Source organism: Trichomycterus rosablanca, chromosome 18 (genome assembly GCF_030014385.1).
Source record: "Trichomycterus rosablanca isolate fTriRos1 chromosome 18, fTriRos1.hap1, whole genome shotgun sequence".
Classification (NCBI taxonomy): Eukaryota; Metazoa; Chordata; class Actinopteri; order Siluriformes; family Trichomycteridae; genus Trichomycterus; species Trichomycterus rosablanca.
The window spans coordinates 13,189,921-13,261,495 of record NC_086005.1 but is presented as its reverse complement, the minus strand read 5'-3'; the positions used below and the strand labels follow the sequence as shown (position 1 = coordinate 13,261,495).

General features: G+C 37.1%; 5 protein-coding genes across 6 annotated transcripts; 3 read left to right on the top strand and 2 right to left on the bottom strand.

The window, feature by feature from the left end:
* Positions 1 to 21,962: 21,962 nt before the first annotated feature.
* ucp3 (uncoupling protein 3) lies at positions 21,963 to 26,526 on the top strand. Its single transcript, XM_063013817.1, has 8 exons — positions 21,963 to 22,053; positions 22,911 to 23,017; positions 23,181 to 23,342; positions 23,463 to 23,670; positions 24,237 to 24,434; positions 24,528 to 24,629; positions 25,639 to 25,819; positions 25,907 to 26,526. Exons 3-8 carry the CDS (start codon positions 23,217 to 23,219, stop codon positions 26,013 to 26,015), a joined length of 924 nt encoding a protein of 307 aa, XP_062869887.1. The 5' UTR covers positions 21,963 to 22,053; positions 22,911 to 23,017; positions 23,181 to 23,216; the 3' UTR covers positions 26,016 to 26,526.
* A 6,489-nt stretch (positions 26,527 to 33,015) lies between these two features.
* On the top strand, positions 33,016 to 37,375 carry ucp2 (uncoupling protein 2). The gene is made up of 8 exons (XM_063014834.1): positions 33,016 to 33,109; positions 33,258 to 33,408; positions 35,362 to 35,582; positions 35,936 to 36,143; positions 36,324 to 36,521; positions 36,599 to 36,700; positions 36,787 to 36,967; positions 37,087 to 37,375. Exons 3-8 carry the CDS (start codon positions 35,457 to 35,459, stop codon positions 37,199 to 37,201), a joined length of 930 nt encoding a protein of 309 aa, XP_062870904.1. The 5' UTR covers positions 33,016 to 33,109; positions 33,258 to 33,408; positions 35,362 to 35,456; the 3' UTR covers positions 37,202 to 37,375.
* A 66-nt stretch (positions 37,376 to 37,441) lies between these two features.
* On the bottom strand, positions 37,442 to 41,064 carry dnajb13 (DnaJ heat shock protein family (Hsp40) member B13). Its single transcript, XM_063014833.1, has 8 exons — positions 40,934 to 41,064; positions 40,603 to 40,706; positions 39,026 to 39,187; positions 38,778 to 38,935; positions 38,555 to 38,668; positions 38,316 to 38,429; positions 38,108 to 38,184; positions 37,442 to 37,656 (listed from the first exon to the last, which is right to left on the bottom strand). Exons 1-8 carry the CDS (start codon positions 40,999 to 41,001, stop codon positions 37,503 to 37,505), a joined length of 951 nt encoding a protein of 316 aa, XP_062870903.1. The 5' UTR covers positions 41,002 to 41,064; the 3' UTR covers positions 37,442 to 37,502.
* A 989-nt stretch (positions 41,065 to 42,053) lies between these two features.
* Positions 42,054 to 46,107, bottom strand: mrpl48 (mitochondrial ribosomal protein L48). Its single transcript, XM_063014187.1, has 8 exons — positions 45,973 to 46,107; positions 44,351 to 44,403; positions 44,128 to 44,162; positions 43,927 to 44,009; positions 43,664 to 43,833; positions 43,249 to 43,351; positions 42,558 to 42,647; positions 42,054 to 42,210 (listed from the first exon to the last, which is right to left on the bottom strand). The coding sequence occupies exons 1-8, from the start codon at positions 45,991 to 45,993 to the stop codon at positions 42,136 to 42,138; spliced, it is 630 nt and encodes a 209-aa protein (XP_062870257.1). The 5' UTR covers positions 45,994 to 46,107; the 3' UTR covers positions 42,054 to 42,135.
* Positions 46,108 to 48,548: 2,441 nt separating this feature from the next.
* rab6a (RAB6A, member RAS oncogene family) lies at positions 48,549 to 69,174 on the top strand. Of its 2 annotated transcripts, none has more exons than XM_063013773.1 (8): positions 48,549 to 48,761; positions 57,101 to 57,159; positions 57,291 to 57,344; positions 60,366 to 60,471; positions 62,265 to 62,376; positions 62,534 to 62,627; positions 63,098 to 63,164; positions 65,386 to 69,174. In XM_063013773.1, exons 1-8 carry the CDS (start codon positions 48,692 to 48,694, stop codon positions 65,448 to 65,450), a joined length of 627 nt encoding a protein of 208 aa, XP_062869843.1. In that variant the 5' UTR covers positions 48,549 to 48,691; the 3' UTR covers positions 65,451 to 69,174. The 2 variants fall into 2 exon arrangements, with proteins under 2 accessions (XP_062869843.1, XP_062869844.1); XM_063013774.1 differs by lacking the exon at positions 48,549 to 48,761 and adding an exon at positions 48,976 to 48,991.
* The last annotated feature ends 2,401 nt before the right edge of the window (positions 69,175 to 71,575 follow it).

Below are 71,575 nucleotides of genomic sequence, written 5' to 3'. Positions count from 1 at the left end.
CGTACCTTGTGTAAGTTATGTACCTTGTGTAAGTTATGTACTTTGTGTAAGTTACATAATTTGCGTAAGTTACATACTTTGTCTAAGTTACATACTTTGTGTAAGTTACATAATTTGCGTAAGTTACATAATTTGTGTAAGTTAAATACTTTATGTAAGTTACATAATTTGTGTAAGTTACATACTTTGTGTAAGTTATGTACATTGTGTAAGTTACATAATTTGTGTAAGTTACATAATTTGCGTAAGTTACATAATTTGTGTAAGTTATGTACCTTGTGTAAGTTACATAATTTGTCTAAGTTACATACCTTGTGTAAGTTATGTACTTTGTGTAAGTTACATAATTTGTGTAAGTTATGTACCTTGTGTAAGTTACTTTGTGTAAGTTATGTACCTTGCGTAAGTTACGTACTTTGTGTAAGTTATGTACCTTGTGTAAGTTACATAATTTGTGTAAGTTACATACTTTGTGTAAGTTATGTACCTTGTGTAAGTTACATAATTTGTCTAAGTTACATACTTTGTGTAAGTTATGTACCTTGTGTAAGTTATGTACCTTGCGTAAGTTACGTACTTTGTGTAAGTTACATAATTTGTGTAAGTTACATACTTTGTGTAAGTTATGTACCTTGTGTAAGTTACATAATTTGTGTAAGTTACATAATTTGTGTGTTACGTACTTTGTGTAAGTTACATAATTTGTGTAAGTTACATAATTTGCGTAAGTTACATAATTTGTGTAAGTTAAATACTTTATGTAAGTTACATAATTTGTGTAAGTTACATACTTTGTGTAAGTTATGTACCTTGTGTAAGTTACATAATTTGTGTAAGTTACATAATTTGCGTAAGTTACATAATTTGTGTAAGTTACATACTTTATGTAAGTTACATAATTTGTGTAAGTTACATACTTTGTGTAAGTTATGTACCTTGCGTAAATTATGTACTTTGTGTAAGTTACATACTTTGTGTAAGTTACATACTTTGTGTAAGTTATGTACCTTGTGTAAGTTACATACTTTGTGTAAGTTATGTACCTTGTGTAAGTTACATAATTTGTGTAAGTTACATACTTTGTGTAAGTTATGTACCTTGTGTAAGTTACATAATTTGTGTAAGTTACATAATTTGTGTAAGTTATGTACCTTGTGTAAGTTACATACTTTGTGTAAGTTTTGTACCTTGCGTAAGTTACATAATTTGTGTAAGTTACATACTTTGTGTAAGTTATGTACCTTGTGTAAGTTACATACCTTGTGTAAGTTATGTACTTTGTGTAAGTTACATAATTTGTGTAAGTTATGTACCTTGTGTAAGTTACTTTGTGTAAGTTATGTACCTTGCGTAAGTTACGTACTTTGTGTAAGTTATGTACCTTGTGTAAGTTACATAATTTGTGTAAGTTACATACTTTGTGTAAGTTATGTACCTTGTGTAAGTTACATAATTTGTCTAAGTTACATACTTTGTGTAAGTTATGTACCTTGCGTAAGTTACGTACTTTGTGTAAGTTACATAATTTGTGTAAGTTACATACTGTGTGTAAGTTATGTACCTTGTGTAATTTACATAATTTGTCTAAGTTACATACTTTGTGTAAGTTACATACTTTGTGTAAGTTACATAATTTCTGTAAGTTACATACTTTGTGTAAGTTATGTACCTTGTGTAAGTTACATAATTTGTGTAAGTTACATAATTTGTGTAAGTTACGTACTTTGTGTAAGTTACATAATTTGTGTAAGTTACATACTTTGTGTAAGTTATGTACCTTGTGTAAGTTACATAATTCGTGTAAGTTACATAATTTGCGTAAGTTACATAATTTGTGTAAGTTACATAATTTGTGTAAGTTACATACTTTGTGTAAGTTATGTACTTTGTGTAAGTTATGTACCTTGCATAAGTTATGTGCTTCGTGTAAATTACATACTTTGTGTAAGTTACGTACTTTGTGTAAGTTATGTACCTTGTGTAAGTTATGTACCTTGTGTAAGTTACGTACTTTGTGTAAGTTACATACTTTGTTTGTTACATACTTTGTGTAAGTTATGTACCTTGTGTAAGTTACATAATTTGTGTAAGTTACATACTTTGTGTAAGTTATGTACCTTGTGTAAGTTATGTACCTTGCGTAAGTTACGTACTTTGTGTAAATTACATACTTTGTGTAAGTTATGTACCTTGTGTAAGTTATGTACCTTGTGTAAGTTATGTACCTTGCGTAAGTTACGTACTTTGTGTAAATTACATACTTTGTGTAAGTTATGTACCTTGTGTAAGTTATGTACCTTGCATAAGTTACGTACTTTGTGTAAATTACATACTTTGTGTAAGTTATGTACCTTGTGTAAGTTATGTACCTTGCGTAAGGTATGTAACTTGTGTAAGTTACATACTTTGTGTAAGTTACGTACTTTGTGTAAGTTACATAATTTGTGTAAGTTACATACTTTGTGTAAGTCATGTACCTTGTGTAAGTTACATAATTTGTGTAATTACATACTTTGTCTGTTACATACTTTGTGTGTTACGTACTTTGTGTAAGTTACATAATTTGTGTAAGTTACATACTTTGTGTAAGTCATGTACCTTGTGTAAGTTACATAATTTGTGTAAGTTACATACTTTGTCTAAGTTACATACTTTGTGTAAGTTACATAATTTGCGTAAGTTATATACTTTGTCTAAGTTACATACTTTGTGTAAGTTACATAATTTGTGTAAGTTACATACTGTGTGTAAGTTATGTACCTTGTGTAATTTACATAATTTGTCTAAGTTACATACTTTGTGTAAGTTACATACTTTGTGTAAGTTACATAATTTCTGTAAGTTACATACTTTGTGTAAGTTATGTACCTTGTGTAAGTTACATAATTTGTGTAAGTTACATAATTTGTGTAAGTTACGTACTTTGTGTAAGTTACATAATTTGTGTAAGTTACATACTTTGTGTAAGTTATGTACCTTGTGTAAGTTACATAATTTGTGTAAGTTACATAATTTGCGTAAGTTACATAATTTGTGTAAGTTACATAATTTGTGTAAGTTACATACTTTGTGTAAGTTATGTACTTTGTGTAAGTTATGTACCTTGCATAAGTTATGTGCTTCGTGTAAATTACATACTTTGTGTAAGTTACGTACTTTGTGTAAGTTATGTACCTTGTGTAAGTTATGTACCTTGTGTAAGTTACGTACTTTGTGTAAGTTACATACTTTGTTTGTTACATACTTTGTGTAAGTTATGTACCTTGTGTAAGTTACATAATTTGTGTAAGTTACATACTTTGTGTAAGTTATGTACCTTGTGTAAGTTATGTACCTTGCGTAAGTTACGTACTTTGTGTAAATTACATACTTTGTGTAAGTTATGTACCTTGTGTAAGTTATGTACCTTGTGTAAGTTATGTACCTTGCGTAAGTTACGTACTTTGTGTAAATTACATACTTTGTGTAAGTTATGTACCTTGTGTAAGTTATGTACCTTGCGTAAGTTACGTACTTTGTGTAAATTACATACTTTGTGTAAGTTATGTACCTTGTGTAAGTTATGTACCTTGCGTAAGTTATGTAACTTGTGTAAGTTACATACTTTGTGTAAGTTACGTACTTTGTGTAAGTTACATAATTTGTGTAAGTTACATAATTTGTGTAAGTCATGTACCTTGTGTAAGTTACATAATTTGTGTAATTACATACTTTGTCTGTTACATACTTTGTGTGTTACGTACTTTGTGTAAGTTACATAATTTGTGTAAGTTACATACTTTGTGTAAGTCATGTACCTTGTGTAAGTTACATAATTTGTGTAAGTTACATACTTTGTGTAAGTTACATAATTTGCGTAAGTTATATACTTTGTCTAAGTTACATACTTTGTGTAAGTTACATAATTTGCGTAAGTTACATACTTTGTCTAAGTTACATACTTTGTGTAAGTTACGTACTTTCTGTAAGTTACATAATTTGTGTAAGTTACATACTTTGTGTAAGTTATGTACCTTGTGTAAGTTACATAATTTGCGTAAGTTACATACTTTGTCTAAGTTACATACTTTGTGTAAGTTACGTACTTTCTGTAAGTTACATAATTTGTGTAAGTTACATACTTTGTGTAAGTTATGTACCTTGTGTAAGTTACATAATTTGCGTAAGTTACATAATTTGTGTGTTACATACTTTGTGTAAGTCATGTACCTTGTGTAAGTTACATAATTTGCGTAAGTTACATAATTTGTGTAAGTTACATACTTTGTGTAAGTTATGTACCTTGTGTAAGTTACATAATTTGCGTAAGTTACATAATTTGTGTGTTACATACTTTGTGTAAGTCATGTACCTTGTGTAAGTTACATAATTTGCGTAAGTTACATAATTTGTGTAAGTTACATACTTTGTGTAAGTTATGTACCTTGTGTAAGTTACATAATTTGCGTAAGTTACATAATTTGTGTGTTACATACTTTGTGTAAGTCATGTACCTTGTGTAAGTTACATAATTTGCGTAAGTTACATACTTTGTGTAAGTTACATACTTTGTGTAAGTTACATAATTTGTGTAAGTTACATACTTTGTGTAAGTTATGTACCTTGTGTAAGTTACACAATTTGCGTAAGTTACATACTTTGTGTAAGTTACATACTTTGTGTAAGTTATGTACCTCGTGTAAGTTACATACTTTGTGTAAGTTACATACTTTGTGTAAGTTATGTACCTTGTGTAAGTTACATAATTTGTGTAAGTTACATAATTTGTGTAAGTTACATAATTTGTGTAAGTAACATAATTTGTGTAAGTTACATAATTTGTGTAAGTTATGTACCTTGTGTAAGTTATGTACCTTGCGTAAGTTATGTACCTTGTGTAAGTTACGTACTTTGTGTAAGTTACGTACTTTGTGTAAGTTACGTACTTTGTGTAAGTTACGTACCTTGTGTAAGTTACGTACCTTGTGTAAGTTATGTACCTTGTGTAAGTTATGTACCTTGCGTAAGTTACATACTTTGTGTAAGTTACATAATTTGCGTAAGTTACATACTTTGTCTAAGTTACATACTTTGTGTAAGTTACGTACTTTCTGTAAGTTACATAATTTGTGTAAGTTACATAATTTGTGTAAGTTACATACTTTGTGTAAGTTATGTACCTTGTGTAAGTTACATACTTTGTCTAAGTTACATACTTTGTGTAAGTTACGTACTTTCTGTAAGTTACATAATTTGTGTAAGTTACATACTTTGTGTAAGTCATGTACCTTGTGTAAGTTACATAATTTGCGTAAGTTACATAATTTGTGTAAGTTACATACTTTGTGTAAGTTATGTACCTTGTGTAAGTTACATAATTTGCGTAAGTTACATAATTTGTGTGTTACATACTTTGTGTAAGTCATGTACCTTGTGTAAGTTACATAATTTGCATAAGTTACATAATTTGTGTAAGTTACATACTTTGTGTAAGTTATGTACCTTGTGTAAGTTACATAATTTGCGTAAGTTACATAATTTGTGTGTTACATACTTTGTGTAAGTCATGTACCGTGTGTAAGTTACATAATTTGCGTAAGTTACATACTTTGTGTAAGTTACATAATTTGCGTAAGTTACATAATTTGTGTGTTACATACTTTGTGTAAGTCATGTACCTTGTGTAAGTTACATAATTTGCGTAAGTTACATAATTTGTGTAAGTTACATACTTTGTGTAAGTTATGTACCTTGTGTAAGTTACATAATTTGCGTAAGTTACATAATTTGTGTGTTACATACTGTGTGTAAGTCATGTACCTTGTGTAAGTTACATAATTTGCGTAAGTTACATACTTTGTGTAAGTTACATACTTTGTGTAAGTTACATAATTTGTGTAAGTTACATACTTTGTGTAAGTTATGTACCTTGTGTAAGTTACATAATTTGCGTAAGTTACATACTTTGTGTAAGTTACATACTTTGTGTAAGTTATGTACCTTGTGTAAGTTACATACTTTGTGTAAGTTACATACTTTGTGTAAGTTATGTACCTTGTGTAAGTTACATAATTTGTGTAAGTTACATAATTTGTGTAAGTTACATACTTTGTGTAAGTTATGTACCTTGTGTAAGTTACATAATTTGTGTAAGTTACATAATTTGTGTAAGTAACATAATTTGTGTAAGTTACATAATTTGTGTAAGTTATGTACCTTGTGTAAGTTATGTACCTTGCGTAAGTTATGTACCTTGTGTAAGTTACATAATTTGCGTAAGTTACATACTTTGTGTAAGTTACATACTTTGTGTAAGTTATGTACCTTGTGTAAGTTACATACTTTGTGTAAGTTACATACTTTGTGTAAGTTATGTACCTTGTGTAAGTTACATAATTTGCGTAAGTTACATAATTTGTGTGTTACATACTTTGTGTAAGTCATGTACCTTGTGTAAGTTACATAATTTGCATAAGTTACATAATTTGTGTAAGTTACATACTTTGTGTAAGTTATGTACCTTGTGTAAGTTACATAATTTGCGTAAGTTACATACTTTGTGTAAGTTACATACTTTGTGTAAGTTATGTACCTTGTGTAAGTTACATACTTTGTGTAAGTTACATACTTTGTGTAAGTTATGTACCTTGTGTAAGTTACATAATTTGCGTAAGTTACATAATTTGTGTGTTACATACTTTGTGTAAGTCATGTACCTTGTGTAAGTTACATAATTTGCATAAGTTACATAATTTGTGTAAGTTACATACTTTGTGTAAGTTATGTACCTTGTGTAAGTTACATAATTTGCGTAAGTTACATAATTTGTGTGTTACATACTTTGTGTAAGTCATGTACCTTGTGTAAGTTACATAATTTGCATAAGTTACATAATTTGTGTAAGTTACATACTTTGTGTAAGTTATGTACCTTGTGTAAGTTACATAATTTGCGTAAGTTACATAATTTGTGTGTTACATACTTTGTGTAAGTCATGTACCTTGTGTAAGTTACATAATTTGCGTAAGTTACGTACTTTGTGTAAGTTACATAATTTGCGTAAGTTACATAATTTGTGTGTTACATACTTTGTGTAAGTCATGTACCTTGTGTAAGTTACATAATTTGCGTAAGTTACATAATTTGTGTAAGTTACATACTTTGTGTAAGTTATGTACCTTGTGTAAGTTACATAATTTGCATAAGTTACATAATTTGTGTGTTACATACTTTGTGTAAGTCATGTACCTTGTGTAAGTTACATAATTTGCGTAAGTTACATACTTTGTGTAAGTTACATACTTTGTGTAAGTTACATAATTTGTGTAAGTTACATACTTTGTGTAAGTTATGTACCTTGTGTAAGTTACATAATTTGCGTAAGTTACATACTTTGTGTAAGTTACATACTTTGTGTAAGTTATGTACCTTGTGTAAGTTACATACTTTGTGTAAGTTACATACTTTGTGTAAGTTATGTACCTTGTGTAAGTTACATAATTTGTGTAAGTTACATAATTTGTGTAAGTTACATACTTTGTGTAAGTTATGTACCTTGTGTAAGTTACATAATTTGTGTAAGTAACATAATTTGTGTAAGTTACATAATTTGTGTAAGTTATGTACCTTGTGTAAGTTATGTACCTTGCGTAAGTTATGTACCTTGTGTAAGTTACATAATTTGTGTAAGTTACATAATTTGTGTAAGTTACATAATTTGTGTAAGTCATGTACCTTGTGTAAGTTACATAATTTGCGTAAGTTACATACTTTGTGTAAGTTACATACTTTGTGTAAGTTATGTACCTTGTGTAAGTTACATAATTTGTGTAAGTTACATAATTTGTGTAAGTTACATACTTTGTGTAAGTTATGTACCTTGTGTAAGTTACATAATTTGTGTAAGTAACATAATTTGTGTAAGTTACATAATTTGTGTAAGTTATGTACCTTGTGTAAGTTATGTACCTTGCGTAAGTTATGTACCTTGTGTAAGTTACATAATTTGCGTAAGTTACATAATTTGTGTGTTACATACTTTGTGTAAGTCATGTACCTTGTGTAAGTTACATAATTTGCATAAGTTACATAATTTGTGTAAGTTACATACTTTGTGTAAGTTATGTACCTTGTGTAAGTTACATAATTTGCGTAAGTTACATACTTTGTGTAAGTTACATACTTTGTGTAAGTTATGTACCTTGTGTAAGTTACATACTTTGTGTAAGTTACATACTTTGTGTAAGTTATGTACCTTGTGTAAGTTACATAATTTGCGTAAGTTACATAATTTGTGTGTTACATACTTTGTGTAAGTCATGTACCTTGTGTAAGTTACATAATTTGCATAAGTTACATAATTTGTGTAAGTTACATACTTTGTGTAAGTTATGTACCTTGTGTAAGTTACATAATTTGCGTAAGTTACATAATTTGTGTGTTACATACTTTGTGTAAGTCATGTACCTTGTGTAAGTTACATAATTTGCATAAGTTACATAATTTGTGTAAGTTACATACTTTGTGTAAGTTATGTACCTTGTGTAAGTTACATAATTTGCGTAAGTTACATAATTTGTGTGTTACATACTTTGTGTAAGTCATGTACCTTGTGTAAGTTACATAATTTGCGTAAGTTACGTACTTTGTGTAAGTTACATAATTTGCGTAAGTTACATAATTTGTGTGTTACATACTTTGTGTAAGTCATGTACCTTGTGTAAGTTACATAATTTGCGTAAGTTACATAATTTGTGTAAGTTACATACTTTGTGTAAGTTATGTACCTTGTGTAAGTTACATAATTTGCATAAGTTACATAATTTGTGTGTTACATACTTTGTGTAAGTCATGTACCTTGTGTAAGTTACATAATTTGCGTAAGTTACATACTTTGTGTAAGTTACATACTTTGTGTAAGTTACATAATTTGTGTAAGTTACATACTTTGTGTAAGTTATGTACCTTGTGTAAGTTACATAATTTGCATAAGTTACATACTTTGTGTAAGTTACATACTTTGTGTAAGTTATGTACCTTGTGTAAGTTACATACTTTGTGTAAGTTACATACTTTGTGTAAGTTATGTACCTTGTGTAAGTTACATAATTTGTGTAAGTTACATAATTTGTGTAAGTTACATACTTTGTGTAAGTTATGTACCTTGTGTAAGTTACATAATTTGTGTAAGTAACATAATTTGTGTAAGTTACATAATTTGTGTAAGTTATGTACCTTGTGTAAGTTATGTACCTTGCGTAAGTTATGTACCTTGCGTAAGTTACGTACTTTGCGTAAGTTACATACTTTGTGTAAGTTATGTACCTTGTGTAAGTTACGTACTTTGCATAAGTTGTATACTTTACTACATTACATTTTGTTTTTTTCTGCTCCTGTATTATGGGATGCCACACTGAGAAGACCCACATACCAGAGATGTTTACAAGTCACAAAATGCAAGTACAAGTCAGGTCACGAGTCTTAGAGCTATAAAGTCAAGTCTTAGATCTGTACAATATACACAATGCATATATGGTAAGTGTAAAATAAACAGCATGTATACATATAAACAGTATATTAGTTTAGATAAAAAACAACAGATTAACTGTATTTTGTTACAGCACGTTCAAGATTTGTCCAAACAGTAGTGGAAAACAGCAGACTTCTTTGAAAACAGTGAGGGTAAATAAGGACAATATTCTGTTTGTTTGTGTGGGAAATGAACCCTGAGGCTATGAAAAACACTGCCAACATCTGCTTTTTCACTGACTCACAACTTGAATTTTACCACAACATGATATACACACATTATGTCAGGTCAGCAGAGTTGGACAGAATACTTTGAGAAATACATTTATAATAATAAATAGTAATAGTACCATAGTAATAAATTACTATTATAAATGCTTTCTGGACTTAAGACCAGTAATAACTGAGAGAAGTTTGGTGGTCCTAGCTCACTGTTATAGTACACTAAGCCATGTTTAAGCTTTTTCTTATAATGAGTTTAAATGGGAGGAAGAAAAGCTTAATGTAACAATGATTACAAAGCCACTTACAATACCGTGACAGTGTACTGTCTAAGCAATTAAAGTTAAGGGCCTTGCTTAAGGGCCCAACAGTGGCAACCTGGCAGTGGTGGGGCTTGAACCAGAGATCTTTCGATTACAAGTCCAGTACCTTAACCGCTAGGCTACAACTTTGGCCCTTTTAGACCACAGGCTCGTCTTTTCAGCAGTAAAGAGTACGTATGACCAGTAACAATTGGGAGAAGTTTGGTTTTCCTGGGTCATTATTTCAGTACATTAAGCCACGTTGAGCTTTTTTCACATTAAGCGTTTTAGACTGTCCTTAAAGAAATGTTAAGTGTTTTAGTCAAATTGGCAACTGTATTCCCAACAGTAAACAACAAATGATGTTTCTTTTTTTACATAGCCTAACGTAACCTTTACTCCTGCTAATTGCAACATGAAACCACACCAAACTTTGTGTCCAGATGAACTGATTCAACTTTGTGGATTTGTGTACTTGGTTTATTGAGCATGCATCAAGAGAAACCAATAATTGTTTGTTTCATTTATGCAAATGAGGATTATTTTATCAGTAGAACACATGACACCAGTTTAGTTTCCCAGTCCCATGTCATGTTTTGGCCATTTATTCCAACAAGGCTCTGGGTCACTGTTGTATAATCAGGTGTGAAATTCTTGGGTGGTCATGACTTGGACTGAGATTAGAATTATGGCACAGTAAGCGTACTGCACATTTGGCTTTTCGCAGAAGGGCAGGCTACTGTTTCATCCTGTGAATGAAAATACCCAGGAGGCAAGTCCCAGGAAAGTTCAGAAGTAGGCTAAAAGAACTACAGTGGAGTTTATTTTATATTTAAATAAAAACAAAGGGGTGAAACTGTACTGTAAATCACAACAAAATAAAAAGTGATAATTTGTTAAGTTAAATAATGGCAATGGCAGTAATGGGTTAAGATTTTTGGATAAGTCTCAGTTAATCTTGCAACAGCAGTATGGAGTCATTTGATATACTGTACTGCCAATTTGAGTTCTTGCCACAGATTTTTGGAAATCTGACTGCATCACTCTGCTTTGGCAAATGTGTGTTTTTGGGTCATTGTTTACTAAATTACAAACTTTTTTTTCAGTTAAACTTTCCGCCAAAAGAGAGCAGGTTTTGCCCAAGGTCTCACTATGCTGTGCACCAATAATTTTACCAAAGGTTCTTACCAAAATGCCAACCTGAGCTGCTAAAAGGATCATGCTTTTACCCAGAGTGGTAATGCTGATAGCTTTCTATTGTGCCTTATTATGTATTCTTCAGGCTCATTAGCTTATAAGACTTACTGCCACTGGTGTTTGGGTGGCACAGCATCTATTACATTTACAACATTTAGCAGATGCTTTTATTCATAGTGACTTACACTTGATATTAAGTACAATAAACGTACTTAAATATTAAGGGCCATGCTGTCTGGCCCAACTGCAAATTGTTGGTGGTGAGGCTTAAACCAGTGACCTCCTGATTACTAGTTAAGTGCCTTAATCACTGAGCTACTTCTGCTATAATGTTAGCACAACACTGAAAGATGCCCTTTCTGGATGATACAGATGCTTTTGTCCACTGTATCTTACAATTAAGACTGTATACATTGCAAGCAATTGAGGGTTAAGGGCATTGCTCAACAGTGGCAACCTGGCAGATGTGGGGCTTGAACCAGCGACCTTCCAATTATTGGTCCTTTGCCTTAACTGCTGAGATACCTCTGCCCTATATATCACCACGAAGGGGTCTCTATCAGTATTACACAATGAAAGCAACTGAGGGTTAAGGACCTTGCTCACTAACTGCAACTTGGCGAAGCTTGGTGAAGCTTAAACCAGTGACCTTCTGATAATTAGTCCAGTATATTAACCACTGAGCTACAGCTGCTATAGTGTTAGCACAACACTGAGCGATGCCCTTTTGATGTGATACAGTACCATGAATATACTGTTTCCATTAACATCACCTTTAGCTGTAGCCACTGACCTCTTTAACTTAGTCAAGGTGACAGACAGCAGTTTGAACCAATTTTACTTCTACTTTATTGAAGTATTTATTGTACAGAGGAGTGGCCTGACTTAGGTAGTGTGGCTGCAATTCTGGTAATAATGAATTAAACTAAGCTATGAAGTATATTCAGTGTCTTTATATTCAGTGATAGTCTTCAGTAATGTGCAGAAAAAGTGTTTCCCCTATCAGCAGAGACAGTATGGAAAATGCACAAATGCCACTTTAAACTTTACTGTGCAACAAAGAAGCCTTATGTTAACCATGTCCAGAAGCGGTATTGACTTCTTTGGACCATCACACAGTAGAAAGATGTATTGTGGTCAGATTAATCAGCATTCCAGGTCTTTTTTGGAAAAAATGAATGCCGTGTGCTCTGGACCAAAAACTAAAAGGACCATCCAGACTATTATCAGCAACAAGTCCAAAAGCCAGGGTCTGTCATGGTGTGGGGTTGTGTCAGTGCCTTTAACAAAGGTCATTTACACTTCTGTGATGGCAGCAATAATGCAGAAAAGTACATTGAGATCCCAGAGCAACATGTGCTGCCTTCAAGACGTCATCTTTTCCAGGGACGTTTATGCATTTTTTCAACAAGACAATGAAAACCACATGCTGCACACAGTACAAAGGCATGGCTGAGGAAGAAGAGGGTAGAGGGCCTGCCTGCAGTCCTGACCCGTCCCCAATAGAGAATTTTGAAAGGAAAAATGCGACAACAACGACCCCGTACTGTTGCACATCTTAAGACGTGTTTGCAGGAAGAATGGGACAAAATAAAAGCTAAAACACTAAATCACTTGGTATCCTCGGTGCCAAAACGTCTTTTAAGTGTGGTGAAAAGGAATGGCAACATTACAAAGTGGTAAATGCTTTACTGTCCCAACTTTCTTTGAAATGTTTTGCAGGTCTGAAATGCAGCAATGGATGTTTATTAATAAATAAAATAAAGTTGACCAGACAAAACATGAAATATATCAGGTTCATCCTGTCTGCAATCAATAAAAGTAAATGTAAGAAACTGTCTGTTTTTTTATTATTTGCATTTCCCATACTGTCCCAACTTTTTTTGATTTGGGGTTGTATACTGCTGAGAACTTCATGAGCTTAGAGGCTGCCATGTTTATCTAAAACCTTTATGACATGCTTTACTGTTTGCCAGTAAATTATTCTTCTGTTCAAGGCTGTTTAACTTATACCTACTGCTGAAATGATTATTTGCTGAACTGGTTCTACAAGTTGCATGTTTAATACTGTATGTCGAGCATCTCTTGAGCCCTTGAAGGATTAAATGTAATAGTCAATACAAAAAGAAAAAAACATCATAATTATATATGGTCTTGTTAAACAAAAGGTTACCATGGTAAGAAAAAAACAACTCTTTAAATGTCAGTTAAACCGACTGTAAGATTTTTATTATCATTCAAGTTTTTCAGGTTTAACCAAAATACAACACTATTATTAGGTTTACTGACAGTTATTTAATCACATACTGTTGCAAATATTGCATCTCTATATATTTAGAGACTATCGTAAAGGAATAAAGGGAAAAAAAATCCTGCTTCACCTTAGATTCATACTGAGGTTTATTGCTAATCATATGGACAAAGAAGTAAGGATTAGGGGATTTTTTTAAATGTTATAATTGTTTTATGACCTGTTTTTGATGGTTACATATAATATGATTACATCCGACCATTCAGACAAATTTCTCGACTTTCTCTGGTTTTCTCGACAGACCGTTTTCCATGTACTTTTTAAAAAGTACTTAAACTAGCCCTATTTATATGAGCACCAATCAGTCACCAGCAATATTCATCACTATAAACAACATAATTAAAGGCCATGCCAATCACATTATAGAACTATCTATAGTAAATGTATCTATAAATAAGTCAAGGTTGCATAAATACTGTATATTTCCTTTATGATCCTTTATTTAAAACCTCACAATAAACTAATACATTTGAATTTAACATGAATATATACATCGAACAGGCATAACATTATGATCACCTTCTTAATATTGTGTTGGTCCCCCTTTTGCGTCCCCCATACACTGACACCTTTCTATCAGAACCAGCATTAACTTCTTCAGTAATTTGAGCTACAGTAGCTCGTCTGTTGGATCGGACCACACGGGTCAGCCTTCGCTCCCCACATGCATCAATGAGCCTTGGCTGCCCATGACCCTGTCGCCGGTCTACCACTGTTCCTTCCTTGGACCACTTTTGATAGATACTGACCACTGCAGACTGGGAACATCCCACAAGATCTGCAGTTTTGGAGATGCTCTAACCCAGTCGTCTAGCCATCACAATTTGGCCCTTGTCAAACTCACTCAAAACTTTATGCTCGCCCATTTTTCCTGCTTCTGACACATCAAGTTTGAGGATAAATTGTTCACTTGCTGCCTAATATATCCCACCCACTAACAGGTGCCATTATGAAGAGATAATCAGTGTTATTCACTTCACCGGTCAGTGGTCATGATGTTATGCCTGGTCGGTGTATGTTTCATATGAATTAGTTCTAGGTCATTAACATGTTTACATTACAAAACAAAGATTTATAGCACGCTTCACTGTTTGCCGGTACCTAGTTCTTTGCACAAGGCTGTTTCACTAATACTTACTGCATGTTGAAATGTCTTTTTTTCCAACTGGTTCTACAGGTTGAAAATGTCAAGCATCCCTTAAAAGATGAAATACAATAGTACACACAGAAAAAAAACAACATGATTAAATATGGCCTTCCTAAACATAAGGTTACCATGGCAAGAAAAATAAATGTAACACGTCTTTTTAAGTGCCAGTGTCTTTTATTTATCCACAGTATCTGCTTTAACATGATCAGAGTCTTGTTGTGTACTAAAACTGAATTCATGAACACTGGGCACATCCTGCATCATGCATATAATTTTCATAAAACTTTTCATTAATTACTTTATCCTGGTCAGAGTCTCAGCAGGTCCAGTTCCACGGGGAAACACTGGGTATAAGGCAGGAATACCCTAAACAGGATGCCAATCCCTTGCATAACCCCTTGGTCATACAGTCATATAATAGCAAAAGGAAACGTTTAGTAAAGAAGAGGGTTGTGCAGAAGAGGGTTCATTATTAGGGCAGGGATGGCAAAAGCTTTGGTCACAAAAACGTCTCACAGAATTAGGGGCATTTTGCTGAAATCATCTACTGTCCACTCGGCTCCTTAGTTACGAATGACTGGAAATCAACTCGGGTATTCTAATTGATCACTTCTTCAGTTCAATGAAGCACTTCTGTCCTGATGGGCATGGTTACATCAGAGATTACCCTGCCCCGTTCACCGGGCAAAAAGATCAGTAAAAGTATTAATAAATATGAGATAAAACAAACCATATGCAATATCACCAGATCTCAAACCAGCTGACCCTCATGGGAGACTTTATACTGATATGTTAGACAGTGACCATCATCTAAAAAAAAACACCAATTGAGAAAAGAATGCCAAATGTATTGCCAATGTCCCTTAAAGCTTTTGTAGTGGCCAAGCACTTAAGCACTTGTTGATTTTCATTGATTTGTCAACCATCCGTATGTGTAAATGAATGTGATCCCCTAAGACAGACTGGGTACCGTCCATGGTGTTTTTCCTTTCAGCTTCTACCCATTTCATTTCTAAGTGCTTGAAGAGTCTGGTTGAAGTATAGGAAGGACTGAGTATAGAAGAGGATACCAGTGCTTGCACAATTGTACCACAACATGGCTTATGTTAAATGCTGATTTTGAAAAAAAGCTCTTCTCAACCCTCTTATGGTCCATGCATGTGACTGAAATAGTGAATTGAAAGTAGTGGTTTGGAAAGTCTTTAGTCATTCTGAAATATGAGCAGACGCAGCACATTTCATGTTCTCTAACTGATCAGTCAGTCTGGTGCTTCTCCTGAACTTACCGGTTATGCAAACAGGTGTGGCTGCAATGAAAAAGTTTATTAAATGTTTGCATTAATAACTTCAAAATGTAGTCTGAAACAAGGTTGAATGTATGTATTTAATAATATTTAATAATAATATATAATAATTATGTATAATATAATAATTATGAATCAATAAAATATTAATACTATAATAATTATTACATATATTTAATAATATGATGAATTCAATAACCTTTAGAATACCTTTCAGCAGAAATAATGTTTTCTGTATATCAGACTTATACATCAGGAATTTTGGACAGTTGTGTTTTTTTTGAATGATTAGCCATTCCAGATTATGCTGCTGATGTCTATAGTTCTATGGGATTATACAAGTTAATTTTTTAAGCTTACATATAATAATTATAATTTTCAGGTTTACTTTTGGTCTGTAATGTGTGCACAGGTAAATGAAATGAAAGTATTTAATAAGGTCGGTACACGCTTAAACATTTTCCTTATGGTGCATGTACCCTACTGTGCTCTACTGACCTCTTAAAATAATGTTATATTTATTTATAGAGTTTTTCTACATATAATTCTTTATTTGATCTGGTAAGAGTGGCAGCCCCAGCTGTTGGTTGACAAACGTCTGCGTCACGCAGCCATACCTGGATCCAGTTTCAGTCTGAGAGTGAAGCAAGGGGGGGGTCTGGTGAATCGAGGCGATAGAAGGCTGTTTACCTCTGAGGAACTAAAAGGTCACGAAATGTGCCAAGGAAACAGGTTTAAACTGGCTGCAACTACCTTGCCTGAACCGTACAGCAAGAGCCACCTATAAGTGACATGTTCTTCTATGATTTAAACTTTAAATAATGTTGTCGGACTCAATTCAGATCATTTTTTATCCTAGTCAGGGTTAAGCTGGGTTCAGTTCCACCATAAAACACTGGGCGCAAGGAAGGAATATTCTGGACGGGACACCAGGGTATCTTAAAGCATTTGCCAGCCTTGACCCTCTCAGGCTAATTGCTGTCATGTTAGGGCAGGGGTGGGCAATTAAATTTTCCAAGGGGCCACATAAGAAACTGTTACTGTTGTGGAGGCCGGACCAAGAAAATGAAAAGCAGGCAGAGTAAAAAAAATCAACATTATTTCACTATTTAATCAACTTTCTTAAAAATAAATGTGAACAAAATGTGCACACAACTTTACACAAAGTGCCGTTGCTATTTGGCTATCACGAAGCTGATCTTAACTGCTCCAGTCCTGGATGTGTACAACTTTATAAAAAGTCTGTGTTGGTTTGCAGTTAGCGAAGCTTCAGATGTGATGCTCTGCATCGTTCAAGTTCTTGCATTTCTCTGTGTGTTTAGTACCGTAATGGTGATATAAACAGGGGCGGCTCGTTCCTTAGGGCGATCGGGCGACGCACCACCGAAAGGGAATAAATTTTTCTATCACAGCTGTGACTTTTCTGGACAGTCTGTCTTGCCTGTGAATATCGTAGTCCAATCAGCGTCGAGTTGTGTTCCGTACAGTACCGCCCCTTTTGGGGCGATTTCAGTCTGACTAAAAATCGGCCCGCATTGCTCTCATAGACTCTCATGTTAAGGCACTTTTTTTCGAACTGCAGGCGCTGCAATACAATCTGAATGGGTTCCGGGAGGGCTCGCACTTACGTGCTTGCGTCACACATAACCTGGTGTCGCGATCTCGTCACCATGACTACCATCACCTCAGTTTGGACCATTGTGTCATTAAGGGAAATGCCATTCAGTCGTCGTAGTAATCAGGATAAATTAGCAACTTAAGAAACATCAAGTATCTAAAAAGGGGGGAAATCATATAAGTTACAAGTAAATTACAAGTAAGTAATGTCATTTTTAAATTGTGAATTGTGATTGCACTTATTGAATCTCCCCAATTGTTTAATTGTACTTCTTTATTCATTGCATATCAGTCCAGATGCCGATCTTTATTCTGGATCTGCTGCACCTAAAATAAAATGCTATCTGATGAAGACTGAATTAAATTGTTAGTGTGAAGGCTTTACTTCATTTTATGATTAATGGTAAAGCTGGTCTGTCTCCATGTTCAAAGTTATTTGTGAGGGCAAACTGACAGATGACTTAAGATGTTAATTATTTAAGCTTTAATTTACCCATTGAACGGGTCACCTTGGCCTAGAATTAAATAATTTAACAATTTAACCTAGAATTAAATTGTGATCCTTAAACAGTTTTACACCTGACTTTTGAAGTTCATGTCTTGTTTAAAACTCTATCGTCTCTGTCAGTTGCGCTCAGTTCTGTTCGCCGACACATTACGGCGAAGCTGGATGCACACGTCTCGCACACACGTAAATCGAAACTTGTGGAAATGTAAAGAAATAGCGCTTCCGTCAAAATAGAAACAATCCTGTTATATGGCATGTAACGTATACGTCTGATTTTTAATTGCCACAGACCTCATGCCGGTCGGTTATGGATGGCTCACACATCCACATCCGGCCCGCGGGCCGTACAATGCCCAGGACTGTGTTAGGAAAAACTTGAATGTGAATTAGTTACAGCTAAATAGGAACAAAATTTGGATTTGTGCACCCATTACATACTCCTACTATACATATGACATGAACCTGATTTACACTTTTACTGAGGTCCAGGTTAGTAGAAATTTAGTAGACAAAGATTTGGATCGAAACTACAGTGGATTTAATGTAACAATGAAGAAGCAAATGTACAAGCTGTACAAAGATACAAACCATATCTTGACTTGCGCACTTTTAACATTGTGTATTTGTTCTGTCTAACCATTCCATATACTGCACGTATTTATATTTCATTCAGTCTAATTCACCACACAACCTTTCTTGTGAGAAGTATTTTGTCCCATGATAATGTTTTGTACATTTACATTTTTTTATTGCACTTTAAGGTAGCACATTCCATAGACTCTCAGTTCCTTCAGCGATTTCCTTTGGGGGTGTTTTTATTCTCATGTGAACACACGTGTGGCTGCGAGCATTCCATAAAAATAATCATTCATCAAAACAAAAAACAGCTTGAGCAACCGGCTTTTTCATGCAAGTACAAAACGTTCCTGGCTATTAGGAAGTGTAACATGTGGCATAGTCAGAAATGCAAGGGTTCAAAAAGGTTCCGGGTATCGCCCTCAGCAGCCAGTGACGGGTGTAGGTCTCATGAACCAGATTCATCCAGACTAAAGAAGCCCCTGATTGGTTGCATGCAGATGTCTAGTGTGCACACCCACTTCATGCTATCTATGGATTGGCTGATACGCATGGCGTTGCCAGACGTGTGATGTTACACAAGATGATGTTTATAGGAGGGTATGATGAGGCGTCCTAGTACATACTGTTTCCTCTTTAAGTTCACTTAACAACATGCAAAAAATAAAATCTGCCATGTCATAATTTTGGACTACAGACCTGGGTTAAAATAGCAAGTTTTGACATGTTATGAATTCATGTTGAAATGGTAGCCTGCATGCATTTTTTTCATGCATATGACTGCTGTGCATGGGCATTCAGTGAAATGGGCATTCATTGTTGCTTCCTTTATCTCTATAAAGCTTCATGACTGACCTGAGGCAAAGCTCATCTGCCTCTGCAGTCCAGCCACCAGTCCACTGTGGAGACTTCTCAGACCTTCCATCTGCATCATGGTGGTGATGTTGCCGAATACACCCTGCTGCTCCTTCTGCAAATATAAAAACATGCTTTATAAATATGGTAAAACAAGTCTGTCTGAGCCTGCATTGTTGTATTAAGTCTTAACCTTATTTACAATACTGCAGACGTCAAAATAATTCATATCTGAAGCCTGACTGACTGTGTCCAAGGGAAATGTCACCAAGTCTAAAAAGTAGGCTGCCATTCCAGCACCAAAGAACTTGACAGTGGCTGTAGGAGGTATACTGAAGGGTTCGATTCCGACCATTTCTGGTTTGTCAATAAGTGGCACAGTCACGCTTTTTTTATGATTACCTGTATAAATACCTGTGAGAGGGGGGAAAAAAACTAATTAAACTAAAAATAAGAATAGTAAGATATCTATGATGAACAAGCAAGTGTCTTATTTTGCTCCTTTGAGTGTTTGTAAAATAATAAACATTTATGTGATTATATCAGACAGTTTTAGTGAATAAATACCTCAGGTTTCTTCCAAAGAGATTCTTCTTATGTGTTATATACTATGTGTTATATATAACACCTGTTAAATAAACCTGACATAGTTAACAAATACATCTGGCTGCAAAAATTATCCAAATGTTATTTTGCACATTAGTAAATAAGTTAAAACGATTAAATTCTATAGTTCACTTAATTTGTTATAAAACAAGTTAATTATGAGGGATCTTCAAAAAGTTTCTGCACTTTTATATTTTCGTTGGAAACAGTGAGGGCGGGAGGAGTAGTAACTGGTCGTGTCTGAGACTGAGAGAGAGCTTATGGTCCAGATTTAGCGCCATCGAACTTTCACCTTTTTGGGCAGCTCAAAGAAGCTTAAAGGGGAAGAAGATTTTCATGTGATGATGCCGATGTGAAAGCAGCGGTGCATCAGTGGCTACGCACTCAACCAAAAACATTTTTTGCTGATGGTATTAAAAAGCTGGAAGGACGCTGGGATGTATTGAAAGGTGACTATGTAGAAAAGTGATGTAATTTGTTTTTGAACTTCTAAATAAATAGAGTTAAAGTGTGGAAACTCTGGTGCAAGCTTTAGTTTGAAACTATGATTTGATCTAATAATAAGACACTTTTAAGAAATAATTTATAAAAAGGTGGAAATATAATGCAAATCCTTGTAATTTCTGTTACCCTGTAACTTGAATAAAGCCTTTAGCCTTTCATTACCAGTATGCAGTATGCATTATTTTGAAAATAGGGTTACAGTGTACTAGTCATAAGCCAATCATGTATGGTTAATCCTAATGTAATTTAACAGTATTGCTGGCATTTTTTGGAAGAACATGCCAAACTCTACAAATACAGTTGTGTGAATGTAACCTTTGTCACACAAATTCCTAAATAATATATACATGAATATACTGTGCCATCGAATACAATTTGAGCAATTAAAGGTTAAGGGTTATGCTCAGGGGCCCAATAGTGGCAACTTGGCATTGGTTGAACCAGCAACCTCGCAATTACTAGTCCAGTGGCTAAACTGCTGAGCTACCCATGCCCTCATTCTGTCAAGTTGTTCCAAGTAAGTTGAGAAGCGGCAGTACACTTAGCACAGACGCTGGCTGGAATTGAGTTCAGGACACTGACTGGGTCACTAAAGTTCACTTAAAGTATAAACTAACACTAAAATTAACCACTGTAATGTTGCTTTGGGTCATTGTCCTGCTGACAAGACAAACTTTGTTCCCAGTTTAAGGTTTCAATGAGATGGAAGCAAGATCTTTGTACAAAATCTTTCTGTACTTTGCACCAACCAGTCCTGACCAGATCAAAAGGTCCCTGCTGCTGGAAAGTATCTTCAAAAAATTGTGCTAACACCTTCATATTTTACAGCACAATAATGTTGCCAGTTGGGTGTGTCTTGTAAGATTTAAGCCACACACAGGAATGAAATGCAGGAATGGAGGTATATTAACAAATGAAATGAAGTTGAGCAGACAAAACATGAAATATCTTGGGTTCAAACTGTCTGCAATCAAATAAAAGTCAAAGTAAATGTAAGGAACACTGCATTTTTATTTTATTTGCATTGTCCATACTGTTCCAACTTTTTTTGATTTAGGGTTGTAATTTCACAAAGAAAAAAATATTTCCCACATGTGAGTAATACTGAAAGTAACAGAGGTGAAACAACGTCAATATCATGTTTCCAAATGTTGGCAGTTATACGTGTATACAACAAGTAAACAACGCAGCGTACAGAGACCCATCTAAACATGCTGGCATTACGTCAATGCAAGTTAGTGAACATTTGTCACCTGACAGCACTCCTATAAATTGGAGAAGTTGTTTGGCAGATCACAACAAGTGTGAGAGCTCAGACAGTGAGGATAACTTTACCTAGGAAGCAGACTTTTTATTCTTTCCTACAGTTTGGAAGTAAATGATTTTATGACAAGGTAATAGAAATTACATGGATTTTCAACTTGCATTTTATTTCCACCTTTTTATAAATTATATGATTTAAAAGTGTATTATTAGACTGAATTGAGATTACTTTCAAAGGATTAAACGACAAGACTGACACACCGTGTTAACATGGATTAGTCTTACACCAGTTTTGTTGTGAATTATTAGAATTAGTCTTTTTAACTGACTTGTTTACAACACAGTAACAGAACTATAGGTTATTTTACCATGTGCTTAATAACAAGCAAAATAACATTTGGATTATTTTTGCACCCAGATGTATTTGTTAATAATGTCAGGTTTATTAAACAGATGTAGTTTGGGTTTATATGTCAGCTGTAGACTATTATTGTAAACTTTAACTTAAATCAGGCTTTAAATTAGGTGAGGATTTTATTTACAAAGGAAAGTAAACTGCCACAGAACCTATACAGATTATCTTTGCACCCATGAGCATTTGTAATTACAGGTACATAGTAGGTATAATGTAGCTTAACACCTGTAACATAGTAAAATTTGTTTTGAGTAAGTATCCAAACTATGGATTAAGTAAAAACTGAACACGTTTGACACTTTTGGTTAACACTGTATTTTTGCAACAATAACCAATTTTATTAATAGGAACATTTCAGGTTTCATGTATTGTAGATTAAAACTACAATACATTTTTACTTAAACACGATTTAATTTTAATCATACCATTTGGGATATAAGGATTTTAACTGATCATTTTTGAAGCCATTATATTTTATATTAAATGATAATTTTTGTGATTCACGTAGATTAAAATAGGCATCTCGCAGGCAAATCTTTTAAAATATTGTTTCGTTTTTAATTTTAATTACAGTGGTATGCTTCTTTGGAATATCATTTTATCCGTTTTTATGGCCAAAGAAAGTAAATCTGGAAAACATCTAAAACAACAAAGAAGAATCCCAGTGGAAGAAACTTGAGGTATTTATCCACATTAAACTTGTTCAGTTTACACTAAAACTGTCCAATAATTGCTTAAATGTTGGTTATTACACGCTCACAGCAGCAAAATAAGATACTTGTTGATCACAGGTATTACTATTCTTATTTGTAGTTTAATTTCTTCTTTTTCCACCTCTCACAGAAATTTGGACAGGAAGCCATAAAAAAACAGTGCAAAATGGTTGGAATCAAACCCACCGATATACCTCCAACAGCCACTGTCAAGTTCTTTGGTGCTGGAACGGCAGCCTGTTTTGCAGACTTGGTGACTTTTCCCTTGGATACAGCCAAAGTCAGGCTTCAGGTATGAATGAGCTTGAGGTCTGCAGTATTGTAAATTAGGTTAAGGCTTAACACAACAGTGCATGACTCAGACAGTCTTGTTTTACCGGATTTATAAAACATGTTTTCATATTTGTCTCAGATTCAGGGAGAGGCCAAATCTGCAGAGGGAGCAGCAGGAGTTAAGTATCGGGGTGTATTCGGCACCATCACCACCATGGTGCGGACGGAAGGCCCGAGAAGTCTCTACAGTGGACTGGTGGCTGGACTGCAGAGGCAGATGAGCTTTGCTTCAGTTCGCATTGGGCTGTATGACTCAATGAAACAGTTCTACACCCGAGGATCTGAGAGTAAGTGCCTCCTAATCTCTATCTCCTAAGTACTACATTTTCTTATCCTGAATGGAAAATGTAAAAAATGCCGATGTTAACTGTGGCCAGACATCAAAGGAGCACAGTTGACTTTGCCTTCTGGGTAGCAAGACTGGTGTTTCTTTATTCTATGAATAATATATTAAAAGAAGACAGTTGCTAATGCGAAAGATTGAAAATATGAAAGGTCAACGTGTCTTAGAAAAGCATTTCAGCCCTTAATATAGCTAGTCTTAAATGTAAAATAGATTGTTGATAAAACCAAACTGGGGTGGTACTGTGGTGCAGTGGATAGCGCCTGGGTTTGATTCCCTGACTGGGCGGTCAGGAGCCTTTCTGTGTGGAGTTTGCAAATCTGGCATTTAGTGCATGACATCTTCCTTAAGGGTGGCTATTAAAGCTGCTTTTAGTGAGCACTGCCCCCCAGTGTAAACATCATTCCTAAACCAATAACAACAAAACTAGCATTTCCCAAAATTAAGAAAGTACATTTTGAAGGTTTTAAAATGTAAGCGTTTATAATATCCTCTGTACACTTTCCACAGATGCTGGCATTGTGAGTCGGTTGCTGGCTGGCTGCACGACTGGGGCAATGGCTGTAGCATTCGCCCAACCCACCGATGTTGTAAAGGTGCGGTTTCAGGCCCAAGTACGTCTAGCTGATGGAGGGAAGCGCTACAGTAGCACCATGGATGCTTATCGGACAATTGCACGTGACGAAGGTATCAAAGGACTATGGAAAGGTGAGTTGCATGCATTGCATGTACATGTATATTATAAACCATGACAATCTAGTGTGATTGCAAAAATATATATGATTTTCTTATGTATTTCAGGTTGCATACCGAATATCACACGTAACGCAATAGTGAACTGTGCTGAGCTGGTCACCTATGACATCATTAAGGAACTCATCCTAAAGTACAACCTTATGACAGGTAAATAATCTGGGATATTGGAAATGTTTTAATTATGTACTGTACACCAAGTACAAATTCTGATTACTGTGTCCACTAGTGAGGAGTTTCTAATTTCTTTTCCATGACTAGACTGTCTCACATTTTGTTTTTGTCTACATACATCGATCAGGCAAAACATTATGCCCACTGACAGGTGAAGTGAATAACACTGATTATCTCTTCATCACGGCACCTGTTAGTGGGTGGGATATATTAGGCAGCAAGTGAACATTTTATTCTCAAAGTTGATGTGTTAGAAGCAGGAAAAATGGGCAAGTGTAAGAATTTGAGGGCCAGATTGTGATGGCTAGACGACTGGATCAGAGCATCTCCAAAACTGCAGCTCTTGTGGGGTGTTCCCGGTCTGCAGTGGTCAGTATCCATCAAAAGTGGTCCAATGAAGGAACAGTGGTAAACCGGCGACAGGGTCATGGGCGACCAAGGCTCATTTATGCACGTGGGGAGCAAAGGCTGGCCAGTGGTCCGATCCAACAGACGAGCTACTGTAGCTCAAATTGCTGAAGAAGTTAATGCTGGTTCTGATAGAAAGGTGTCAGAATACACAGTGCATCGCAGTTGCAGGGCTGTTTTGGCAGCAAAAGGGGGACCAACACAATATGAGAAAGGTGGTCATAATGTTATGCCTTATTGGTGTATACTTCAATATTCGTATTTTTGAAAGCATAGACAGTGTTTTGTCTTGTCCACCATTAGGTATTTTTTTTATTTTGTCCACTAGTAGGCAGTTTTGATGTTCACCAGTTGTTCCTTTTGTCTTAATAAGTACATTTTGTCATTTTGTCCTTACATTTGCTTTTTATTAGTTTTTTATATTGTGGTCACCAGTATTCAACTTCTGACTCAGCCCACTAGTGTGCAGTTGCTTATTTTGTCCACTGGTGGCAGTTTATGATCTTGTTTACTTGTAGACAATTTACGATTGTGTCCACCAGAAGGCACATATTAATTAAAATTGTGTACCCTCTAGATAACCTACCCTGCCACTTTACGGCTGCATTTGGAGCTGGTTTCTGCACTACCATCGTGGCCTCTCCGGTGGATGTTGTAAAGACACGATTTATGAACTCCACTTCAGGCCAGTATAGCAGTGCTATTAACTGTGCCCTCACCATGCTAACAAAAGAAGGACCGAAAGCCTTTTACAAAGGGTGAGTTAAAAACATCACTCCTTAATAGTAAATCAACATTCATCAAACAGTGCTGGTATAATTGTTTGCTTCTACATTTCCATACAGGTTCATGCCCTCGTTTTTACGTTTGGGATCCTGGAACATCGTAATGTTTGTTTCATATGAACAAATAAAAAGAGCCATGATGAGAGTGCAGAGGGAGTCACCATTTTGAACCATAAAGAAGTTGACACAGACATGAAAGACAGCCTAATTATACTGGAGAGGACATGTCAATTCTCTGCGGTATTAAAAGAAGACCCTTTCTAGTACTGGATTAAGTCTTATCTCGGAAGTTGACTGAATTGCAGAAAGGTCAACAAAAACACAAAAAGGATTTGTGTACTGTTACTAGGACAGCTTTTGCACAACATAGGCACCATATGCCAACATACAAAGGAAGTGTTTGTGGTTAAGACAGACTGCCACTGAGGAAAGCAAGCACAATTGTAAACTTCCGCATCTTTACTGACCTTGCACATAATTATGTATTGTTCATACAGGCTTTTAGGACAATTAAGTTTTAATGTTTACAGCTTTGTTTACAAGTGATATGAACGTTGGGTCCATAGCTAGTGGATTGTATGTCGCTGTTACTGTACATTCAGGTATATTTGTAGAGTAACAATATTTTTATACAATATCCATTCCTATCAATAAAATGAAGCACAATTATATTTACATAATCAGCCTGCTCAGTCTTTTTTTGTGAATTCATGCAAACAATTTAACGCCAAACAATTTGACAACAGGATAACACTACTTTATTAGTATGTGTGGATGCTTCTGTTCAACATGCTGTAATTATCACTTTGTTTAAAGATTGCAAGTTGATGATAATCTGAATGTCGTTGAAACTACACTCTGTCTGGTCTTCTCTGGCCAATAAAAAGTGAACGAAAACACTTTAACTCCAGTTAGGCCTTCTGGTGTCCCCCACCATGTTCAGGATTTGGTGCAAACATTGTTCTGGATTCAGACCAGCACAAGATGGTCCTTGAGACTTTGAGCAGTTGGTTCAGTTAGTGAATACTCAATGTTTCTAGGATAGTATCTGTACCCACTGTAACCCTGATAAAAGTGAAGCAATTACAAACAGAAATAAATGAATCTGATGAGATCATTGTTTTTTAAACGTATAAGGTTTAGACTTATCAGCAACTGTACTGTTCTGTTCTGTTCTGTTCTGTTATCAGGATTAACATAGTGCTCGGGACAGTGCTGTGCTGTTCTAATGCTCAGGTCTGATTGAGAAAGAGACTGGAAGAGACTGTGAAGTAAAAGTCATCACACTTAGATATCAGACTGAGTCAGATTTGCAGGGCAAAAGCTATTACAGTTTACATACACAAGCACTCCATTGGAGTCTTTGGATTTAAATAATATTTTAGCCTTATATACTTTGACCAAGCCCTCATATTTACAAATGCTTTTCTATTGTCAGTTTCCTACAAAGTGCAGAGTTAAAAATATACGTAAATCAGTAAAACATTGGTGTGTTTGTGTGGCAAATTCATGTCATTTAATGTCATTTAATATTATGCTGTGGCCTCCTAATTTCTTGTTATTGATTAAGTACAGCTAATGACTTCTTTTAGCTGGTATTAATAGGGTTGATTGTGACTATATCAGTTAAAAAGTACTGGAAACAGTGGTTTATTGCCAGGTTTGGAATGAAATCCCAAAGTTTTAAATTGTGTTAATAACAAATTTGTCCAAAATGCTCCAAAACTGTCACTTTAAAGCTTCACCAAAGCAAGAGCAAGCATGGTGACCTCTAATCCTATTTAATGTAAAGTTTTCTTGATTGTTTCACCTATATTCCAGCAGCATCAAATGTATTTCTGTGGGTATTGTTGTGACTCTACATTTAAAGCATTTCTAAAATTCTCGGTGCCTAGTTCAGGTCTGAGAGAATTCTACTTTGCATTATTTGCATAAGTTTAATATTTGTATGAAAATTCTACTCTTCAAAAACAGAAACCATTCAAATCAAGCCTTGATTACATAAATTCTACTCTGCATGTGCTTACAGTTGAACTAACTCTTGTGTTGTAATACCATTTGCCTGCTTTAAAAGGGTTGTGTTTGGCATGTTTATGAGACGATTCCTTATAAATGGTTAAATCTTGTGCTAATCAGCACTTGAGAAATAAATGTTTCAGCTCAGACAGCCACAAGTTCACAAGTTATGATGTAATATGTGTATTTCTCAAAACTGTCGCACTCTTTGGTAAGCAATTGTACTAAGTGTACTCATTGTGCAATTTTAAGTCTTTTCTTTGTAATTTAACGACACTCAAATGAAAGGTTTTGATTTCCAATCATGTTGTCTTGTTCCCAATGTCATAGTGGCTTCATGTTGTCCAGATAAAATAATGATAACAATATAAACAAACATTGTTACACAAAACACAGGATTTCAGCCACCCTTAAATTTAATAAGATCTTCAAAATCTGTTTGAAAGAAGAACATGTTAACTTTTTTTACTAGCCTGTTGTGTGATTTTCATTTTAGGATGCATCCTGACAGCATCTTATGGCCAGGGTCTTTAACAGAGAACACTAGGCCAAGACGAGCAGCAGTGGTTGGCAACAGTGGTAAGCTGTAACATAGTTATTTTTACAACACACTCAATTAAGTTACTTTCAATTATGTAATTATTAATTAATGTGTAAAGATGATTAAAATTACCCCCCATGTCTTGCTATCTGCCTTCTTCAGTTCCAGTGCTTAAAAAAAAGTTTAAATGCCTATTAAAGATGCATTTCCGAGTATTTTACAGAGCATTTGTATTCTGTTGTTTGCAGCCCCACCTAGAAATTTCACCAGACACCTCTCTCTAACAACCATTACTAATCATGTATCTATGGCCAGTAAGGCAGCTGTGGGGATTTCGCTTAAAGGAAATGCTGTATAAAAATGAGTAAGAGGAAGTTGAATTTTGAGTGTAACAAGCAGCACTGCAAAGCAGCCTCCCTTTGTCTAAGTAGAAGTGTGTGTACTGCTGATTGTTAAGATGTAAACACAGGACTGTACTTTTAATTTAACTCACTTCTCTACAACATATACAATGTCAACTAGTTTACTAGTTTATACTTAGCACTAGTTTAGACTTCTTACATAAGTTTAAACTTGGAAACAAGTCTTCAATCATTTCTGTTTTACATTTTGTGGCCTGTATTACAGTGAATGATTAGATTGGGAGAAATGGGGGAAAGCTGCAAAAAATAAATAAATAAATAAATACATGAATATATGAAAATATATATGAAAGGCGATATTTAGATATTTGTGCCAACCACAAAATTAAATTATGGGAATACCAATATAAACACATTTTAATCTGACTATACAATTCCCATATTTTCTGAGATCAGTCAGCAGATGTGTTTTTTAGAATAAAGTTTGATGTTTTAATACAAATTTTTGCTTTTATGCAAGTTTAAATAAAGATATGTATTTAGCTGCCTACATGTTAATAGAGTTAGTTGAATGAATAATGCCATGGTGATGTCTAAGTTTAGGTAAAGAAATGACTGTGAACCAGATAAAACATTTCTTTAAATCAGTAACATATGTGGGTCTTTCGTGCATTTTCACAGTGACTCAGCAGTTCGGTTTTATAGGTCTGTGTACGAATTAAATTTTATGTACATAGGAATTCAAGCTGCACAATGTGAGGCTGCTGATCACAAAGGCTTTGCAGTAACTTCATATCCTCTCTTTTTCTTGTTTTCAGGGGACACATTGGTTTATCTTTTTAAACTAGCAACATTTACCAGGTCATGACTTTTTTGTAAAAAGGTATAAAAAAAAGGTGTAAAAAGGTATTAAAAGGTCCTGAAACAGTTTTTAATAAGATTTAATTGTTGCATTTTGTACCATTACACGTAGTGTTCTATGTGTACTGTTTTCTGTGTTCCTTCAGTGTCAGTTTATTGCAATTTATGCTGTAAATGATTGTTTTTTTATAGTTTAGATCACCGCTGGAGAAAAAAGACAAATTGCAGACTATCATTTCCATTTACAGCATTTGGCAGATGCTTTTATCCAAAGTGACTTACAGTACTGTGACAGTATATTGTCTAAGCAATTGCTCAAGGGCTCAAGAGTGGCAACCTGGCAGTAGTGGGGCTTGAACCAGCAACTGTTTGATTAATAGTCCAGTACCTTAACCACTAGGCTATCAGAAAGGTTTTTGATGTTATCATGAAACGTCCATCTTTTCTTCACATTAATTTTTTGGCAGATGAGATTACCCTCTAGTACAGATGAGATCACCTCGATGTACTATGTTGTGGTACATCGTTTTATAAATACAGTATTCATCTTATATGTAATGCCCCAGCACTTTTGCAACATTTCATGATGCTTTGACCTCTGTGCTTTGTTGGAGGTTTGGTGTTATTATAGGATTACACTTGCTTACTTTCTCAAAAACATGAAATATACAGTATATATACAGTGCCTTGCAAAAGTATTCAGCCCCCTTGAACTTTTCAACCTTTTGCCACATTTCAGGCTTCAAACATAACGATATGAAATTGTAATTTTTTGTGAAGAATCAACAACAAGTGGGACACAATCGTGAAGTGGAACGAAATTTATTGGATATTTTAAACTTTTTTTAGAAATAAAAAACTAAAAAGTGGGGCGTGCAATATTATTCAGCCCCTTTACTTTCAGTGCAGCAAACTCACTCCAGAAGTTCAGTGAGGATCTCTGAATGATCCAATGTTGACCTAAAGGACTGATGGTGATAAATAGAATCCACCTGTGTGTAATCAAGTCTCCGTATAAATGCACCTGCTCTGTGACAGTCTCAGAGTTCTGTTTAAAGCGCAGAGAGCATCATGAAGACCAAGGAACACACCAGGCAGGTCCGAGATACTGTTGTGGAGAAGTTTAAAGCCGGATTTGGATACAAAAAGATTTCCCAAGCTTTAAACATCTCAAGGAGCACTGTGCAAGCGATCATATTGAAATGGAAGGAGTATCAGACCACTGCAAATCTACCAAGACCCGGCCGTCCCTCTAAACTTTCAGCTCAAACAAGGAGAAGACTGATCAGAGATGCAGCCAAGAGGCCCATGATCACTCTGAATGAACTGCAGAGATCTACAGCTGAGGTGGGAGACTCTGTCCATAGGACACAATCAGTCGTACACTGCACAAATCTGGCCTTTATGGAAGAGTGGCAAGAAGAAAGCCATTTCTCAAAGATATCTATAAAAAGTCACCTGGGAGACACACCAAACATGTGGAAGAAGGTGCTCTGGTCAGATGAAACCAAAATCGAACTTTTTGGCCACAATGCAAAACGTTATGTTTGGCGTAAAAGCAACACAGCTCATCACCCTGAACACACCATCCCCACTGTCAAACATGGTGGTGGCAGCATCATGGTTTGGGCCTGCTTTTCTTCAGCAGGGACAGGGAAGATGGTTAAAATTGATGGGAAGATGGATGGAGCCAAATACAGGACCATTCTGGAAGAAAACCTGTTGCAGTCTGCAAAAGACCTGAGACTGGGACGGAGATTTATCTTCCAACAAGACAATGATCCAAAACATAAAGCAAAATCTACAATGGAATGGTTCACAAATAAACGTATCCAGGTGTTAGAATGGCCAAGTCAAAGTCCAGACCTGAATCCCATCGAGAATCTGTGGAAAGAGCTGAAAACTGCTGTTCACAAACGCTCTCCATCCAACCTCACTGAGCTCGAGCTGTTTTGCAAGAAAGAATGGGCAAAAATTTCTGTCTCTCGATGTGCAAAACTGATAGAGACATACCCCAAGCGACTTGCAGCTGTAATCGCAGCAAAAGGTGGCGCTACAAAGTATTAACGCAAGGGGGCTGAATAATATTGCACGCCCCACTTTTCAGTTTTTTATTTCAAAAAAATGTTTAAAATATCCAATAAATTTCGTTCCACTTCACGATTGTGTCCCACTTGTTGTTGATTCTTCACAAAAAATTACAATTTCATATCGTTATGTTTGAAGCCTGAAATGTGGCAAAAGGTTGAAAAGTTCAAGGGGGCTGAATACTTTTGCAAGGCACTGTATATATATATATATATATATACGTATTTTGATTTCATTGTGGCTTTATGTTGTCCAGATAAAATAATAATAATAATATTAACAAACATTGTTACACAAAACACAGGATTTCAGTCACCCCTAAATTCAATAAGATTTTTAGAAGAACTTTATTTGAGAAACTACATGTTAATTTTTTTACTAGCCTGTTGTGTGATTTTCATTTTAGGATGCATCCTGACAGCATCTTATGACCAGGGTCTTTAACGGAGAACACTAGGCCAAGACGAACAGCAGTGGTTGACAACAGTGGTAAGCTGTAACATAGTTATTTTTACAACACACTCAATTAAGTTACTTTCAATTATGTAATTATTAAATAATGTGTACAGATGATTAAAATTACCCCCCATGTCTCACTATCTGCCTTCTTTAATTTCAGTGCTTAAAAAAAAGTTTAAATGCCTATTTAAGCATTTTGATTAATAGTCCAGTACCTTAACCACTAGGCTATCAGAAAGGTTTTTGATGTTATCATGAAATGTCTATCTTTTCTTCACATAAATTTTTTGGCACATGAGATTACCTTCTAGTACAGAAGAGATTACCTCAATGTACTATGTTGTGGTACATTGTTTTATAAATACAGTATTCATCTTATATGTAATGCCCCAGCACTTTTGCAACATTTCATGATGCTTCGACCTCTATACTTTGTTGGAGGTTTGGTGTTATTATTGGATTACACTTGCTTACTTTCTCAAAAACATGAAATTATATACCATTGTTTTACTATCTACATGCCTCTGTGTAATTGTAGATGCACATCACTTGTCTTTTTTAAGCTAAGGAATTGCCAAAACAAGTGTTAGTTGCCACTGTCTGCACTGGCTTTCTGTGAAGAAACAAAAAAAAGATGAAATGAATAGAATAGAATGAATCTAATGGTGAACACTGAATGCTATAGCACAGCGTGGATGCAGAGGTGTTTTTCTCTACACCACGCCGGAAGATCTGCTTGCACGCGAGTTATCGGAACATGTGGCTTGCGCGTGGGGGTGGTGAATGACGTCACGCCGAGGGGGTTATAAAGCCAGCTGCTCTTTGTTCCTGGTTTACTGTTGAGCTGTTATTTCTGTTCTGCGGTGAGCGGATCTTTTTTTCAGAAAAACCCGGTTTATATCTTGCACTTATTTAACTTTTCTTGTCTTTTTCATTGTAAGTATTACTTCTTCAATTTTTTGACTGCTTTACATGATTGTTAACGTACATATATGAAGTAAAACAGAACTCGACCGGTAAACAGTCGAGCTGGTTGTGCTGGCAGGTTTGTTTACATTGACTGTTCTTGTTCTTCCTTTCTCAGGAGTATGTTTTTTAGGTGTCCGTTTTCTGAACGATTTTCTATGGAAGAACACGGCAACGAGATTATAGTTGAAAGTCATTTCAACCAGAGGGACGCTTTTAGAGAATCTTGATTTTCTCTGGCTGCGTTGCCTGGGGTTTGTTTAATCAAGGTATGTTAACTACAGGATGTCTCTGTGTAACCTATAATTCAACCCAACTTTCCAACAGCAGTGTCACATTAAATGGATAAACAGGACAGATTTCGTGGTCACTTTGCAGAACTCGAATATAAGTAATGTTTCCCTTTTAAATGTATAGCTGGTGACCAACGGTATTGACGTGTCAGAAATGTTCACTTCCCATATTCCCTGGTTGAGACGCTCTCTGACGACAGCACTTCTTTATGTAACTTGTGTGGCGCTATGATAAGCAAACCGGCAGAATCAGCCTGTAACTAAACTTCCGCAGAGGGTGAGGCTAATGCGCCCCCCCCCCCCCCCCCCCCCCCCCCGAGCACTTGTTTTTGTTCAGAGGGTACACGATGTTCCCCTGGTATATAACAGACCAATGTGGATGCCTTTACAGTACCCAATCTAAATACTTAAGGTGACAAAAATTCAAGTTAAAAGCACTTTAAATAGGTTTCAAATACATTTGAAATCAAATTTACCCACACTCATGGGCTGTTATAGGAATGGTGTGAATAAATTAAGAATTACATTTAGTGGGGATTTGATCAAAATTGTAGCTCATACACCAATTGATAAATAATGGAAATAATTTGCAATAAGCCATGAGAGACTGCGTTACTGTGATTTTTATCACGCCGTGATAAAATCATAGCAGTAACGCACGGTCTCTCGTGGCTTATTGCTTTTATAAAACGGCAGTCAACATAAAGTATAATAAAATACAACAATGTTCAATTTATAAATGTTTTTATTTACAAAAACACTTACAAAAAGCATTCTTCCGCGAAATCAGGTAGTCCGTTAACAGTGTTGCTAGGCAAAATGAGGGCGAACATAACATTCGCAATAAACATTCCTCCACAAACACACTTACGCTATTTCTTAAACGAAACACCCGCGTAATGATTAGGATTACTGTTTATATTAATCTGGACATTTCCATGTATAGTACATGACCTAAAATAGTGTTCAACCAAGTTTGTACTTTTTCTTTTCAGTGGCGTATTAATATGGAATGATGTGAGGTGGTCATAGGTGTGCGTATATCGGGGATTTTACGACGGCTTCGAACGCGGCTCAGCCAATCAGATTTTAGGACCGGAACTCTCCGTTTCATAAACAATCATTTTAATAATTTTAATGCGTATTCTGAAACCTTATGAAAAACGGCCATTAATGAAATGATCAGTTATTAAAATGCAAAGGCTGCAAAATTAGTTTTACTGTAGGGGTGGGTGATATAGAATGTCTACATCACGTTACATGACATTTTATATTACAGTAACTATATCTGGATCTGGTCATATTGTTTATGCATATAACTATCTATACCATGGCATAAACTGTAATGCCAAATCTGTATCGTTTGACACTTATCCATAGTAAAAATCCCCAGTTGGGGCGGTCTGGGTCCTTTCTGTGTGGAGTTTTCCCACAGTGCAAAGACATGCAACTGAGGTGGATTGGAGATATAGCATTGTCCATGACTGTGTTTGACCTAGAACTTGTGAACTGATGAATCTTGTGTAATGAGTAACTACCGTTTCTGTCATGAATGTGTAAAACATGCCGTTAAAATCCTAATAAATAAAGAAATACCTGGATCTTGTCATATTGGTTATGCACAGAACTGTTTATACCATGGCATAAACTGTAATGCCAAATCAATACCGTTTGACACTTATAGACATTTGATATAAGCTCAACTGTTTAGGTGCTTCTTCGAGCTTCACCTATAAAAGGATGTTTTACCCTGTATGAGTGCAGTATTTTTCCTTGCACTCTGTACACAGTACGGTACACTATTTTGGCAATATCGTGGAAAATATGTGGAATTCCTTCACTATTTTCGCAAATATATGAATGCACTAATGTTTTAAGTTAATAATCTAAGTGCCTTTGGGTTGTTTTTTTTTTTTTCCTCTTCCCCAGATCAGGGTAGAGTTTACCTATCTTGTTTTCACATCATTGGTCATCAAGACATCCATTTCCGTCTAAACATTCCTGCAACACCTGCTCATACCAAAATGGTTGGCTTTAAACCTGTGGACGTGCCCCCGACTGCTGCTGTAAAGTTTGTCGGTGCTGGAACTGCAGCCTGCATCGCTGACCTCTTCACCTTTCCACTGGATACTGCCAAAGTCAGGCTCCAGGTAGGTCTTTATTAGATTTGATGTCTTTCCCCAGTGGCAACAGGAAGGAGTGCCTTTAAAATGCTAACATTTTTTCGACAATGCTTTCTTCCAAGCAGCTGGGGCAGTTATCATGCCAGAATGACTGATTTTAATCTCCAAATACTTCTAGACACACACACTGACATTGTATTTCCCCATTTTCTTTCCCCTCTTGATTCCTGATTCCTTTTCTTCCATGCAAGCTGATCCTGGAGCTGATGTTTAAGTCCTAGGACCCTGGCAGATATTGGATTACTGCGTCATGGACACCCTGTTACTGGAGACCTCCCAGTGTCTGTAAAGTCTTTCCATGCCCATTTTGTTTTGTACAGATCCAAGGGGAGACCGCTGGTACCGTGAACGTGAGTTCAGTGAAGTACCGTGGCGTGTTTGGCACCATTACCACCATGGTGCGCACAGAGGGACCGAGGAGTCTCTACAACGGGCTGGTGGCTGGACTGCAGCGCCAGATGAGCTTTGCGTCAGTCCGCATTGGCCTCTACGACTCAGTCAAGCAGTTTTACACCAGAGGATCAGATCGTACGTTTATGCTTTTTCAGACTCCATTGTTAATGAGCCTGTGATGTTTAGACCAATTATCTTACTTGGTACTTCAGAGGCTTCTTTGCTAGTTGAGTTTCCCAAAAACTTGTCCGTGCATGATACAAAAACTAAGATCTTATGTTCCATTTGAGAACCTGACTCGACCCTTTTTAATAGATGTGGGTGTTGGCAGTCGCCTTTTGGCTGGTTGCACCACTGGAGCGATGGCAGTTGCTCTGGCCCAACCTACAGATGTTGTGAAGGTTCGTTTTCAAGCTCAGGTTAGCTCTGGTCCTGCCAACAAACGTTACAGTGGCACCATGGACGCCTATCGAGCCATCGCTAAAGAGGAAGGCATTCGTGGGCTGTGGAAAGGTAACCATTTGATGCTTATAAATTAGCACATCATAAACAGCTGAGCAAGCATTGCTGAATTTTTATACCCTTTTCAGGAACTGGCCCAAACGTTGCTCGCAATGCCATCGTGAACTGTACCGAGCTGGTGACCTATGACCTCATTAAAGATGCTCTTCTGCAATCCACACCCATGACTGGTAAGACTGAGCTACATAGTTAAATATTGTGTTCCACTACATACTGTTTTAGCAAGAGTGTTGAGGTTTTATCCACTTCTCCACAGATGACCTTCCATGCCACTTTACATCTGCATTTGGAGCTGGTTTCTGTACCACTATCATTGCTTCTCCAGTTGATGTTGTGAAAACAAGATACATGAACTCTGCCCATGGCCAGTACAGAAGTGCCATAAACTGTGCTGTGGCCATGCTGACCAAAGAGGGACCAATGGCCTTTTACAAGGGGTAAAAAAAAATTTTTTTTTTTAAATGCATCAGTAATAACTTTCTCGCATTACAATATCAGTCTTAGACTCATTGATACACTGCAGTTTTTAATTTTAATTTTTTAACCCCTCCTTCAGGTTCATGCCTTCATTCCTTAGGCTGGGCTCCTGGAACGTGGTGATGTTCGTCACATACGAACAGCTAAAACGTGCGATGATGGCAGCTCGTCATAACTATGCTACTCCTCTTTAGGTCCGGCTATTGCCATTCAGGTGCTTGCTTTCTTCCCCCTCTCTTTTAGCACTAGATTTTAATTTTATTTTAATTAAGCAAATCCCAGGATAGGAACCCTTCATGCTTTGCTTTTTTTCCCTTGTCTTTTTTAAAGATTTTTAAAGCCTGCTAATAAAGCTTTTAGAAAATAAAGCTGTGTTTTTATTTCTCAGAACATAATGGTATGGCCAAGTACAGTGTTCTTATTTAAACATGAAATAGAATGGAACATTTAATAATGAAATCATGCATCATGCATTTTCTGAAGGTTAGTGTGGAATCACATGTTGAGTGCTTGCTTGATGAACTGCCTTCTCTCTGGAGAGAGTTTCTCGGGGTAGTGGGTATTAAATTGGATTATGAGATCCCCTTTAGCAGATGGGTTGCTGGATAAAGGCATTCCCTCACCAGTCACCACCTTGCTGTACTGTGGACTAAAGGGAATACAAGTTACAAGATTTTTCATTAGTTTAACAGTTATGTTGTGTCGCATGCCCAAAGAACATTTTAGCACAGCAATCAATATTTCACTACTGCTTTTTGTCAAGTTTTTACAAAAAATGTGATGGTCAAGTGGGCGTTTGGGTGGCGCAGTGGTAAATTGCACTAGTCTGCTATGGCTGGAATCTCCAATGGTTCGAGGCCATGACAAAAGTTTCTATATGTATATTTTTACCCAACATATTTTCTGAAACCCACGTAGTTATAAAATGACTCATTCTTGATTGTAGGTGTTCCAATTATTTTCACAGAGAGGAACAGTTGTAACCTACTATGACAATAATGCCACTCATATCTGTATGAAAATTTTAAGTTCTAAAATACAACAAGAAAAAGATCTTAAAGCATCTGTATAGAAACAAATGACTATTTACAGGTACTCACTGTACAATATCATTAATGGGAATGCTGAGAAGTCTGCCTTCTAGTGTCTCTACATCCACTGAAAACCCAGTCAGCGCCTGAGGAAAATCAAGATGATCAACAACCTTCCTCAAATTATCTCCATTTACCTAAAGCAAATGCTCATGCCCCTCAGATACTGTGAATCTGCACGTAAGCACTTACAGTTAGTTCAAAAGATTAGCCTCACCTTCTCAAGTGAGATATTTTCAGTGTAAATCAAGTCATCATTTCGACGGGTAAAGTGGGGATGGGGCTTCTGGCGAACAATGAAAATAATGTCTGCTGGGATGCTGTTTGGGCCCTGTGAGAAATATTTAGACATTCAATTGTACTTGCTGTTTAGTTTTATTATAAATAGTTTTCATATACACATGTACATAGGCAGGATAAGAAAAACGCAAACAAATAGTTTTACTATAGACACACCTGATCTCCCTCTTTGGCGAATGTAATCCGTGTTCCATCATTCCAACCTGGTTTCACAGTAATGGTTAAAATCTTGTCTTTGATGCTGGATGTGTGACCATCTTCATTCATGATCTAAATAAAATAAATATACTACTGTTGTTATTGGAAGTGTACATTTAATACTTGCAGCCCTATTACTGGTATAAGGTTATATCCAATTTCAATATTCAGTAACACGTACACGTCGGGATATCTTCATCTTTTTCGTGCATCCATAAAAAAGGTCCTCTAGGGCTAAATGCAGGTCACGCTCGATGGGTGGATCCTGCTTTTTTACCCCTCGTCCACGAAGGCCTCCAAAACCAATGTCCACTTCATTGTTGTCTGAAGTATAAAAATCTGAGGAGACAGTAATGAATCTCACAAATCAAAATTCAGCTTAAATATCAATACAAAGAACAAGTTTTGTGTCTGAAGAAAAAAACTTACCAGCAAAAGGATTGTTCCCTCCAAAAAACTGTCTGAATATTTTCTCAGGATTTCCATGGTAAACATACCCTGATGACCAGGCTCCACTAGCCGCTGATTCCTGTGGGATTCCACCTTTCAGGCCTTCTTCTCCAAACTTATCATAAGTGGCCTTTTTCCGAGCTGCAGTGATACATTGTTAATGCTTATTTAAAATGACCTACAGATTAAAAATTAACCACCAATTCTAAATCTGAACATAATGTCAGCGCAAGGACTGTTCTTTACAAACTGGGTTTCCATGGCTTGGCAGCTGGACATAAGCCTAAAAATAATGTGCTAAAATGCCAAGTGCTGGCAGGAGTGGTGTAGAGCACTGGATCATTGGACTTTGGTGTAGTGGATACACATCTTCTGAGGTTTTTATTAGTTGATGGCATGGCAGCTAAAAGCTACCTGAATTAATGCATAGTGCCTAGTGGAGGAAGAAGGCCAGTAATAGCTATTCTTAATACTACATGTGTGATATATAGACAACTGTTGTGAGAAAACCCTTTCCAGTTTCACAACTGCAATTCCATTAAGAGAAAAAGAGAAGTCCATAAAGTTTGGTGTGGACACCATTGGGATACAATGTAGTGCCAGTGTCTGTTATAATGATTAATAAGGAATGTCATGTCAATGTCTTAAAACTGAATGGCATTATACTGTAGAACGTTTTGCACCACCAAATTAATAATCTAAACTGGTGTACGTGTTTTTGACCCAGCAGATATTGCCATGTTTTTAGAAAACCCACAACAAACTTGTAAGAATTTTAATTTGTGAAGGTTATTTTTATGGTATGTGTAAATATGTTAATGAAACAGGAAAAAAAATGCAGAAATACACCGATCAGCCACAGGACCACTACAGAGCAGGTATTATTTAGGTGATGGATCATTCTCAGCACTGCAGTGACACTGACATGGTGGTGGTGTGAAAGTGTGTGTCGTGCTGGTATGAGTGGATTAGACACAGCAGCGCTGCTGGAGTTTTTAAATACCGTGTCCATTCACTGTCCACTCTATTAGACACTCCTACCTAGTTGGTCCACCTTGTAGATGTAAAGTCAGAGACGATCGCTAATCTATTGCTGCTGTTTGAGTTGGTCATCTTCTAGACCTTCATCAGTGGTCACAGGACGCTGCCTACGGGGCTCTGTTGGCTGGATATATTTGGTTGGTGGACTATTCTCAGTCCAGCAGTGACAGTGAGGTGTTTAAAAACTCCACCAGCACTGCTGTGTCTTATCCACTCATACCAGCACAACACACACTAACACACCACCACCATGTCAGTGTCACTGCAGTGCTGTAGTGGCCCTGGGAGAGTCCTGACCAAACAAAGCATGCAGAGAAACAGATGGACTACAATCAGTAATTGTAAAACTACAAAGTGCTTCTATATGGTAAGTGGAGCTGATAAAATGGACAGTAAGTGTATATGGCTGATCGGTGTAATTAATAATCTAACACTACTATCACAAATCACATCATGTTTCTCAGTAGTTTATTGTAAACGTTAAACTGTAAATATAAACTTTACATCCCACTTACGGTCGCTGAGGACATCATAAGCTTCAGCAAGCTGGTTAAATGTCTCATATGCACCTGGCTGGCTGTTATTATCAGGATGATATTTCAACGCCAGTCGACGATACCTGATGTCAAAAAAGTACTTATTATCAAAAACTGTCCAAACGCAGTCCGAGTTCCAAATAGCTAACTCCACAATATAGAGTACACTAGGTAGGGTGTACAAACCTATAATTCACACCCTATGTAAGGCGCTTATATACTAAAGTTAAAGCTATTCGGGACTCAACCAACGTTGAAGTAGGTGCAGCTTGATTTAAGTACTACAAAAAACAATAACAATGTTTCTTACGACTTTTTAATGTCGGCGTCCGTTGCATCTCGGTTGAGTTCCAGCACAGAATAATAATCTTTACCCATTGTTAGTTTATTAGAGATTTAAACAAGGTGGCACATTCCTGACTGATAACAAAAAAGCAAAGCGTCGCTAGCGTTTCAGAGCGTTTCTAGGTTGCTATGGTGACACCGCTCGCTTGGATTTCTGGGCAATGTAGTTCATTCATGATTATTAGCTTTACAAACGCGTTCAAACTACTGAAGAAATTCCTAAAAAAAAAAATTTAAAGATGGTAAGAGGCTGCATTAACACCTGCGCAAAATCTAATTTTACATTTACATTTAGCAGACGCTTTTATCCAACGCGACTTACAGTTATGACTGAACATGATTTTAAGCAATTGAGGGTTAAGGGCCTTGCTCAGGGGCCCAACAGTGGCAACTTGGTGGTGGTGGGTCTTGAACCGGCAACCTTTTGATTACTAATCCAGTACCTTAACCACTGAACTATCACTGCCCTAATTTTCACACAGGTTACAAAATATTAGCACATATAAAACAACACCTATTTTTTATTTGCACAGAAACAATAGATTTCTTAACTAAAACCCAAATAAAATGCCACTGTTGCCCTCGGCTTGCTCAACAGGGGTTTTTGGTCTGTCGGTCCTGGATTCTGTAAAGTTGCTTTGAGACAACGAAGAAGAAGAACCTTTATTGTCATTATACTTGCGTACAACAAAATTTAGTTTGACACTCTCCAAAGATAAAAAGAAGCAAAAGTATTTACATAAACATATGGATATTTACACAGGACAACCAGTACAATTTGAAGTATAAATTTCAAGATAAATAAAATAGAATAAATTATGGGTGAATATGAATATATAAAGTGACTGTGCTATGTGGAGATACCAGTTCAGTTTCAAAAATGATGATTTTATGCTTGAGTGAGAGAGTGGTTGTATGAAGATGTGCAAATAAATTTCAATGTCCATTGAAAAAAGCACTATACAATTACATTTGACTTGACTTCATCATGGGCTGGGTTGCAGTGGGTGAAAGGCTCCTAGAAACTCTGTAGTGTAGTGTAGTGATATTATAAATTTACCATGAATAAAAAACAGTACAAGAAGTACAGATCACACATTTATTAGCACATAATCACACATGGTGTTTACATTCAATCACATCATGAACAAATAAGACAAGCCATTTTTAACTCATTTGTGCTAGAAGTCCCTCGAGTTCTGGTCTTGTCTTAAACCGGGTCTTGTATTCTGCCTCGGTGTGCTAAAAATAAAAACAAAAGGTAATTATTTAATACAGCACTAAAACACCTTAAACAAAATCCTTGAACTGATGATATTAACAACTGAATTTTAATTAAAACCATAGAAATGCAAAAATGTATTTAAAATGATGCCACAGGGAATGCAATGTAAACTACACAAGTCTACACAAGATTTAAAAAAATACTCCAGTTTGTGCCCACAATAAACAAACTGGGGTAAATATCACTAATGTAGTATGTTCCACTAAGAATGTAATTCACACACTAATCTTTCTGTCCACTAAACCACTTAAATAAAATGCCTAAACAATACAAATAATAAAGTAACACATACTGTTGCACTTACCTCGTTTACTAAGAGCTGAACTCCCTCTGGCTGGTTTTTCAAAAGAACCTCCAAAAAAACTGGAGCCAGCGTTGCCCTCATTTGGCTTATCTAAAAACAAAGCACAAAAGGTTCACATTAAACATTAAAGTACCAGCCAGTGGCAGAATTGAGATGTAAATTTGAAAGCTCAGGATTTTAGCAGTGCTTGCCTAGTGTGTTTTACTGTTGCACCCCTCTGAAGAAGAGTTTTATGGTAAGCTTAAACAAATATTTAATTATAAGGCCACAACCATCAGAAGAATGTTTGGAGGCAAACAGTTAAGACAGTCACATATGTGTTTGTCACACGCCCTACTCTCAAGCATTGTGGCAATATAATTATGTTTTGATGCAGTTTTTGAAAGTCCTCAATCCTATTATATTTGCACTACAATGTCTCTACCAGTAAAAAAATCTGCAAGTGGTTAGTTGATAGCTGGAAAGTTCACAATAAACTTAAAAACAATTACTGTACCTTTAATGCTTTTTTTTTTAAAGAAGTACGCTTTAATCCTTATTTATTATCTTATTATTTATTTATTTTATTTATTTATTCAGTTAAAAAAATAAAATTCACCATGCAAAGTGATACAAAACATTCACTTCAAGTGACTTCCACTCATCGTAGTTGTAGTGTAAGACTTTAGTCTAAAATGTGAAGTGACTTCACCTGAACGACCCGCTCATGAGTTTTCAGAATCACATCAATATGCATCTTGGTGCCCTGCTCGGGCATGACCATGACCTCTGTGCTCTTAGTTGGCAATGCATAGCTTGAAAAAGAAAAAGCAGGGTTTAAAACATTTATTCAATATCTGCTAAACAAACCAAAATTACTTAATTCCTAAAAAAAAAAAAAAAGACTATGGGCTGTAGTAGCTATTAAGGTGGTATTGGCAGTGGTATTAGGTACACTTCTAATGTGAAAAGTAAACTTAGTCAAATGTATGCAAACGATAGGCAATTATTTAAGTAAAAACATTCCAAGATAAATACTCCTCAGGGCACTATATTTCACTAGATATTCAATGCAAAAATGATAATAAAATGTTAATAACTGTACTACACCAGAGGGTGCTACTTACCTTTCATCCACTTTAATGTCAAGGCGATTGCAAAGGTTATGGATGTATTGGGAGAAATGCTCCACCAGAGTCATGTCATAACCAGATACCCTCACATTCAACACACCATAATCCGTATCTGTCGCAGCCTTGATCTGCTTCATCTGAACTTTCTCCTTCTTCTTCTTTTGCTGTGCAAGTCATTTAAACGTTCACTATTAAACTTTTATGAAATATTATTAATCAGATTTCAAAGACAATATTCATTCAGTTTTAAGTCTTACCAGCTCTTTTGGAAGAAGGTACTTGTATCGACCGATTCCATGTGTGGGCATTGATTTGTACTGTCTGTCCGGCAATAAGACGACTAAAACAAAGCACAGCTTACATTAACGGACAGTATTAATGGAACAGCGTCATTCAGAAATAAATAATGAAATGCATGATTTTCTTTTATAATTATTTTATTGGTTTAGTCAGACTACCTGGTTGTGGCACTGGTTGTTTTAATACAGGGGTGCTAAAATGAAAAAGAAAACAGTGATTAAAACAAATTAATAATTACATAATTATTATTAATTAATATTTTAGTTTATTTTTTATAATTGAATGTTATGTGAATGTGAATTTTTGACCTGCCAGTAAGTCTGTGGAGTTTATGGGGTTAAACATAAACAATTCAATAAACTATAGACAAAGCAGACCTACCGAATGAGTGATACAGCCTGGACCAGTGCCCGAGCATTCTGGATAAGCAAAACCTGCAAAAAGAACAGGACTGTTGAGAGCTGTGTAGTTGTAGCATATAAAACCATAAATGGTTACAACATTTACTACTGCCTCTGGAAGCAACATCAGGAGTTGTGGATTAGGATCCATGGCTTTAGTTTTGAATGGTCAATGCCATGCAGTTTCATGTTCTTATGACAGCGTTCCCCACTACAGGCTGAGAGCAAACCAAGCCATGATATATGATTTTCAGTTTGCCCTGCTGTGGTTGTTGTGTTTAATTTTCTGTAGCTCTGTTTAAGCTTTTTCACTGCACTGTTTAATGTAATCTTTTGAAGCTGGGATTTAAATATGGGACTTTACTGCCCATCCATTCAGCCCGTTAGGCACAATTAGTCCCTAGTCAAGAAGGGTAACCAAATTTAACACAGGGACTTACTTAAAAGTACAGGTCACTTGGCAATGGAAACAGCTACTAAATGTGGGACGGCAGATTTAAAAACATACCGCACTATTGGGTACTGTGCATTGGTAAAGGGGGATTAATAAAGAACTGGACTGTGGTACATTGTGTAGTGATCATTGCTACAGCCTAACCCCTGTAGTAAAGTTTCTAAAGAGCACACGTTGAATATAACAGCCTTCTGGGGTAAAGTTCCAACTTCTCCAAGTCCTAATATTTTCAAAGACTAACAGTTATGGTACAAATGCAAAGCTTTATTTTTAATTCAGAGAAAAAACCCTATAGTAATTCACTTTAAAATGTAATTTACTATACAGAAAGGTCAATTTATTAGTCTTCTTTAACACATTTGGGTTAAACTGTAATGACGCTTGCATACTAGGTCTTCTCAAATTACATTAGTGCCTGATATCACTATGTTTGTTTATTAGTATTTTAACGTCATGTTTCACACTTATGACAGGTTACATTCATGACAGGAACGGTTGTTACTCATTACACAAGGTTCAACAGTTCACAAGGTTACATCGAACACAGTCATGGACAATTTAGTGGCTCCAATTCACCTCACTTGCATGTCTTTGGACTGTGGGAGGAAACCGGAGCACCCGGAGGAAACCCACGTAGACACGGGGAGAACATGCAAACACCACACAGAAAGGACCCACAGTCATGTTTCAAAACTTAGTAAAAAGCTATTCCAGAAGAGAGGTCACCCTGCATGTTAACATGCTTTGTTTTGAGTTGGATCTTTTACCAGAACGTATAAGTGTAATATTTGAGCGTCCACATACTTTTGACTAGGTGCACATACTGTATATGGCCGTATATATTAAACCGAAAGAATAACTTTAGCAGTTAGTTTACATGGGACTGACAGGCAATTTATCATGTACATTGGCCCAAACATCACTGAACATAGCACTAAACTCACACTTAGGCTGAATTCCAAACCCATCCTCTTCCCCTACATAACTGCCCTACATAGGGTCAGTAATTATAACGCATACACTCTGTATAGTGAACTACATCTCGCAACTCAGATGTATTTGGGATTCTGTCTGAACCTTCTGACACATGAGAAATGACCTTTATAAAGCATGCAATGAGTGCGTTATTAACATGAAAACGGTTTTACCTTTTTGGTTAATGTATTCATTGCCTCAATTTTCAAGTTTAAACTCCAACAAGAAAGCCGAATAAATAATGAATAAACATGTAAAATTAACACCTTAGTTACAATCAGTAAACGGCATTTCCTCCGCTCGTATTTGCCTCGTGCTTCCAATAGATTATGGCAAAGAATCTCTGTCGCCCTCTAGCGGTTCGGGGAAATCTCATTTAATTTTTATGTTTTGTTTACCACCACCGCTTTATCCTGGTCAAGGTCACAGTGGGCCTTGTTTCTCAAAGTCACTGGGCGCAATGCAGTAACACACAACGACAAGCTGATAGCACTGGTGGGGATTTAAACCCTGGATCCCAGCAGTAGTGGGTATGCAGCAGTAGTGGGCATGCGTAATATACCGATATGCCACCTGATTGCACTTTGGAGTGCCCAAGAGGACAACTTATTCATTCATGTATCTTCAGTGATTGCTTTATCTGGATCAGGGTTGCAGTGGATCCGGTGCCATCTTGACACAAAGTGCAAGAAAAATGCTCTCTGGCCGGGGTACCAATCTATAGTAGGGTCTACTACACTCTTCAGTTTTCCACATATTTACATTTCATTCATTTATTTCACTAACCAGGTCAGGCACCACCCAAAAACACTGCAACACAGGAGCACACCCTGAACAGAGCGTCAGCCTTAAGACATTCATCCACTTACGCACACATTTACGTATTTACTAAATGCGATTTAGAGCAGTCAGTCCACCTTCTACATGTCCTTGGGAGTTGTGACAAACCGAAAGTGTCTGGAAGAAATCAAGAAGTCACAGGAAGAACATGCCAAACTTTAGTAGGATCAAACTTAGTCGCTGTGTGTCACCCATTTTACTTACTGCTCCATGGTAGTTCATTTAAGACAAAAGTCACTTTCAGCCGCTCAGGTGGCGCGGCGGTAAAGTATGCTAGCTCACCAGAGTTGGGGTTTGAAATACATCTTTTCGAACCTCAGCTCTGCCTCTCCGACTAGGCCGGGCGGCTGTATGAACAACGATTGGCTGTTGTTCAGGGTTAGAGGGTAAAAAAGTCGGATCATAGGCCATCATAACTGGTGCGACTGCGGCCCCTGCTGGCTGACTGATGGCGCCTGCACAGGGCTGAGGAATAATGCTGATGGGGGTGTGGCCCTCCGTGCACAGTCCCTGTCAAGTGTATGAAATCGACTCGTGCAGGTGAAAAATGCAGTCTGTACTGACTGTACGTGCCGGAGGGGGCGTATGTCAGTTGAGAGGCGTCCTCGGTCAGCGGTGAAGGGTCGAATCAGTATAGAGGACGCAATCAGGGTAATTGGACACGACTAGACTGGGGGATAAAAATCTAGCTGCTCAACCATGCCGACAACTCAGCTAACTGGTAAATATTCGTGTCATTTATCAGATTTGATCTATTTTTCACTTATTTTAATGCATTGTGCTGAAATAATAAAGGCTTTGTCTTTTCTAAAACCACATTTGACCAACTAATGTCATGTTTCTACAGTGTAGTAGCCACTTCTTCTTTTCCATCATAATACTTATACCAGTAGTGTGCAGTGCTGGAAATGAGACGGTGGTTGTGTGTCTGACTCACATGTATGTTAGTTCATTACAGGGTTTTAACCTGGTGACGCTGGCACTCGGACTGGCACCATGATGACCCTTGCGCTTTTAAAGAGCGATGACGTAATGGCAGCATGACGTGGCTCCTGAGCGAGTCAACCAAACCCGAGTGGATCAGAAGTAGATCCCGCCTCTCTGATCTATACTGATCACTCGCTCACTCCCTCGCTTCAGCGTAGTGGATCACTCCAGATTTGCTGTGTAATTATTTATTTATTACATGTAGTCAATACTGTCAGTCTCAACCTTTTTTTTTTATATCTATTTATTTTTTAATGTTTCTTTTTTTTAAGTTAATTGGAATATTAATATATAACATATTTACATATTATAATTATTTCATAATGATAAAAGTAAAGTATTAATATTAAAGTTTAAAAAAAATCTAATTTATAGGTTATATAAACATCGTCATTATCATCAGTAGCACTATTATAATTATTACATGGTTCCATATAACATATTTAATTATTTAAATATTAAATGTATTTAATAATAGATTTTTTTTAATTATTCAATAATAATAATGGTATAACATTACATAAAATACAGATTTATTTTAATATACAATATATTGTGTTTTACAACAACAATATAATAATAATTATTATTATTTAGGGTGACAGATCTAATGCTATATATTTTGATATAACATTAACACAAATGTGTTGTTTTCAACTGTCTACGAATATAAATATTAAAGCTTATATCATGTTTTATTACAGAAGAAATATTATGGTTACATTCCAAATGATTCTTTTCGTCCTATATAAGTGCACTACTTATAATGTAGAGCAAAGTCTGATGCACCCTATAAAGCGCACTACAGTTCTAATGTTGATGGATTGGAAATGCAGCCTTTAAGCGAGCTGTCCATCAGGACTGAAACTATCACGTTAGGTTGAGTATGGCCGAACTCCTCCTTTAGTGCTAGTGATGGAGTTGAGCTGGAAAGGCGTCGCTAAGTGAGCTGCAACTTAACGCAGAGTTCAAGTGAATTCAGGAATATAAACATTTTAAACTGGAATCAGACTGGATTTACCAGCATTGATAGTGTAACCAGTTTATCTGTAATACAGAGCAGTCATGTCTACTGCAGGAGACTTCGGGAACCCGTTACGGAAATTTAAACTGGTGTTTCTTGGGGAGCAAAGTGGTAAGTTTTTATTATAAGTATTATATAAATGTAAGGTGAATTAACGTATTCTTATGTCTTATACAATAATATTTTCTATTTATCCAAATTTCTGTCTAGATGCAAATTCCGCCTTCTATGCTGTGATAGGTTAGTTCGCTCTTAAGGCCATGCTACCAGCCAATCGTTTCGCAGATCTGTAATACTTGTAGCCAGTCATATCGTAGCAAGCCGGATTTGCCCGAATGCAGGTAGGGGGAAAAAAAATCCATTATTAGCAATAGCTAACTTGGATTTGAACCACAGCTCGTAAAACAATACCTAGGTGTGTCAGCCAGCTATTTACTTTTATACAATAATGATTTATTTTGCCTCACGGGCACTAAAACTACCAGCTGTAATGTAATGTTTTTACATTCTGTGTCTTCATGAGGTGAACATAAGCTTCTGCTTTCAGTCATAGTAATTATACACACATTTGCACTTTGCAGACATACAATTACTGACTGTAGAGATGTTTTTGTGTGCAGTTTGTCATTACACTTTACCCTCTCTATTACCATTTCACTAATTCTCAGCACATGGGTGACACAGGGTGTTTACATGTACAGATATCTGATAACCACAAGAAATCTGATTTTGGCAGTAATCTAATTCTTTGAGGAAAACAATCTGCAAAAAAGGGCAGTTGTTAAGGCACTTGACTAGTAATCAGAAGGTTGCCGGTTCAAGCCCCACCACCACCACCAAGTGGCCACTCCTGGGCCCTTAAGCAAAAGCCCCTTACCCTCTATTGCTCAAATTGTATTCAGTCAAAGTTCAGTTGTAAGTTGCTTTGGGTAAAAGTGTCTGTGTAATGCTGTACATGTAACTGTAGTAATTGCTGTGTGGGTAGTAAAAGCTTAGTGGTTGAGGTCCTGGACTAGTAATCAGAAGGTTGCTGGTTCAAGCCACACCCCTGTCAGGTTGCCACTCTTAGGTCACTGAGGGTTACCTTTAGCTGTAATGACAGCACAAAACATGTGCAAACCAATCAGAGAGAAATCAAATTACTGCAATAATTTAATTACCAGTGTTTATACGCACTTAAGTAATCTGATTATGGGACCTATGGGGACAACATGAGTCAGTCGCTAATCTTTGGACGACTCAGTTTATACAGTTAGAATAACTTAAGTTCTACAGTAAGACAAACTCGTACTCAGACTGCGACTCTAAACCCACAAAGCTTTGATTAAAAATGTGATTGTTTAAATGACTTATTTGTATATTGAGGGACAGTGGTAGGCTAGTGGGTAGACCTATGGGCTATCAACCGGAAGATTGGTGGTTCAAATCCAGGCTCTGCTATGCAGCCACTGTTGGGTCCTTGAGCAAGGCCCTTAACCCGTACGATGGCTGACACTTCGCTCTGACCCAAACAAGCTGGGATATGCGAAGAAAGAATTTTATTGTACTGTACACTAGGGTTGGGCGATATTGCCGATTTTCATACCGTCTTCAGGAAATACCACGGTATACGGTATTACGGTATACGGTATTACGGTATACGGTATTACGGTATACGGGGGGGTGTCGCGGACAAACTTTACAGTGTACACACTTGAGTGTAATTACAATATTTCAATGTTTTATTATAAAAAGATTTAACAATCTGAACGTCAAACATTGCTTATCTTGTCTGATCTATAATAAATACGCATAAGTATAAATGCATGTGTATCAATTACACTTTAACACAAACATTAACACACAACATTTTGGCATTGTAATCTCTCTCTGCCCACACAAAACAGAATAATAGCAGGCTACACACTTCAATATATTTCAAAAGTTAACTGCTTAGTTTATAGTTACAGATATTTCTTAAAAGTGTATGAACGTGTACGATTAGTTATGCCTGTAATCCAGAATTAAGTTCTATACCGTAACAAAAAATATGAATGTAAATGTTCATGTTGTGATGACAGTGATGTAAAGTAATGTTAAAATAATTCAAAGTCCAAACATTTGAGTGGTTAACAAGAACGCTACTTTACATGTCACACAAGCTCAGTGCAAAACACGAGCACGGAAACGGTACAAATCCGATCTATTCCCTACACACTCGCTCCCTACGCCCTATAGTGCGCTTAACATTCTTAAAGGGCCAGACAATATATTTTATAATTCACATTACACGACAGGTGAGACGTTCTTTTTTCTTAATATAGCGCTTTTATTTAGGAAAAAATAGTTCTTACATAGGCAGGAAAATCTATGGCAGACAAGAGTCAGAACAGCGGATTGGGCGTAACGTTATTATTACTGTTTGCTCCTTTTTCTCAACACTTGTGCTCGATTTACACTGAAGATATATTTAGTAAATAAGTACATGTCCGCGCATGCACGTGCTCGTGTTCATTTCCGGTTGAACTAATAAAAAATGTTGATTTTGAAAAATTAAAAGACGAGCCGTTATTCAGTTTCTGCTTGTTAGCTCACAGCTAACGCTAGCCAGTGTGGCTCTTCACTCGTCTCTCTGTGTTATCACCAGTAAGCACCCCACAGCCAATCAGCGAGCTCCAACCGCCTACCCCTCCCTTACTGTGGATGCGCGCATGTCCTAAAGTCTCAGTTTTCAAGGTAAACCTGAAGCAGAAATTTGGCGCTTCACATTTAAGAAATACCGTCACCATTTTTGAATACCGTCACCATTTTTAAATACCGCGGTATACGGTAATATCGTCATACCGCCCAACCCTACTGTACACCTGTATATGTATATATGACAAATGAAGTATATCTTCTTAATTAATTTGTCATTTAATATCAGTAATCAGAATTTACCCAATATTTACAGAGTTTTTATTATTAAAACTGTCAGACTTACAAAGTATTGTTTACTAATTTCATACACACATCTCAGTTATCTGATAAGGTGGTATAATCATGGCATGTGTTAAAAACTTGTAATTAATTACCTTAACACCCAGGCGAAGTCTTACAAATAATGATATTTTGCCGCTCAGGTGGAGCAGCGGTAAAAACACACGCTGTTCACCAGACCTGAGATCTCAAATACGTCGTATTGAATCCCGGCTTTGCCTGCCGGCTGAGGCTGAGCGGCCACATGAACGACGATTGGCCTGTTTTTTAGATAGGGGCGGGACTAAGCCGGATGGGGACGCTCTCTCAGACTAGTGCGATTACGACCTCTGCTGGCTGGCTGGTTGGTGGCGCCTGCAAGGAGATGGGAAAGGAGTGCGGTAGAGGGTGTGGCTCTCTGTACACAGTACTGTACTGCGCTGCACTCGTCAAGTGTAGGTAAGATGATAAGATGTTCGATTGATTGCTGTGCACGTGTTGGAGGGGGCGTGGAGCAGCCTCGTCCTCCCCAATCAGGAGCAGGGACCAGCATTAGTGAGAGGAATTGGATGCGCTAAAGTGGGAGAAAAAGGGGAAAAAAAACAAAAACATGATATTTTTAATTTTGTTAACACACTCAATTACAGTTTTTCCCAAATGTTTATAACTTTTCCTAAGTGCCTCAGTTTCTTAAAACTCTAAACACAAACTGAGGAGTTAACTACTTTGTCCAATCTCTTGCAAAACATTACCATATTCTTTCTTCTCAAAACTGATTTATTCCTTCTATCACAACAATACAATAAACACTATTATGAACAATTCAGAACACTACCATTAAGTGTTCATGTATGTTTTGGCTTCATTAGGCCATGTTACACATTCAAATGTGTGTCCAAGTGTGTGAAAATTGTCCTTTTTTTTGTTTTGGGAATGTGTTGGGTCCCTTTTGTCCTATAATAGCATTTAAAGTACTACATGTAAATGTCAAGTCAAGTCAACTTTATTTATATAGCTCTTTTTACAATAGACATTGTCTCAAAGCAACTTTACAAAATCCAGGACCAACAGATACAAAAACCCCTGTTGAGCAAGCCGAGGGCGACAGTGGCAAGGAAAAACTCCCTGAAAATTACAGGAAGAAACCTTGAGAGGAACCAGACTCAGCAGGGCCCATCCTTCTTGGGTGGTCTGGAGGATACTTTAAATGAATAAGATTTACACAAATCATACAAACACAGAATTAAAATGAACTAAAAGTTATAACTAGCAATAATAAATAAATAAATAATAATAGAGTTAATACTCAGTCCAGTCTGTAATAAAGTCTGTAGTGAGTTCTTGACATTCTCGGTGCAAACACGCCAGGTCCCGTCACATCCGGCAGGAGCAGCATTGTTGGCACGACAGTCTTGACTTCATTCCTTAATCTCGGGCAGGTAAACATGTTTCCATCAGAAGGACCTCGGGGTAAAAACAGAAACTGTAGTTAAAAATGTAAATGCGAGTGGAGTAAAATATCAGTTTTACAGAGAGTTTTAGACTCCGGCAGCCCTAATTATTACAGCATAACTAAAAGGGAGAGCGAGCAGGTAACAAGGTCATGAAGGCTTTCACAGGACATCAGCACCCACCTCCCCCACCATCATCAAACCTGAGTGATCGGACAAGAGAGGCAGAACGACAGCAACCCAACATCCCTGATCACCACAAGTTTCTATCACCAAGAACCCCCAAGCTCTGCGCCTTTGTCTATACTAATCAAAAGCCTGAGAAAATAAATATGTTTTCAGTCTAGACTTAATGTGTCTTAAATCACACAGTTCACTATGTATTATATGTTAGCTTAGTCAAGACACCATTTACTTATGCAAACTTTCTAGTGTCCCACTTAAATCTTTTCAAATCTCATTAATGCTGGGTTAAAATCCAGTTGGCTTCGTGATCAGATGATTTTAGTGTCGAGATGACATGCACTTGGGTAATCTGTTTATGGGGAACCTCTGAGTTTACATTAGTCAGTCAATCAGATTTCACAGATTGGTAGGCAGACGTACTATCTTACATTTTAAATAAAATAAATTGTACCTTACATACAATACATATTAGGATATGTACACTTTTGAAGACATGTACTTTTACGTCAGCACTTACTGTTAATACAACAAGCAGCTTGATGTGCATCATAACAGCTTTGATTTTAATTGATATTTTGATCTCTAGGCTAGCCCAGCAACCATTTACAACCATTGCTGTTGATCCAGCTGTCCTAAAAGCCTGTGGAGTAAAGATTTTTACTCCCCAAGGCTTCCTCAGCTGTGTGCATTTTCATCCATTAGTTGGTATTATGAAGTACACAGTTTTTACCCAGCACCCAAGCAGTGAGCAGAGACTGACTTTGGCATGTCCAGTTAAAGGGAGAGTGGTATCAATACAGAGACTGTACACCTGAATGAGTAAATAATTTAATGCTGGATTTGACACCTTTTCTGATCTGACTCACAACACAAATAACATTGACTGACAATATGACAAAAACGCTGCACATAAATTGCACCATAGATTTTACTCACTGTTAAAATATTCTTTTAATACCATCTGTCCATGAGCTGGGGCTAATGTGTACAGTCGTACCTTGTAACTCAACATCCCCTAAATTCAAAATCTTTGAAACTCAATGCCCTTCGTCAAGAAATTTGTACCCTTAAACTTAACGTGTTCAGTTTTTTTTTTTTTTATGTATTTATTTAATTTCACATTAACAATGAACAGTCGCTTTGTTCAGCACTTGGCCTGAGCGGTGCGGTAATACGTCATCAAAGTGTGCATATGAGACGAATCTACATTTGTGTGGAACAACTGCCAGATTCACTCTGAAAGCTCCACATGTATCTGTGTTTAGCTGGATTTTCCTCACTGTTTCACTTTTAAACTTGTGTTACAGCTCGGGGGTAAGAAATTGTAAGAACCAGCTTTTTATTTCAGTGTTTTTATATTACATTTGTGGTGTTTTTTAGCATATAAGTGTCAAAAACAACCTCATTATTTTACATAAGCCTAAAATGGGACCATGGAACGCATTAACAGGTTTCCCAAACATCCTTGTGGGAAAAAATATCTTGGAACTCAACGCCACTCCCAGAACCAATTAACGCTGAGTTTCAAGGTACCACTGTATTTGGGAAATGCCACAGAACATTCTTGTAAACTACAAAAGCAAATTCAAAACTCAAGTTTTTAGAGGGGTAGTGATGCAGTGGTGAGACAGTGATGTGGAACACTGATATTAAATTATACTAAGTGTTTAGCTTAATAATGTTATCAAGTTGAGGGGAAATTACTTTGGTGATATGGATATTGGGTTAAATATGTCCCTTAAATAAGTAAAATTATGTCATAGAGAGAGTAAAACACGTTTAATGACTTTTTACTTTCCTAAATGCGTCAAATTAAAATTACATACAAAACATGTCCAAATAACGTAATACAATCACAAACAGTTCTAATGTATAGCATTTAGACAAAGTAAAGGAAATCTGATCCTTGCTCTTTAGTAACTAACTGTGAGGAGTTTTGCATGTTTTCTCTGTGACTATGTTTTCTTGGGGTGCTTGGATTTCCCTTTACCTTCCAAAAACATGGGAAAGGTGGAATGTCTGCTTGTAAATTGCCCCTTGGTGTAAATGAGTGAATGATTAAAGGTGTGGCACCCCTGTTATAGCTTGGCACTTGGTTCAGTTTGTATTCTTGCCTTGTGCCCAGTGTTTCTGGGTGCATCAGACCCACCTCGACAAATGACAAGGATACAGCATATAAACATAAAACAGTCCCATTTGTTTATATTTTAATATTAGAAAAGACTTTTTAGTGCCAATCATTTAAAAAAATGCATAATGTTTCCATTAGGTCTCAGACCTAACTCCTTATAATCAGTGTGGCAGTATAAATCAAGAAACGAATGCATTATGAATCAAAATACAGCCTGAGGAACATGGTCAAGTCCTTACCCTGCTTGTTACAGACACACTGGTCTATTTTTCTTTGCCTTTTTATTATTAAACGCTTGGGGAAATGCATATTTCCTCAATCACTGGGATTACACAGCCTTTCCTAATATTACAACATCGTTTAATGTTCTGTAATACTGTATATTGCACAGCGCTTTTACAGTATTTTGTCCATACAGTACACTCATGTTCTATTTTGAATCACAGAGCACCAATATATCCTGTCCGTCAGGGGTTCCTGTTTTTTTTAATCATTTCTTTTCTTGAGGCTTTATTAAATGGGTGGAATAAGGGAGGAAAGGCGAAAGTGGTTCCCTGTGTGTATAATATAACATTTAGTGAATAAAGAATAGTTTGATTATTGTTGTATTGCCGGCCCACTCATTTCCAACTCAAGTTCTAGTTCCCTTAACGGCAGCTGCAGGATCCCTCCCAAGAATGTCAGGAATGATTCCAGTGTATAATTAGCTCAAGCATTGGGTCATGTCTATCTCCCTTTACCAGCTTGTGATGTTTCATGCTTTTTAATGAGATATTTCTAATTACAGTAGATCAGGACAAATGAAATCTTTCTATTACTGTGTCTGTTATAATCATTAGTTATTTTGCTCGGCTATGACAGGTGAGGTTGTAGATACCAGCAGTGCCTCAAACTGTTGCCTTTTTAAAGTTGATTCCAATTGTGCTTGGGTGGGTTTGTTTGGTGCCAATATAAAAAACACCAAAGGAGCATGAGCTCTTGTCAGCATGATGCAAAATGATTGTGTATTTTGGATCAAAAACATGTCAACAGCTCATTCTAACTACTGAAAACATTTCAACAGCAGTGAAGCCTCAAGCAGTCGCTAGCAATACATTTTGCATCCAATATAATGACTGCTTTGGTGTACTGTTATGTACTATAGGTAGGGTACTGTGCATACTGTAATAGTGGCTATGATCGCCCACATCTTAGTGTAACTTGTTTTTTTGTGTGGTTAAAATTTGCGTGATTTTTTTTAACAGTCAAACCCCCCTAAATACACACACATACTTATTATTATTATTATTTTTAAGATAATAACAGAAATATTTAGAAATATGTGATTGTATAATGTGCTGTTTGAGATGCTGTTTTTCTTTGATCAGCCGATCACTGACCTATAGTAAATCCAATCGATCAATCACTCATTTCTTTCTCTTTTCTTTCATCGCTGCGTAGATGTAATAAATAGTACCCTAGGCAGGTGAATTCTCCATCATGCTGGAAAACACTTCACTGAAGTCATGACTGCATGCTTAGCCTTCCTTAACATGCAAGAAAATAACAAGGAGTAAAAGGCAAAGTTATCTTTAGGAATCTTTTTTTGGGATGCAGAATAAAGTTATAACAATTACCTGTAAAAAATCCAGATCAATTATAGATCTAAAAGTTTGAGATTGAACAGTCAACAGTTTTCTAGCATTCACAGGGTTTGAACTGACAACCTTTCTGGTCTTAACTGCTGTGCTTTTTCTGTTTCATAGTTGGGAAGACGTCACTGATCACCAGATTCATGTATGACAGCTTTGATAATACCTACCAGGTAAGAGAAATTACATAAAGCACATGTTTTATTTCAAAACTTGTCCGAATGATCGGTAAAATTCCTTAGCAAAGCTTTTGAGATGATATGTTTTTAAATTTATAACCTTGATGTTTCCTTTTAATTTACAGGCCACAATAGGAATTGATTTTCTGTCGAAAACAATGTACCTTGAGGACAGAACAGTAAGTAATGTTGGGCAAATCTTTTCCATTGCTAAGTCCCTCAGAACTCAAAAATAAATAAGAAAGAGTGTTGTTAAATTAATGTTACTTTTTAGTTTTTCTTTAATATAATTTCAGGGCACATATAGACTATGAGGTTTTTTGACTTTGTGCTTATAAATAAAAACAAAATATGGTACTAAATAAAGAGGCAATTTTTGACAGTTACAGTTTTAAGGCATCTATAGTACAAAATAGGGATGTAACGATGCACTCTACCCACGATGCGATGCGGTTCACAATACTGGGTTCACGATATGATTTTTATCCAATTTTTTAAACAAAATTTAATTGAAGACAAATTATGACAAAGTTTACTTTTATTATTTTTCTTTAAAAAAATATTTGTATTTGTGCTTATCTTTTATTTATCTAAATAATGAATGCCCTTTTATTTTTGAGGTAGGTACAAACTATGCAAAACAATGCTGCACATTTCCCTTTTTGTGTAAAAAAAACTGAAATGAAATAAATCTCACATTAAATAAATAAATGAATAATACAGAAAAGTAAAGAAATAGAGAAAGTATCCTCACATAAATAAATTTGGCTGGAAAATTCCGAACCTGGCAACCCTTTAGTGACGTCAACCAGGCGAGGTGAATAGCGCCAGTGCCCTCTGCTGTTTAAAGTGAATATCGATTCGTTATACATGTAAACTGATGTGAATCGTTACACATGTGAATAGATTTTTAACTGTCTTGTGGTGCATCGTTACATCCCTAGTACAACATAATTTTAAAATTAGGAGTATATTAAATAACAAAACTAAAGTGGTTGGACACTTCCCTCTCACTGTAGATATTATTTATTACTTACAAATTTTTAATGTGTAAAAAAATTACTAGCACAATATTTTGATGGCAACACAGAACACTTTTGTATTAATAGCATCATATAGTGTTTTTTGCTTTGGCATATTTTGTAAATAAAAGCAAGCTTTGTCTTGTCGTTGCAGTTTATAAAATAAAATTAAACTAATTAACATCAGTACTTTTGTTTTAATTCTTCCAGTCTAGTCTAGTCAGCTTGTTTTGAAATAAACGAGATAGGGGTGGATGGACCTCCTTGTACATCTCATATTTTTTTTATTTGTCCCAGTTTTATTTACTGCATGCATCAGTTTTTAATGCCATTTATATTATGTAGTTTTTTTTTCAGCAGCAGTACAGCACGGTATGGTTATTAATCTGAACCCAGAACTATTCCTTACCTGCTCAAGTGCTTTTAATTATTTAACATTACAAGTGTTGGGCAGATGTAGTCCACTGCTGGAGTTATTCTAATGTAACCTCTTTATCATTTAGTAATTGGAATGCAGATTTTGTCAATTACTGAGTGATTACAGACAATCATTAATAAATGGTTAACCATAAAAAGCTCACTGAGTTGTACATCAACACATCATCATGCGGCGGTCAGAAAAATGCAGAAATACAAGTCATTGTGGTTTATTGATTAGTTTAATTGATCAACTGAATTACTTTCTAGAGATCTATAACTCTGCTCGTATTTAAAATAATGTAAGTGTTTAAGCCACACCCACTCCGAAAATTTTAAAACCAGTGCCTGACCCCACAGACTGAATGGGCACAAATTTCCACAGTGTGAAACAAACCACAATCTTTTTGTTTTCTATTTATTTATGCATTTCTCCCCCCATTTTCCACTGCTGGGGATCCCTGAATGCATTAGAGAAAGGTATATTTCCTGCTCACACCTCCTCCAACCTGTGCGCGGTCCTTAGCGGACCCTTTCTTATTTACCCATGCTTCAGCACAGGCATTTCTATCTGCTAATCAGTGTCCTTGCACAGTGTTTGAATACCCCACCCACATAGTCCGTACATCCCGCCCTAGCAGACACGGTAGCCGATTAGACTCTGCTGCAGACACTGACAATTATGCCCGCTAGATGGCGCACAGCCGACCGGTGGCAGTGCCGAGTTTCGAACCAAGGAGTTCAGCATCTCAGCGCTGGTGTGCTAGCAGAATTTCCTGCTGCGCCAACAAACCAAAATCTTGTAAAAAGCTTCAGAAGAGTGGAGGAGATTGTAGCCACAAAGGTGTGGTTGTGTTTTGAAATAGGCTGTCCAACAAGCTCATGTAAATCTTATTTTATATTAAAGATGCATCCAAGGTGTGGGACTTGTTTTATAAGTTTCCTGTTAAACATATTCCCTTATTCCCTTTGTAGTGAAAATACAAAGTCACTTTATTAGAAACATTCCCAGTTGCAATAGGAATGGATGTTGGAAACATTTCTTTGAGATTTTGGTCCATGTAGGCTCAGATTTTAAATTGGACGTTTTACATGGATCTGACAAGTTGTGTCAATACCAATAAATAATGATTATGGATAAATATAAAATATGTAATTACACATTAATACATTTGGCGCAAATGTAATGGAACTAGGGCGGCTCGGTGGGTTGCACTGTCGCCTCACAGCAAGAAGGTTCTGGGTTCGATCCCCAGGCGGGGCGGTCCAGGTCCTCTCTCTGTGGAGTTTGCATGTTCTCCCCATGTCTGCGTGGGTTTCCTCCGGGAGCTCCGGTGTCCTCCCACAGTCCAAAAACATGCAGTCAGGTTAATTGGAGACACTGAATTGCCCTATAGGTGAATGGGTGTGTGTATGTGTATGTGTGTCTTTCCTGCGATGGACTGGTGCCCCGTCCAGGGTGTTACTGTATGCCTTGTGCACCTCCAGCACCCCTCCGTGACCCTAATTGGATAAGCGGTTAAGAATGTGAGTGAGTGAGTTTTGGAACTGGCACAGATCACTTGGTAATAGAGCCGAACATGTGGGATCATGAATTAGTAACCATACTGTGCTGCCCTGTGAAACAGAAGCGTTATTTGGTCTCATCCCCCTTTTCTTTTATTGCATTATAATGTCATTCTGTTTATGCTTTGGTTTGGTTTTTTATTTTTTTTACCTCCCTTTTTTGTTCTTTACTCCTTTCCATCCCACCACACACAGATCAGGCTCCAGCTATGGGACACGGCGGGTCAGGAGCGTTTTCGTAGCCTCATTCCCAGCTACATCCGTGACTCAGCTGCTGCTGTCGTAGTGTACGACATCACAAGTAGGTACCTCGGACCTGCTGTCCAGGCAACCCCGTCTCCTCCCTTTCCCTCTCCTCTCCGCCCTCCACCTGTCCATCCACCTCCCACCTTTCTCTTACTGCCTCCTCTTCCTTGTCTTTCTCTTCCTCCCTCTCTTTCCTCTTGCTGCCGATTCTCGGGGGCTTTGATGGGTTCGGGTAGGTGCGGCTGCAGCTCTGGGACACGGCCGGGCAGGAGCGCTTTCGGAGTCTCATCCCGAGCTACATCCGTGACTCCACTGTTGCCGTGGTAGTCTATGACATCACAAGTGAGTGACGACGGGGCACAGCAAAATGAGAAAGAGCACACAATTGAGATGTGCCATTTCAGATTCTTCTGCTTGTCTGCATTTCCCCCCACAGATTTAGTCTTTATTTATTACTTTAGGGTGGGTTTTTTCTTGTTTGTTTGTCTGGGTTATTTTTTATTTTTCTGTGTTTTGGGTGATTCTTCATTGAGTACATGTATGCAGCTATGAAACAGTGTACTTCGGAATCACATAGATCACATGATATATGTAAAATAATCATAAAAATAAATGTAATGTAATTATATACAGCTATGTGAAGCATGTGGGAAGCTTTAGTCTATAATTCATCTGATGTACGATAAATCAGCACCATTTTTGCCATTTGTCACAATTTGGCCTCCCACCTGTCCCTGTATGGCTTCCTGAGTATTACCCTTATTCAGATGGTCCTTGTTTCTACACACACTGTCCATTTTATCAGCTCCACTTACCATGTAGAAGCACTTTGTAGCTCTACAATTACTGACTGTAGTCCATCTATTTCTCTACATACTTTTTTAGCCTGCTTTCACCCTGTTCTTCAATGGTCAGGACCCCACAGAGCAGGTATTATTTAGGTGGTGAATCATTCTCAGCACTGCAGTGACAATGACATGGTGGTGGTGTGTTAGTGTGTGTCAGACACAGCAGCGCTGCTGGAGTTTTTAAATACCATGTCCACTCACTGTCCACTCAATTAGACACTCCTACCTAGTTGGTCCACCTAGTAGATGTAAAGTCAGAGACGATCGCTCATCTATTGCTGCTGTTGGCTGGATATATTTTTGGTTGGTGGACCATTCTGAGTCCAGCAGTGACAGTGAGGTGTTTAAAAACTCCATCAGCATTGCTGTGTCTTATCCACTCATACCAGCACAACACACACTAACACACCATCACCATGTCAGTGTCACTGCCACTGCAGTGCTGAGAATGATCCACCACCCAAATAATACCTGCTCTGTGGTGGTCCTGGGAGAGTCCTGACCATTGAAGAACAGCATGAAAGGGGGCTAACAAAGCATGCAGAGAAACTGATGGACTACAGTCAGTAATTGGAGAACTACAAAGTGCTTCTTTATGGTAAGTGGAGCTGTGAGTGTAGAGACAAAAAGGTGCTTTTAATGTTATGGCTGATTTTTGTATAGCTCTTGTAGTTAAAGAGCTATTACAGATTCAATTTTTAAATACAACAAAGCTTCTAGTGTCCTAGGATAATGTAGTTCTGTTACGTTGTATCACCAACACACCATTTTAGTCTTTGCTTGTGCTACTGTTCACCTCAGAATAAACATGTTACTCAAGAGATCCTGTCCTTTTCCTTTCTCCTCTACCTTTGTTTGTCTATTTATGTATTTGTCTATAGTTTGTGTTTTCATGCGTGATTCTTTTTCTTCTCTTCACACTAGAATTTCTTATATGTCGTTTCCCTTTTACTTGTGGAGGTGAAGTAAACATATCTATTTCCCCTAAATGTTTTGACAGATGTAAACTCCTTCCAGCAGACCACAAAGTGGATTGATGATGTCAGAACGGAGAGAGGAGGTGACGTTATCATCATGCTAGTGGGAAACAAGACAGATCTTGCAGACAAAAGGTGTGAGCTAGAAACAGGATTGGTGAAATACCTCTTACAGGAAGCATCATGCAATGTACTGCAGTTACACATAATGTATTGTGAATACCGAGACAACCTGATATAAGATTTCACATCGTTCTATAATGCTTAGTTCTTAACTTGTTATTTTCTGCAGGCAAGTGTCTATTGAAGAGGGTGAAAGAAAAGCCAAAGAGCTAAACGTCATGTTTATTGAGACTAGCGCTAAAGCTGGCTACAACGTAAAGCAGGTGAGTTTGTACCCGAGCCAAAGCATGTCCTTTACCTCTGCTTCTGATTCGCCTCGTATTAAGACGTTTAGCCCTTAAGAGAAACTAGTATTTAAGCTTTTCCTTTAGTTCTCCAGAGTTTGAAGCTGAATAGGTGAAAGAGGGGTGGTGGTGGTGGTGGTACTCTTGATTTGTGACACACTGATTCTTCGCTGATTCTTCCTCATTCAATTCTAAAGAAGGAACTTGAGAAACAGTGTTGTGTAGGTGTCAGTCATTAGTGATGAATTGTCGTGGCTGACAGCAGTAAGGTCATGCATCAGCCATAAATTATAGATGTTCCGACTTCACATTGATCTGAAAGAAGCCTTTACAGAATGTTGCTTGGGCGTGGGTGCTTCAGCAGTTTCTTCTGACCTTGTGTGGTATTGACTGCTGCCTCTGTATTGATGCTTTGATAACAAGAGCATGCTGTTTGTGTTCTCATGCAGCTTTTCCGACGTGTGGCTGCTGCCCTGCCCGGCATGGAGAGCACACAGGACAAGAGCAGAGAAGACAGTATCCTTTACTCAGTGGGATTCACACGTGCGCGCACACACACAAACACACACACACACAAACACACACATACACTGCTTTGCATACATTTGCCTGTGAACAAAGCACAGAGTAGTTTTTCTATGGCATAGAAATGTAAAACCCAAAAAACATTGCACTAAAGTTCTATTTAATTACAAAACCAACATAGAAAAAGTTTGGACTGTATGAAAAATGCAATGTTTTTTACATTTACATTGATTGTATTTCATTCCAGATTGATTGGAATTGTAAACTGTTTAATGTACTGCACATGTACCCTATTATTTGGTATTTCATTTTAATTGCTTTAGATTACACATAACAGGAGGCACGGTGGCTCAGTGGATAACACTGTCGCATTACAGCAAGAAGGTCCTGGGTTCGATCCCCAGGTGGGGCATTCCCGGTCCTTTCTGTGTGACGTTTGCATGTTCTCCCCGTGTCTGCGTGAGTTTCCACCGGGTGCTCCGGTTTCCTCCCACAGTCCAAAGACATGCAAGTGAGGTGAATTGGAGACACTAGATTGTCCATGACTGTGTTTGTTATAACCTTGTGAACTGATGAACCTTGTGTAATGAGTAACTACCGTTCCTGTCATGAATGTAGCCAAAGTGTAAAACATGCCGTTAAAATCCTAATAAATAAATAAGTTGATTGCACATAACCAATTTTTTGGACATTCCAAAAAGGAATATAAGCTAACACATCCTTTACAGAAAACAAATCCCAATACTAATACAATATTAATTATAAACAGCAACAGCAAATAAACAGTAATTGTAAAAAAAAAAAATTGATTTTGGTTCCATGTAAAGAATATTGTTTTTTAATTTTATTTAGCAAATTAAGAAAAAATGGAATTGTGACAGGGGTGTAAAAACTTTAGCAAAATAAAACTGGAGACTTTGCAGGCCAGCTTCACATTTACAGTTTGCATTATATGTATTTTACATAATGCACAGTATCCATATAACACAACAGTGTTGCACAATCAGTTTCTTTATATTTTCTGTGAAGAATTATATTCTGATACATAGTCAAGCAGAGCAAAGACAATGTGGGAAATATCTATGGTAAAAGCAATTAGATAAGAAATTGACAGCAATACAATATTTTGCTTCTTTACTCTCCTAAATAATAACCTCAGAATATTTATTATCTATTGTTTTTAACTGGCTTTAAAGAAAGTGCTGTAATATTTGAGTAAGCACACAAAAGTAGTTGCAATATAGTACAGTGACTGTTGCAATAGTACAAAGAAACCAACGAGCAAAGTCCAGGCAAACACAAAAGACTGAGTGGAACCCACAGGAATTCTTGAGACCGAGAAGGCGTAAGAATCAATTTATCAAATAAAATCCTGGCTGTGAACACAATGCACAACAGCATTGTCAGCCTAACAGTGATTTTGGAATCATACGTGAGAATAATCAAACCATTTTATTATTAAATACTGATAATAATAGGTTCTGTAATAGATTGACGACGTGTTCGGAGTGTGTTACTGCGTTGCACCTGGCGATTCAAAGGATTGGCCAAATTGCCCATAGAAGCATACTACACTTTCAGCTATTCATTCACATAGAAGAAACCTGTAGAATAAATTATTTTACTTATCATGTTTTACCTCTGCTCTATACTGGTCAGGGTCACTGTGGTTTCCTTTGAATCTTCGGGTGCAACGCTGTAACACACCAGTTCCCTATTGCACTGATTTGACACATGTGCAACCAAACTGCCCTTTATAATGAACAGTAATTCCTGCACAGGGCCTACACACCAAGGAATATGCCAGACCCATTCCTATTTCACTCCAGGTCTCACTGTTGTATCAACAAGGAAGTGCCATCTGATCTGGAGTCCTGCAGACATGTCCCCTCCCTTCTTTAGCTATGCCAAATTGTGCCTGATCAGGCCGGTGGCAGCTCGACTCTGTGGTGTTGGGTTAGCGCATTGGACACTTAGGTGTCTGTGTGGTAGTCCATGTACCTGGGTGCACCACCCAAGTATAACCTACATGTGGGAAACAACAGACTACTTTTGGCTTGGCAAAATATCAGCTGATTATGTATTTTTGCTGAATAAATGTGTTACAGTAGGAACCACTCATAAAACAGCCCCTACTTTAGTTTCTTATCCAGTAAATAAGTGTTTTTGCTTTTTACTAGTCACTGATTATTCCTTAACTGCTCATTTTCAGTGATCGACGTAACGCTGCAAAGTCCTCCAGAACAGCCTGTGAGCGAAAGTGGCTGCTCCTGCTAAACCTCCTCCGTCTACATTCTCCATCTTTTGCTTTCTCTGTCCTGCATTCTCCTTCTTTATCTATCCACATTATTTCTTTTTTTTATTTTGGTCTTTCTCTTATCTCAGCCTCATTATCAGTGCTCCTCCAAATGCAGAAACCTGATGAGCACTACTTCATCCATCATCCTGAGCACTGTGCTTTCTGCTGACTCACTGAGCTGACCTTAAGCTTCCCGAGCACAATGGGGACTGGAAAGGTGTCTCATTTTATTATTTCCGTTAAGCTTCCATGTTTTAAACACCTTACTTACCTTTTTCGTCTGAGTGCAGTTGAGAGCTATGATATACAGTACTATGTTGGCATTGATGACAGCCAGTGAATTAAAATTAAAGTTGATGATAATAGAAATGTACTCTTCAGACATTTAGGTTAGGTAAAGTGGTAATTGGAAGGGCTATGACATTATGCCTTGCATGCTATGAGCAGTGCTATATTATTGGGTAATGCAGGCTGAAGCAGACTTTTCTGATAAAGCATGTTCTTATATAAGTGTAAAATAAATGTGTACAGATTGGTGACAATATCCCGGTAGGCCTGTCACGATTATGATATTTTATCTGACCAGACCTTATTTTGAAAAAAAGAATTTCGCATATCTGCCTACATATCAAAATAAGGCTTTTCTTCGGCCAGGCTACGAATTATTATACTGTAATAATGTATACAGTTAAAAATAATTTCAGTTGGGGGCCGCTCAGGTTGCGCAGCTGTAAAAACACTCTGGCACACCAGAGCTGGGATCTCGAATACATCGTATCGAGTCTCAGCTCTGCCTGCCGGGTGGGCCGGGCCGAGCAGCCACATGAACAATGATTGGCCTGTTGTTTATATAGGGGCGGGGCATTAAGCCGGATAGGAACTCTCTCATATCTGATGCAACTATGACCTCTGCTGGCTGGTTGAAGGCGCCTGCACAGAGGCGGGGAAAAGAGTGCGGATCAGGGTGTGTCTGTCCGTACACAGAGCTGGTCCGCAGCTGATCTGGTCTAGTGTAGGTGACAAAATGCATATGGCTGCTGCACATGTGTCGGAGGGGGTGTGGGTTAGCTTCGTTCTCCTCAACTCAGAGCCGGGGCCAGCATTAGTGGAAAGGAAGCATGACTCAATCGGGCAATTGGACGCGCTAAAAGTTGGAAGAAGAAGGGGAGAAAATGCATAAACTACATCAGTTGTTCTGGGATTCACATTATTTCTGCATCTGTTATTTTAGTGTGACTGAATAGTTAAACATTTTATATTAAAACTGTCACCATAGACTGAAAGAAAATTGTCCAGGTGGTCAAGAATCAACTAAAATAAAATAGGCTGGCAATGAATTAGTAGATGCTTAAACACATATAACACTGTCCACAGCCAAACAAGCTTATAGTTACCAGAAGCAGTGTAAGAACAAAGCTCCTGCTATTTCTTTGTCCGTGTAATCAGCAGCAAACTTCTGTCGAGGTGTAAGGTGTGTATTGTTTAGCATGGTAACCTTTTTAGTTCATGGTGATGTTGAGCTTTCTTGATTGTGGACAGCCACCTTGTTTCATATGATGGAGTGACATAATGACCACTAAGGAATTAAGAAGACATGCTACAAAGATGCTATTTTTACACCATTAAAACAACAGTCTAATTTGCTGTATGCATATTTTGACCTAGACAGGCCACAATAAACTTAAAAAATGAAAACAAACCAGGCGCTCAGCACGCAGGCACACCAGAGACTTTTTGAACTCGTCGGTTCGAAACTCGGCTCTACCATCTGGCTGGGCTGGGAGCCTACACGAACAATGATTGGCTGTTGTTCATACAGGGTGGGAGCCTGACAGGGAACTTTCCAGAGTTGAGGGATGTGTTGATCAGGGTGTGGCTCTCCGTACACAAAGCTGAGCCGTATATGCACTCACCTCTTGCAGGTGAAAAGATGCAGTCGGCTACTGCACACGTGTCGGAGCTTTGCTCTCCTCAACCAGGGCGGGGATCGGCTTGATTAGAGAGGAAGCATGATGCAACTGAGTAATTGGAAACGCTAAAAGTTGGGAGAAAAAATGGGAGGAAATGCATAAGCAAAAAATATGAAATAAAAACAAAGCAACCAAAATAATGAAGTGTGTTGCAATCATTCAGTCACAGAAAATAAACAGTCGCAAAAATATTAGAATACAGAGACTGCAATGACATGCCTGTCTCTTATAACAGGACATAGGAAGCCTAGTGGGTAGAGCTATGGGCTCTGCTAAGCATCCACTGTTGGGTCCTTGAGCAAGACCCTTAACCCTGTCTGCTCCAGGGGCACTGTAAGGTGGCTGACCCTGCACTCTGACCCCAGCTTCCAAACAAGCTGGGATATGCGAAGAAAGAATTTCACTGTACTGTACACCTGTATATGTATATGACAAATAAAGTATATCTTCTTCTTCTTCTATAAGTGTGTTTAAACACATGATGTCTACTGTATAAAAACAGCCATTAAGAAAGATAAACAACTTTTGGCTGCTCCCATATTAAGGGTCGCCACAGTGAATGTGGTCCACATGTTTTTCCTGATGCAAAACTCTTATTTTAACCCGGGCTTAAGACTGGCATTGAGAGGGCACTGACCCCACCAACCCCTGGACATTCTGTGCAGACACAGGAACGACTGATAACCCTGCTAAGATTCGGTCCCCAGATCTCAGTGGTAGTGGGATAGCGTTCTTTAATGCTGCGCCACCCAAGAGCCGGAACAACTAAAATATATTTACATTTACATTTTATATTTTTAGCATTTAGCAGGCGCTTTTATCCAAAGCGACTTACAAGACTGACGGTTTACAGTCTAAGCAATTGTGATGGGGCTTTACCCAGCGACCTTTCGATTACTAGTCCAGTACCACTAGGCTACAACTACAAATATATAAAAGCTATTAATAAATACTCACAGAAGTCGTACAGTGTTAACTGTTCTTTACGAATTCCAGCTAATGCTGTACAACAGACAAAAAAAACATGTGATAATGTCATGATTGTGACAGGCCAGTGTCCAGGTCCAGATGTTTTCTGTAGAGTGTGAACATTTTCAGTTTGGATAATACAAGCTCTGGCTGTTTTTAAACCATGGCTGCCATTTTTGATCTCCTTTCCTTTTTTGATCTGTGGTTTCTGTATCACAGTGGAATAAAAGTACGTTTATTAGGGTTTGCAAAGTTAGGAATTTTGTTTTATATATTAGGGGAAGTATCATAGATAAACCTGGTATCAATATGCGGGCATGCCTTTGAAATGATTTTATAGTGCTTCCACTGGCATTTGTTAGCGTTTTGTTTGATTTAATGTAATATTTACAGTTTTCCCTTTATGTATTGGTTTGGAGTCAGCTATGTTGATTTGTAATATTTATTTGTAGTGATTCAGCGCATTTTTTTGCATTTTAATTATGTGGTCATTACACTTCAGCTTTTTCAACGTCTTTTAAGAATGCAGCTCAAGATACAGTGCAATTCATCATTTGTTTTTCCGTTATTGTTGACTGATTTGCAGGAGAGTCCATGTCTGTATGCTGCACAGTCATTGTTTTTGTCCCGAATGGTTTTTAACTGTCACTGCTGTTTGTGCTGCTGTGTTGCTGTAAACAAAAGTTCATAATTTGCACTGCTAGAATACGTCGTGTCTTATTGAAAAATCTAATAAAGACCTTTATTAAGTAATGAAAATGTGCTTTTGTTGCCTTGGTTGTGGTTTATTTATTTATTTTATTTTTTTGCATTTTCTCCCCATTTACCTCCTGATTTAGCGCAGTCAATTTGGCTTCCGCTGCTGAGGGATACCTTAATGCATCCGAGGAGAGCACGTCGCTGCTCATGCCTCTTCTAACACGTGCACAGCCCTCCTCTTCTCGCCCCTGCACTTTGCACAGGCGTCTTTTCTGCCAATCAGGGTCTTTACACAGCGTATGAAGACCCACCCTTCCACACATAGTCTGGTCCCCACCCTGCAGATACGGTGGCCAGTTAGTATCTGCTGCAGGCACTGCCAGTTATGCCCGCCAAATGGGGCCCGGCCAACCGGTGGCAACACCGAGTTTTGAACCAAGGAGTTCAGAATCTCGGCGCTGGTGTGCTAGCGGAATATCCCTCTGTGCCACCTGGGTGCCCAAATTCTTTTATTTTGATTTAATTTTGCATTGTTGTTTTAACCATATTTCTAAAGTACAATATACAGTAGTGTTCAAAAAAATAGCAGTCCAACACCATTAACTTGATAAATCACTGTTTTTAGTAGAAGTGATATTTCTACATGGCAAAAAATTCACTTGAAAGTGTAGTAGAGTAATGAAAACAAAACAAACCCAACAATTAGGACATGCATCCCACTCATTCTGAGTAATTGAAGCATTGATTGAAAGGGGGTTGTTCAAAATAATAGCAGTGAGGAGTTCAATTGGTGAAGTTATTCATTCTGCAGAAGAATGGGTGTAAATTTTGGCCCTTATTTAATGTAGGAGGGGACAAATGTTGCACAGGTTGGTCATAGCTCATTTCCTTTTGAAATATTGGGTAAAATGGGTTGTTTCAGACATTGTTCTGATGAACAGCGTACTTTGATTAAAAAGTTGATTGTAGAGGGAAAAAACATACAGAGAAGTGCAGCAAATTATTGGCTGCTCAGCTAAAATGCCTTAAAGTGACGACCAAAACCTGAAAGACGCAGAAGGAAGCGTGGAACTACTGTTCGAATGGATCAGAGAATAGCCAGAATGGCAAAGGCTCAGCCAATGATCACCACCAGAAAGATCAAGGAACATCTGAAGTTACCAGTAAGTATAGAAGATGATTAAGTGAAGCCAATTTACCAGCAAGAACTCCTGCAAAGTCCCGTTGTTAAGATAAAGACATCCTGAATGGGTTCAAATTTTTCAAGGAACACATTAACTGGTCCAAAGAGAAATGGCTCAACATTTTGTGGACTGGTGAAAGCAAAATTGTTCTTTTTGGGTCTAGTGGCCGTAGACAGTATGTCAGACGACCCTCGAGCACTGAATTCAAGCCACAGTACACTGTGATGACAGTAAAGCATGGTGGTACAAAATGATGATATGGGGATGTTTTTCATACCGTGGTGTTACGCCTATTTATCACATACGAGGGATCATGGATCAGTTTAAATATATCAGAATACTTGAGGAGATCATGTTGCCCTATGTCGAAGAAGAAATGTCCTTAAAATGGGTGTTTCAACATGACAATGACCCAAAACATCTTGGTTACAGACAAACAAGATTGAGGTAATAGAGTGACCAGCCCAATCTCCTGACTTCAATCCCATAGAGAACTTGTAGGCTGACGTCTGAAACATGTTTTTTTGAGGCAAAACCCAAAATTGCAGAAGAACTGTGGAATGTCGTCTAATCATCCTGGACTGGAATACCTGTTCAGAGGTACCAGAAGTTGGTCGACTCCATGCAACACAGATCTCGGAAACAATTGTTATGCCACTGAATATTAGTTCAGTAATTTAAAGTAAAGTGAAACCTCAAACATTTTTTCATGTTATAGATACATTTTTTTAGTTTTTAAAGAAAAATGCTGGCACTGCTATTTTTTTGAACAGCCTAATATTCATTTTTCTTAACTTTCTGTAAAGGATTAACACAAACTGGCTAAATTTTGTTAATGTTTTGATTTAGAATTGAAAGTGTAGTATTTTCAGTGCATTTGCATTTATGGAAATAAAAGTTATTATAATGATTTTGTGCTTTATTCACTTTTTTAAAGTCACTGCTATTTTTTTTAACACTACTGTATGTCCTAAAGTGTGTAGACGCCCCTTTGCTATTTCATTTCTAAAAGATGTGTAGAGTTGTATAAAGATATTTATAACAGATAATAGATCATTTTCTTTTAACTTTGTAGCAATAGTAAGTTAAAGGCCCTTTCCTGTTCCAGCATGATCATGCACCTGTGCAAAAGTCCATAAAAACATGCCTGGATGAGTTTGATGTTGAAAAACTTCACTGGCCTGCACAGAGATGTGACTTTAACGCTATTGGCCATGCCTTCTCATCTAACATCAATGTCCATTCTCACAAAAGTTCTTTTGGTTTAATGGACACAAATTC

Coding starts and splice junctions, on each gene's coding strand:
- ucp3 (XM_063013817.1), top strand. CDS start 23,217: ATGGTTGGAATCAAACCCACCGATATACCTCCAACAGCCACTGTCAAG. Junction 23,671..24,236: donor CTACACCCGAGGATCTGAGA/GTAAGTGCCTCC, acceptor CACTTTCCACAG/ATGCTGGCATTGTGAGTCGG. Junction 24,435..24,527: donor TATCAAAGGACTATGGAAAG/GTGAGTTGCATG, acceptor TATGTATTTCAG/GTTGCATACCGAATATCACA.
- ucp2 (XM_063014834.1), top strand. CDS start 35,457: ATGGTTGGCTTTAAACCTGTGGACGTGCCCCCGACTGCTGCTGTAAAG. Junction 35,583..35,935: donor CTGCCAAAGTCAGGCTCCAG/GTAGGTCTTTAT, acceptor TGTTTTGTACAG/ATCCAAGGGGAGACCGCTGG. Junction 36,144..36,323: donor TTACACCAGAGGATCAGATC/GTACGTTTATGC, acceptor CCTTTTTAATAG/ATGTGGGTGTTGGCAGTCGC.
- dnajb13 (XM_063014833.1), bottom strand. CDS start 41,001: ATGGGTAAAGATTATTATTCTGTGCTGGAACTCAACCGAGATGCAACG. Junction 40,707..40,933: donor GACGCCGACATTAAAAAGTC/GTAAGAAACATT, acceptor TTTTGACATCAG/GTATCGTCGACTGGCGTTGA. Junction 38,669..38,777: donor AGATGAAGATATCCCGACGT/GTACGTGTTACT, acceptor TATTTTATTTAG/ATCATGAATGAAGATGGTCA.
- mrpl48 (XM_063014187.1), bottom strand. CDS start 45,993: ATGAATACATTAACCAAAAAG. Junction 43,834..43,926: donor ACCTTCTTCCAAAAGAGCTG/GTAAGACTTAAA, acceptor TGACTTGCACAG/CAAAAGAAGAAGAAGGAGAA. Junction 42,211..42,557: donor TTCAGCTCTTAGTAAACGAG/GTAAGTGCAACA, acceptor TTTTATTTTTAG/CACACCGAGGCAGAATACAA.
- rab6a (XM_063013773.1), top strand. CDS start 48,692: ATGTCTACTGCAGGAGACTTCGGGAACCCGTTACGGAAATTTAAACTG. Junction 62,377..62,533: donor ACAGATCTTGCAGACAAAAG/GTGTGAGCTAGA, acceptor TATTTTCTGCAG/GCAAGTGTCTATTGAAGAGG. Junction 63,165..65,385: donor GGACAAGAGCAGAGAAGACA/GTATCCTTTACT, acceptor GCTCATTTTCAG/TGATCGACGTAACGCTGCAA.